Source organism: Astatotilapia calliptera, chromosome 1 (assembly GCF_964374335.1).
Source record: "Astatotilapia calliptera chromosome 1, fAstCal68.1, whole genome shotgun sequence".
NCBI lineage: Eukaryota > Metazoa > Chordata > Actinopteri > Cichliformes > Cichlidae > Astatotilapia > Astatotilapia calliptera.
In genome coordinates, this window is record NC_137422.1 from 18,077,050 (window position 1) to 18,148,780 (window position 71,731).

General features: G+C 40.1%; 3 protein-coding genes across 18 annotated transcripts; 2 read left to right on the forward strand and 1 right to left on the reverse strand.

The window, feature by feature from the left end:
• Window positions 1-3,934: 3,934 nt before the first annotated feature.
• Window positions 3,935-36,545, forward strand: LOC113021232 (LIM domain only protein 7-like). Of its 15 annotated transcripts, none has more exons than XM_080292688.1 (31): window positions 3,935-4,090; window positions 4,264-4,351; window positions 8,137-8,207; window positions 8,652-8,721; window positions 11,373-11,479; window positions 12,042-12,072; window positions 15,667-15,780; window positions 15,862-16,015; window positions 16,715-16,862; window positions 21,272-21,331; window positions 22,060-22,228; window positions 22,948-23,084; window positions 23,861-24,041; window positions 24,242-24,838; window positions 25,511-25,807; window positions 27,292-27,406; window positions 28,062-28,223; window positions 28,314-28,492; window positions 28,605-28,668; window positions 28,788-28,847; window positions 31,733-31,758; window positions 31,886-31,993; window positions 32,087-32,170; window positions 32,447-32,628; window positions 32,812-32,856; window positions 33,138-33,190; window positions 33,274-33,445; window positions 33,556-33,738; window positions 33,858-33,966; window positions 35,585-35,687; window positions 35,947-36,545. In XM_080292688.1, the coding sequence occupies exons 2-31, from the start codon at window positions 4,283-4,285 to the stop codon at window positions 35,982-35,984; spliced, it is 3,888 nt and encodes a 1,295-aa protein (XP_080148814.1). In that variant the 5' UTR covers window positions 3,935-4,090; window positions 4,264-4,282; the 3' UTR covers window positions 35,985-36,545. The 15 variants fall into 15 exon arrangements, with proteins under 15 accessions (XP_080148814.1, XP_080148920.1, XP_080149053.1 ...); XM_080292794.1 differs by having other exon boundaries at window positions 35,971-36,545; XM_080292927.1 differs by having other exon boundaries at window positions 28,407-28,492.
• An 11,225-nt stretch (window positions 36,546-47,770) lies between these two features.
• LOC113021282 (BTB/POZ domain-containing protein KCTD12-like) lies at window positions 47,771-49,332 on the reverse strand. Its single transcript, XM_026165861.2, has one exon. It carries the CDS (start codon window positions 49,196-49,198, stop codon window positions 48,401-48,403), a length of 798 nt encoding a protein of 265 aa, XP_026021646.1. The 5' UTR covers window positions 49,199-49,332; the 3' UTR covers window positions 47,771-48,400.
• Window positions 49,333-52,905: 3,573 nt separating this feature from the next.
• Window positions 52,906-57,541, forward strand: LOC113021290 (uncharacterized). Of its 2 annotated transcripts, XM_080293291.1 has the most exons (7): window positions 52,906-53,047; window positions 53,376-53,434; window positions 55,571-55,661; window positions 56,118-56,392; window positions 56,497-56,555; window positions 56,683-56,722; window positions 56,825-57,541. In XM_080293291.1, the coding sequence occupies exons 3-7, from the start codon at window positions 55,573-55,575 to the stop codon at window positions 56,947-56,949; spliced, it is 588 nt and encodes a 195-aa protein (XP_080149417.1). In that variant the 5' UTR covers window positions 52,906-53,047; window positions 53,376-53,434; window positions 55,571-55,572; the 3' UTR covers window positions 56,950-57,541. The 2 variants fall into 2 exon arrangements, with proteins under 2 accessions (XP_080149417.1, XP_026021659.2); XM_026165874.2 differs by lacking the exons at window positions 52,906-53,047; window positions 53,376-53,434 and adding an exon at window positions 54,680-54,874.
• The last annotated feature ends 14,190 nt before the right edge of the window (window positions 57,542-71,731 follow it).

Consider the following 71,731-nt stretch of genomic DNA (forward strand, 5'->3'; position numbering starts at 1 on the left):
TGATTTCAGTATAGTGATTACTCAAACTACTAATTGTAGTTTACTAGGCATTACATCTTTACATTCAGTTCAGTTTATTTATACAGGGCCAAAACACATCAACGGTCTTCTCAAAGTGCTTTATACTGGAAGGTAAAGATCTACTACCTTTGAGAGAAAACCCCAACAAGTAGATGATTTCCTATGAGCAGGTACTTGGCAACAGTGGGAGGGAAAAACTCCCGTGTAACAGGAAGATAGCTCTCCCAGAGGCAGGCTCAGAGAGGGTCAGCCATCAAACACAACAAGTTAGGAGGTGAGGGGAAAGTAAAAGAAAAAAAGGCACAAAACACACACTATTGCAGAGAGAAGACACAATTTCATGACATTAAGTAGTGGTCTCTAAACACCTGGGGAGTGAAAAGGGTGAGTGGAAAAGAAATGCTCAGTGCATCATGGGAAATCCTCCAGGAGCCTGAGACTATAGCAGAACAACAGCAGCGAGGGTTCAGGGTCTGATGAAGAAGTAACTTTAAGCTTTATCTAAGATGGAAGGTTTTTCTTTCTGGTTCCAAAGGAGAGGGGGCTCAATTTGAGTCTTACCTGTGGTAAATTCAGTTGTTGGACATGATTTGGAAATGCACACATCTATCTATACAGGTCTAATAGTTTCTAGTACATGTTAGAGCACAAACCAAACCATGATGTCCAATAAATTGTCTGTAGGCATCCAAGACAGGATTGTGTTGAGGCACAGATCTGGGGAAGGACACACAGAAATGTTTGCAGCATTAAAGGTCCCAGTGAGCACAGCGACCTCCATAAAATGAAGAAGTTTGTAGCCACCAGCTCTGCTAAAGACAGAAGTGAACCTTTCAGAAGGACAACCATTTCTGCAGCACTTTACCAATCAGGCCGGTATGGTAGAGTGGCCAGGCAGAAGTCTGTAAAGCCCACCTGGAGTTTGCAAAAGAGACACATGAAGGACTTTCAGACCATGAGAAACAAAACTCTCTTGTCTGATGAAACAGTGATTGGTCTCTTTGGCCTGAATGCCAAGCATCATGTCTTGAGGAAACCAGGGACCACTCATCGCCTGGCCAATATCATCCCTACAGTGAAGCATGTTTGCAGCAGCATCATGCTGTGGGGATGTTTTTTGGCAGTAGAAACTGGAAGACTAGTCAGGATCGGGGTAAAGATGTGCGGCAATGTACAGAGACACTCTTGATGATAACCTGCTCCAGAGACCCTGGACTGGGCTAAGTACACCACAAAGATAACAAAGGAGTGCCTTTGAGACTACTGTGAATCTCCTTGAGCCACCCAGCCAGAGCTCAGACTTGAACCTTGTTGAACATCTCTGAAGAGATCTGAAAATGCTCATGCGCGATGCTTCCCATCCCGAGCTTGTACCATCATATCCAAAAAGGCTTGAGGCTGTAATTGTTGTAAAAAGTAAAGTACTGAACAAAGACTGTGAATATTTATGTACAGGTTACTTTTTTTTTTTCAATATATTTGCAAGAATCTCAAGCAGAAATTTTTCACTTTGTAATTACGGGGTATTGTGTGTAGAAATTCGAGGTGAAAAATTAATATATTCAATTTTGGAACAAATCAAGGGTGTAGCATGCCATAATGTGGACCACGTGAAGCACTGTGAGTACTTTCTGGATGCTCTGTAAACATTCACTGAACATTCATCCAGCATATATTAGAACTAAAGAGATTAGCCTTTTGGGCTTTATTCTAATCTATTTATCGACCAGGTGTTCTTGAACAATCACAATAAACACATATCTTATCATTTTATATACACAATGTAAATGGATCATCAGAGGACCAGTGATGTTATTTACATCCTTGTAGTTGATGAGTATTTCGTACTTGGGCTTATAATCCTATTCCTTATCTAATCAGTGGATCAGTATGTGCAACAAACCCTCATGCCTGTAATAAAGATGAAGAGTCATTCTGCTTTTTCAAGTGTGCAGCACTTGTGAAAGGGGTTGTGTAGTACCATTGTTGTTTTTCATCTTGGATAGAGTACTTTATTCATGAAGAACATAAATCAGTGGCCAGCATCTGACATAAAGCCTCATCAGGGCAGGAATTTAACAACCTAGAGTAATTCAAGCTTCCATCAAGAACCACACAAAAGGTAAAAAAAAACCTTTGGTACATAAATACCACTCTGAATGTGCAGAAACAGAGGCAGCCTTTTCAGTCACCGCTGCTTCTAAGTTTCCTGTTGTTTTCAAAAATGAGTGGAAAATTGATGTCTGTGGCTGTATCCTTGAGTGAATTTCTAAAGATGGTCAGTGCACAGAATTTTTTAAGTGTGAAAATTCTTCTGTAAAATATCAGAACACTGAGAACAGCCTTACTTAATTCTCACAAAAGAGCGACAGAGGATTTATGTTTGAAGCCCAAAAACAAAGGTGGGGAAAAAAGATAATCCCTATTGTTCTGTGTGCATATCAGGTGGTTCAGGAAATTATCTTTTAATTTCCCAGTTTAGGTAATAAATGGAAGGTGTGTGAAGATTATTGATTCACATAATGTTCTTTCTTCTTAATAGGCATCTCATTAAGTTTTCTACAGTGTCCTACACCTCTGCACCTCATTTTACTTTACAATTATGTGATTCCATCACAGTTTCCTATACAGTCCACCTCCTTAGGCATTTGGCAGAAAATTAGATTGGAGTAAGCACGTACTGTAATACAAGATGAGGCCAGTCCACCCTGTTCTCATTATGCTTTCAGATGTGCAAATAAAAAGGGAAAAAAAGAAAGAAAAACAATTTTCTATTCATAGACATAGCTGGTGAAGAGACCTGCCCTTGATGATACTGTCATGTTTTGCGTACGGCAGAGGGCTGGTGCTACAGAGACTGACAGAAAATAACTTTGACAAATGGAATTAAAGAAGAGAAGGAGATTATTTTTTATCTATACCTAATGCAAATATATAATTTTGCACATTTGCTATTTAAATATAGCCATCCTCTGAAGTTAATAGATTACATGGCTTGCATTCTGCATACTGTGTGATCGAACGTGATGTCTGGATCAACTAGAAGTGAGAAAGCAAGCTCAATAAGTGCCACTGAATGTACTGCAGATGACAGTTTGTATTTGGTATGTAGCCATGTAGATGGCGCAGTAATGCAGTAGTTGCAAGAAGAGTCTGGTTTTTAAATATACTGTCTTCTCGGGGTCTTCCTGCATGAAGCTTGCATGTTCTCCCTCTGCCTGTGTGGATAACCTGTGGGTGCTCTGTTTCTTCTGCAGTCCAAAGACATGCACGCCCGGCTAATTTGTGATTCTAAATAGGTCGCTGATGTAAGTGTGAGCGGTTGTCTGCCTTTCCTTGTCATGAACTGTCCAACCTGTCCAGAGGCGTACTTCTCCTCACGCCCTATGAGAGACAGAATAAGCTCCAGCTCGAGCTGCCGGGTTGGTAAGGATATGGATGGATGGATGTAGACATGGATGTAGTTACATCTGAGGGGTTAAATTATAGACTCTCAGTGGTGTCACTGACATGCAACTAAAATAAGGACCAATACAAAGTGAGAATTCAATGGGGTGCTTTTATACTTTAAACACAGTTCATTTCATTTTGATATCTTAGGCCAAGAGAGATATATATTCTCCATCAGAACTGCATTACTATGATCACACTGGGAAATGAATTCCACCTAGAAAGCTTGATATGTAAAAAAATAAGACATTATACTCTGCTGTATACGCTAAAAACGACCTTATTTAATGTATTTATCTATCTTTATCTACTTTTTGTTATTAATTAGGCTCTTCAGTATTTGAAATGTTAAAACCTCATCTCTTGGTGGTGCAGTGCAGCCGCTGGCCAGCAGGGGGATGAAGAGTCTACGCTCCCCTCCTCGGCTCATCTTTGGTTTCGCTTCAAACTTTGCCTGAAAGTTTTTTAGTGGGCGGAGACCTTCCGCTACACTTCATCCAATAAGCGGAACCTGTCAGTGATGGGCTCCGGGGTGGCAGGAGTACGGACGGTCCGGTGTTAAACTGGGTGTCAATTAGCGGAAGACTTTCACCGGTGAGCAGCCAAGCCACAGCGTAAGGTGACCAAACAGGCAGAAATTATTACTGCGCCTTTTCTTAAAGTATCACTTGGATGTGGGTGTGTGCTGATACTAATTGACCTTATTTGATAGGCTTGCAGCAGGTTCGTGGCTTCCGTGCTCCGTAATTAATGAATGTAACGAATTCTCGCCTCTTTTTGCCCTCTCGTTAGAGTTGTTCAGAAGACTAAGATGGAGTGGCGTCAGCAGACCAGTGTGAGCAGTGCAGACGCATTCAACGAGGCCAAACGCTGGATTGAGGTAGCTGCAGGTTCAGTTCTTCACTCTTTCCTCTCCCTTTATTTACTTCTAAGACGTGCTTCTCTTCACTTATTGCAGACAATTAATTACAAGCAATTAAGAAGGTTTGATGTCGCTTTATTTTAACCCGCTGTGAAGACAGGAAATCTAACGTTAACCAGAAGCAGCCATGCAAAAAAAGCACCTGTGCATAATTTGTATCGTTGAAACTCACTATAAACTCATACACTTTTAAACTGACTGAGGCTCTGTGCTCTCAAACATCAAGTGTGGCATCTTTTGCATACTTAATCTTTCGTTTCAAAGGCAAAGTATGCTTTGATAAGACTCAGGGCTTTTTTATGACCCTTACCTATCTGAGAAGTCTGTTTGCTCAGAAAGTATTTGACTGCAGGTCTCTGGGCTTCAGAGGTAAATTCAAATACAGAAAAGGCATATAAATCGTTAATATTTAAAAGAAGCTGGAAAATAATAATGTGCACACTTTACTTGAGGTTTGTTTAGTATCAGTGTGCTGATATTATATAAGGCATGGGTTAAATTTGCTAAATGTAACACTTTGCATGCTACCCTGGCATGTGGTGTAGGCAGGCAGGCTTTGCCTTGCATGCATTGTGGAGGATGTGGTTTGAGTGTGGTGCATTTTCTAGGTTATTTCAGGCTGCTCCTGTCCAAACTAGAAACTGTGATCCTTAAATCATAACCGATGGCTACAACTTGTAGACGGTGAGCACTGGATGTCGACCAACTCTAAATGGGACCATTAATGTCACTTGTGTCCGAGCAGATCATTGTGAGAATTTTGTGCAGGGGTCTCTTGGCAGAAAGCCCGTGCCAGTTTTGCACGTCTATTTTCCTGCACTGACGGATGAAAGAACGGGTGAACCGTGATGAGGCATGTATGTGTTAGACGGGAGTATAGCGAGGCCTGCTGCTCGCAAACAAGTAAATGCACCGTTCCTTGAGCCAGATCACAATGGGAACGTGTTGGCACTAATATCTCCAGCTACAGGTTGGGGGATAATAAGCTTCCGTATATTCAAGCATCCAAACTGTTTTATCATTGGCACAGAACTGGCAGCAACATCATGTAAGTGTTTGCTGTACTCCAGGAGAAATTATAATGAATTGGGCTATTTGATATGACGTCATAGTTTCTTGGAGAAGCAGAAGATTCCCCCTCCTGCTGTCCAGCATGTATTCTCCTCATTTAGAGTAACACCATCATCCCTTCATTAATATGAAACACATTGACTGTAATTCAGGTTTTTTTTTTTTTTTGGTTTTTTTTTTTAACAAATCTTGTGTTTGACCAGTGAATATTTGGCATTTTTGAAAAATTCCTGCTTTATTTCCTGATAGCAACTTGCTGTGGATTAATTGGCGGATCATTGCAGCTCTTAATAATACATTATTTTAAAGACTACATGTAATGATGCTTGTTTTTCTCCCACCCGGGGTCATTTGATCCTTTTTTGGCTGGGAGACACTCTATTTAGACAAATGAAGCAATCTGGCGAGGTTTGCGAGTTGCACACGGATAAAATTCATTTAATTTGTGGTTTCTCGGGGACTATTGTTCATTAAAATGACCACGTTACGTGTTTGATGCTGTAGAACAGACAGCATGCCACGGCACAGCCGCATTGTGTGTTATTGTGTTAACCTCGCGCTGCATTGTTTGTCTGATTCCACTGAGACTCATTCGCTCTGTACCCAGCGTCCGATTCTACTAAAAATGAATTGTAATTGTGGATTCCTGGGGGAACTAATTAGTGAGAAGAATAGCCTTTTGGGGCCCCGTGTTAGTTATGGAGCCGAACCTTAATAGTCCCATTTTTATGTCCTCATTACAAAACCCCGCTTGCCTTGTTCTTGCTCCTGCCATGTCAAATCATTTCCATAGGTTATGCTATATTTGTTGTTCAGAGCAAAAACAACTTTTGAGTGGTTGTGTGAATGCTTGTTTACATACATTTTATGGCTGCTTTTCTCTGTAGATGTATTGTAATTATTTGTTTTTATGTGGCAGCTGGAGAATATTTCAGCTGCTCTTACCCAAGTCACTTAATTTACTCTTATAGTTGACAGCAACAACTACAAGAGGTAGTGTGTATATTTTTGCCTTTTTAATTAACTTCAACTGAAACTATGGCTTCCTAATGTTTTTCGCATAGTTGTTTTTGACACCAAGTGGTGTGTATACACTCACTGGCCACTTTATTAACTACAACTTGCTATACTGGTATAACTTGCTTGCAAAATACTTAATTCTTCTTGGCATGGATTAAATAAGGAGCTGGAAACATCTCCCAGAGATTTTGCTCCGATCACACGGTTTCTTGATTGGACTCTGCTGTTCCTGCACATCCCAAACGTGCTCTAATGGTCTGAGATCTGGTAACTGCCAAGGTCATTTGAGTAAAGTGAGCTTATGATCATGTTAAATAAACCAGCTTGAGATGATTTGAGTTTTTGACATCGTGTTTTATCCTGCTGGAAGCAGCCATCAGATAATGGGCACATGATGGACACAAAGGGATGGACAATGGTCAACAAGAATACTCAGGTAGGCTGTGGTGTTTGAATGATGTTCAACTGGTATCAAGCAGCCCAAAGTGTGCCAAGAAAATATCCCCCAAACCTTTAAACCATTACCACCAGCCTAAACTGTTAATACAAAGCATACCTTCTGCTTACCTTGATGGCGGTAGCCAGCAGTCATTTGAGAGACTGTTTCCATCCTATCGGCTTGAAGCAGTCGGGCCATCTCCAGCTGACCTGTGATATCAACAGGGTGTTTTTACCCAGAGATCTGCTGCTCAATGGAGATTTTGTTTTTCAGACCATTCTCTGTAAAGCATAGAGGTGCTTGTTCATTATTCATTATTTAGGCACCCATTAGTCGTTACCACAGCAACTGCTAATTCTTCCTGAGGTCCACCAGAAGATCTGGTGGGATTTTCCGCAGTTCTTGAAACACTCAGAGCTCCGTCTGGCTGCGTCAACCATGTCAGCTTTCTTACACATTCTGATGATTGGTTTGAACTTAAGTCTTCTTGACCTTGTCTGAATGCCTAAATGCACAGAGTTGCTGCCATGTGATTGGGTGATTAGAATATTTGTGATAGCTAAAATAATGGGTGACTGTATAAAGGGCAAATATCATCTTTAATAGTTGAACTCTGCAAGCACTTTAACATACTTTAATCATTAATGTGCTGGTTTACACCAGTTTATACAGACAGTGGTGGATATATGGTGTTGGTGTCAGTACTGTACAAGTATGTGGTACTATTTTAAGCATGTTGGAACCTTTTTAAAATGTAGCATGAATTATATACAGTCATACGTATTCATACAGTCATGCTTATTTCTGTTACTTACTGGATTTGAACACTTGTTCCAAACCTGAATGTCACTGCCTAATAGGCTGTGGGTCCATTGTGGGGTGCCAAAAAAGCTCTGATTGAGATTGACGTGAGCTGGAAAAGACCTCTGAAAGTGTGTCATCTAGCAGTAATCCATTAGCAGCGCATGTGAAGCTGAGCTGCCGTGAATCAAGCTTTTTCCAGTATATTTGGACTGGTGTGGTGCTTCTGGTGAAAACGACATACCAGTCGGTCCTGTGTGCCTTTTTTTTTTTTTTTTCTTTTTTCCAGTGTTTTCGGTCCATTTTATTGTTCATTCTTTCTAGTAAAGGGGCACTGCCAAAACAACAAAGCAACATTAAGCAAAGAAACGCAAATAATTGACTTTTTTTTTTTCTCTCCTCCCCTCTTTAGGAAGTGACTGGAAAGTCGTTTGGATGCAGTGACTTCCGTGCCGCATTAGAGAACGGAGTCCTGCTTTGCAAGTAAGTAATGATGCTCAAACTTTAAGTGTTTTGCAGTTTTACTTTGGTCAAACCTTTATCTGTAAGAATTAATTTGAAAGATAATTATCATGCAGACCTATCATTAGTGAGTGTATGCAGGCTAATTTGCCAGCTTGCCTTCAGCAGCCTTGAAACAATTTTTTAAAAACAGTAGCATCCAAAACTACAGTCTGGAGGTTGCTGAGTATCTTTAAAAGTAAGCAAAAATAAACACTCATAAATTAACAAGTGCAGACGCACAAATCTGATGTTTGCTGGTTAACCCAGAAGTTGATTTTAGGATGATGGCTTAAAAAAGAAAAAGTTGTGGTTCTTTATCTAAAATGCCGTCTGCCAATGGAAGTCAAAATTAGGACTGTTTACCAGTTATCTTTTGTGGCTGGAATATTTTGTAATCTGTTTGCTAATTGTCTTCACTCGCAGCCTAATTAATCAGTTGAAACCCGGAATAATCAAGAGGGTGAACAGGCTGTCTACTCCGATCGCTGGTCTGGTGAGTTTACACTTCAGCTGTATGACGTCTGCATAATCAGAGTATGCAAGAAAACAAAAAAGACACCTGTTGGCCAGGAAGTGTTGAAACATTGTGTGGTTTCCTGTTGCAGGCACAAGGAGACAGTGTTGTTGTAGTCTGACTAAACATGAACGTGCATTTCAACCAACTGCAAAGTTTCAGCTTGTTTTTATTGGGCACTGATGCAAATGAAGATTTTTATTTTGGCTTCAGGCTGTTTCTCAATAGCTTCATACAAGTATAATCGCCAAAACAGCCCAAAGCAAGACCAGGAAAAGATCGATTTCAGGCTCCCAACAGGGCCCAATAGATGGAGCCCAGCGGTGGATGCACTGGTGGTGATGGCGGGGTGGGAGAGGGAGATGCAGCCGAGGTTCAGCTCTTACTTTCACAACCTAAAGAGCAATACTGGAGCTTTTGTTTGTTTTTAATCTGATAACTTCAAATTAAACAATTAAAAATCAACATCGACACTTATCGAGAAACTCTTTGAATAACACAATAAATATCCTCTGTCCGGCCTTTGAAGCTTTGGCATTATTTATAGTGAATTTTCAGTCTTTATTATATTTTGTTACATGGGAGTTGGAATTGTTACATGCTAAAATGCACAAATGGGGACAAAAACATTGATCATTATTTTAAATAAATTATGCAGTTTGTTTATTTACCAATAGAGGCTGCTAAATTATCCACCTCTGACTGTTTTAATATCATCAACATAATAATCATGTTTTCATATTTAGTTTGAGAAATGGTTGTAGTGATCTGTTGAAACGCGTGTAATCATACACAGAAACACGGTGTATATTAGGCAAAAACAGAGTCTGCGCAATTCTAACATGCTTGAAAGATAATATTTGGTATGAGCACCTTTATTCTTGAGCATAGCCTGAGTGCTTTTAGGCAAACTTTTATTTGACTGGTCTTCAGGACTAGCTGTCCAGTCTTCTTGAAGTCTACCAAAATTCTTTGGATGTTGGCTGCCTTTTTGTTCTGTTGTGTCAAGATGCTCTCAAACTGCTTCAGTAATGATTTCTGTTTCCAGAAAGAGAGCTAACTTTACCTGAGTCGATTACTGTATATAAAGTCTGTGAACTTAACTTGGCAGCGAGCAGGTTTTCTTCAACAAACTGAGTTTCTCTCTGACTCCTAACCTCCTGCTGCACATGAACCTGCTGTGTGACACCCCAGTTCATTTCCTCATTTATGAAGTCACAAAGCTCAAAGTGCAGTAAGCCAATCTGCTGAAGTTTACGTTTTTACAAACACTGAGGCCCAGTTCGATGTTAGTGTCCTATTTTTGTGTTTAACATGAGCGCTTTTCATGTGTTAATGTGTAAGGGTGGAGAATGTGATTACCTTGCATATTTATCAGCTCAGAATAAAATCTATATAATCCGCCTTTGTAGCTCCAACTCTGTGCCATCAGGCTGTCAGCCAGTCACAACACAATGCAAACACTTACTATACGTTACACACTGATCAATGGTAAATCATTTCTCGTATTCTAAGTGGTCACACTCAAGCAGTCAGATGTCTCACATTTGGATCTTGGAGATGATTCGAGTATGAAATTCAGGTTGAAATTACTTTAAAATCTGAAAACGGCTCTAAATGTATTTGTAGATGGTTTGTTCTGAACATTTCATCTTAACATGTCAAACACTTGAAAAAGGAACAAATTTAGAGTACTGGTCTCGATGTATGTTTCTCCCCTGAAATATCTTTAAATCAGTTGGTGGGTCAACCCAGAACCAAAGGGTTTATAGGGTCTTGCCTGCCAGGACAGATCCAAAAAATGATAAAGATCACAGATTCAGACTGGACCAGGCCTGAACTGAGATATTTATGTGTTTGCCTTTTGTGATCCTTTATATTTAAGACTTGGAAAACTGCAGTTTTGTGCCTCCTACATTTTGTCGCTGTGAGATTATTACTGAATGATTAGAATTTAAAAATTAGGTGTAAAATTACAGTCCAATGAATGTGCATTTCTCAGACCCTGCTGTAGACAAACATTTTCAAATTGCCTTGTGGTGCAAGAAAGGTACAAGACCTGAACTGAAAATGAGTGGAAAGAAAACCTTTGAAAGACAGGAAAACAAGAACTTTACAAGTGACAAAGTCCTGGAAGTAAAATGTAAAGAAATGAGTGGTCTCTCAATACTTTGAACCATACTGAACTACTTCAAAAATGATAATGGTGACCTTTAGGAGTAGCTGTACTAACACTGACAGACGACTAGATAGGATATGTTAAGCTAATCTAAATAGATCTGTTTGCAGCTCTAGAGTTGTGCTTTGCTGTAATCCTGCCTGCTGTAGTGGTTGAACAGAGCAAGTATGATTTCTAAACAAATGGGTTACTTATTAGATAAATATCTACTGAGTGTTTCTTGACAGATGAATAGATGATTAATGATGAATCAGAATTGATTGTAGGTTGTACTCCAAGCTGTTCTCACTTGGAGAATCGTTTGGATGAGGTGGATTTTAACTGTTTGAGGCTGGAGTTGGTCATTACTAGTTTATCAGAACAAACATCAACTGTTTCTCTAGTTTTTCATGTTTTTTTTTTTGTTTTTGTTTTTTTGTTTTTTTTCTCCTCATCTGTTCTGATATTTCAGGATAATGTGAATGTTTTCCTGAAAGCCTGCGAGAAACTGGGACTAAATGAATCCCAGCTGTTTCATCCAGGTGACCTGCAGGACATCTCCACTCGTGTGACACTCAGGTGAAGTTGCATGAACACATACCGCTGCACCTGGACCTTTAACTCTAACTTTATTGCAATTGCACAGTGATACTTTGTACAATAGTACAGTGAAATAGTTGTACGGTCCCACATCGGTGCTATAAAAGCAAGAAAATCAAAAGAAATGGCATATACAGAATAAAATAAAAAATACAGTATGAGCAGAACCACTGTGTACTGGCAAAATACACGAGGGCCTAATGTTTTCTGCGTAGGTTATAGTTACCACTGACTGAGTTTTCAGTGTGTGTATTTAAAAAGATAAAAGTGAACGTGCTGCTTTGCATTAATAAATGTCTGCACTTTCACTAACAAGCTGCTCCTTTATATGAGCTGATGGCCTGTTCTCCATAAAACCTGATAAGTTGCTGATTAGTGAGGATTGCAAATGAGAAGGCTTAAGATGTCACTAACTTTTTTTCCTTCACAGTTATCTCATTCACCGGGACTTTTCAGTGACGCAATCGAAATGTAAATTGTAGCAGCAGATGTTTGGCTCTTTTGTTTAAGTACTTATTTCTGTCTTGAAATTTTATTTTAGGCGTGACGAAGGCAACAGACGACTCAAAAATGTAAGTCGTTATTCTCTTGTTGGGGTGTCTTTTCCTTTCTGGGTAAATGAGTTGGATATAAAGCCATAAAGGGAGCAGTATCCATCAATATATTAGCTTGAACTACTGATGCTGAAGACTTGTCCAGAAGTATGACAAATAAGGTGGCCTTGAGGAGGGGCTGCTGAGCTTGCTGAGGTTGAGGCAAATCCCAGGAGCCTGGTGTTAAAGCCCTCATAGAGTTTAGAGTGATGGAAATATAAGAATACATAAGTGGCAGAGGCCGTCTGGAAACTCCCATCTTAACTGCCTCAAGTCTGTGTGTGGAACTGAGTGATGCACATGGACGTGTGAAGCCTCATTTAAATCGCACAGTAGCTGTGAACTTTAACCCCGGACGGAGGGTGTTTTGTTTTTTCCTCCAGACTACAGTCACTGATGTAGCCTTCTTTTTATTTCTATGTTTTTAGTTAATTATTCTTTCAAATGAACCACTTGGGGTGAATTTGGGCCAATTGGAACGGTTTACCAAAACAATGCAGCACACCAACATGAACTGTTGCACTCCATTTAAGATAAAAATGTTAATAAAATACAATACAAAATACACTTGGTCTTTTATATAATCCATCAGATCTTTTCTTTAAAGTTCTCATTTTGTTTTTGTGAGTACATTCAAAAAAATTGTATGACTTAAGAAAAATATTTAAATAATATTTATTTAGATGAGATTCAGATTTGTGATAAATTAGCCCGATTCAAGGATTTCTCTTGCAGAATAATGTTAACATCAGGGTTTATGTACATTAGGGTAGTTTTTTTTATTTATTTTTATTAATCCAACCTTCTGTTAATTTTCATCTATGTTCCCCTTTTTATAAGGACTTTTTGAAAAGCCAAGAGTAATTATGGGTTTCTTGCTTTATTAAATAAAATGGAATCATGCATGGCTAATATAGGATTAACCTGTGATCTGTTGCAAGCAGTGAAGTAATTTCCTTGGCATGAGAGAGAACTGGAGAGAAAGAAACACATTTTATCCTAATTAAGTTTGACATAAGCCCCGAATGCTTGTTTACGCTCTGCTTGTACAAATTAGGGGAAAATAAAACTAATTGCAGCTATAATGGCGCCAACAGTCTAATATGACAAACAGAAATGCTTACTTTTGAAAAAGGGATTATTATAGTGAGTCGTGGAACATCGTTTTACTTGGAAAATCGAAGTAGCTTGGTTGGTGCACCTTGATGCTGACACTGATGGCTGAAATTCAGAAGTGAAACTAGTGATTTCTTCAAAGGAAAAATTGATTCTTACACATGGCAAAAAAAACTGAATGCAGTTCAGAGGTGCATATTTCAATTCTTCATTTTCCTCCTCTTCATTATCATCATCTTTTTCTTCCTCTCACTGCACTGCTTTAAAGAAATAAAGGCACATTCGATCATCAGAGTTTTGAGCAAAGTCAAATTTCAGCTAGGAAGCATAAACTATCATCAAACAGGTTCAGGCAACAACAAGAGAACCAATTAACCGGGAGTGGTGTTACAGGTGGGGGCTATAGACCACTGCTCGCTGCGTTTATCCCTCCTGACTGAGTTTCCTGTAGTTTAGCTCTCTGCTAGTGTCCTTGACATTACTGGTAGCCCACGATGGACCTGCAGCTCATTCAGGCTGTGCTGTCACAAGAAGGTTTGCTGTTTTTTAACAGTGTGGAGGAGATCACAGGAGACGGGTGGTTTTTCACCAGGAGAGCTAGACGGGGCCATAGAAGGGCATCAATCCAAGTTGCTTTATGTGAGGAGGAAGAAATTGCAGAAAATGACAGCTAGCGGGCAGCTCATGAGCACGTTTCTGACCAAACTGTCAGAATTGGACTCCATCAGAATGGCATGAGGGCCTGATGGTAGGACCTGAACTGGCAGTTCTTTCAGTGGCATCCCCTTTTACATTTGCTACAGCATCACCGGACTCTTCCACGTGGTTCAGAAGAGAGGGGTCTTAACAACACTTGGAAATAGAGCAGGGCGATATGGCCAAAAATATTTATCACGATATATATTTGAAAATTTGCGATAACGATATAACTGACGATATAATTGATGCGAGACAAAATACAACTCCACAACATTACTAGCGCAAAAAGACAACCTTCCATTTATTTTCACTTAAACAAGAAGCTGGTTTTTATGTACATTAAAGCTTTATAAAAATGTAACAGTGCAAATGCAAATTCCTTGCTGAAAGTTTAACCAAAAGGCATTTCCAGTAGAAATGGGCTGACATGTCCTGAGCATAACCATGTATAATATCCACTGAAGTTAAAAAGAGGTGCTTTGCAACATTAAACTGCAGTGTGCAGTACGCATTTTTCGGACCATAAGGTGCACGGGATTATAAGGCACATTAAGCGAAACAAAGCAGTCAGATAAATCAAACTTTATTAAACTCATTCTTCTTGCTTCCTCCACTTCTGTACCTTTGATTCATTAATGTTGAATTCTCTGGCAGCTGCTCTATTCCTATGTTGTTGCAGTATATTAATGACTAACCTCGTATTGTGGATGGATTATCTCAGTTGTTCTCCTGACTGAAGTTTGGTCCGTTTACAGCATCCTGCTATGCGATTGCATTTGTCTCTAACCATGAAGAACCTTCACGTTAACTTTTATAAGTGGAAAAGTGTTAGTGTTCGTCCTCCAGCTTCACTGTTTATGTTATGCCAACATAGCTGTGTCGCTAGCGATCACGTAGCACATCATTATATACCAGCTAGCCCAACTTCAGTAACCCTACAAACGTCACTGCTGTTTAGTTTCCTGTCTTCATTTATGTTGGAAGTGATAGCAGAGCTGTACGTTTGAATTTTTTCAGAAATCTCTCAGTCAGAACGTGCTATATCATGCTTAGGTAACTAGCGAAACTAGCGAGCTAACTTCCGCTAGCTTCCTGCTAACTCATAACTCCGTTAAATGTAATAAATTTTGTTTTCATGGATGCCTGGAAGTTAAACTTCATAGCTACACCTGATAAAGCAGCAATGCTGATCGTTTTATTAAAGATGAAAGAATTTAGACAGTTTTTAACTCTCAGTGATGCTGCAGTGTTTGTTTGACCTGAAACATACAGAGTTTAGGACCCAGATTACTCCCAGATTTAAGAGCATCTTACTCCAACAAATACGACAATAACGACGGCCGCTTGCATGTTCTGCAAAAAATGTGCTTTGTTGTGTATCTGACGGACAAACACCAAACCAGTTTCACATCACTGAAGTTGCACCATTTTTACAAACCAATTCTGGTTCATCTGTTTCACTCAACAATCGGCCATGTACGTATGAAAACAAAGGCACTGCGCATGCGCGTTTTACTCACATTCTATCGCGATTTTTCATTTTCCTATCGTTGCCTAACATTATACCGGTATTACCGTGAACGGTATAATATGGCCCAGCCCTATTGGGAAAGTTGTCTTGTTGGTGCCTGTTGTTCTCTTAATTTGTTTTGAGCAGTGTGGTGTCTTTTCCTTTTTTTTTTTTTTCTTCTTTTCTTTAAGTAAGAAAGTAGGTTGGTGTGTTTGGTCATATTTGTAATTCTGTCTATTCTTTCTCAGGTTCTGATAACAATTTACTGGTTGGGTCGCAAGGCTCACCTGGACACATTGTACAATGGCCCTCAGCTTAATTTGAAGGCTTTTGAGGGCCTGTTGGGGCTGGCCTTGTCCAAGGTAATTTTTTATTTTTCTCTTTAAGTATTTAAAGATTGTATTACTTTATTTTTATACTTCTGTTAACCCTTCCTACTCCAGGCTCTAGATGAGGGTGGTGTACCTGTGAAAGACAGCAGCGATAGTTTGTGCCAAAATCCAGAAGAGGAATGTCAGTACAAAAATTACAGGCGAGGCAACTCTGCAGACAGCACCGACTCCTTTAACTCCCAGGCCCTGCACCCGAATGTTGAAGGTACATTTGTGATACAATGACTGGGGTGTGAAGGAATCTGTTTCGTTTCTGCTAAATATTTTGACACAGCACTGCAATTTGTGGAAAGATTATGGAGATTATAGCTGATGACGGCATTTTTTTTTCCCTTTATTGCTGTCTTTTGTTTTTGAAATGTAACTCTGCTCATTAATTTTACACTAACTGCTTTTGAAACTTTTGCAAAAGTGAAACTTTTTTTTTTTTTTTTTATCCTTGTAAGATCAGCCTGAAACTGCTAAAGTGACAGAAATGTACCCCAAAAATGTGTTTTCACAAACTTATAATAACACATTTTTGGGGGATTCCATGTTAATACTGTTAATCGATGTCATTTTGGTGGATCAGCAAAGTTCTGACCTGCTGCTCTTTTATTCAAGTTTTTTTTTTTTTTTTTGGTCTGCAAGTGTTATGTCAGGCTCAGTGCATGTCAGTGATGGATTCTGCACTCTGGTGTGATAACTGTGTGTGTGATGGGAGAGGTTAAATACTTGCCCTGATACTCCCTAAAGGCTTGACTGTGTGAAGGCTCAGTCATCCAGGAAAGGTTTTTTTTCTGATGTGTAACCTTCCTTGTATTTTGATGAGGTTTAGTTCAGCTTTTGTCTTTCATACATGTTTTATTTTCCCCCATTTAAATGTATATTTTTGGGGTAATTTTTGTGTCTCTGTGATATCTAGGTTTTGGAGGCGACGCAGAAGCTGAGCAGGTATTCAAGATGGAAAACAAGCAGGTGACAGCTCATCAAAACAAAGGCTATGTCCCACTACTCAGACGAAAACAAGGACCAGAGGAGAATGGAAGTGGCTTCGCGAGTCAGTTTACCAGGTGCTCCAGACGTTTCTGTGACCAAATAAAAATTCCTCACAAACTGCTGCCTAACTTACCCGTAGGCGACCTTTCAAAAAATAGCTTTTATATTTCTAACTTCTTGCTTATTTTATGTGTGATATGAAGACGAGTGCATAATGTAAATGATTAAAAGAATAACATACTGCTGTCTTTATATGAAGCTGGAGTTCGGATTCCTTAAATATGAGCCCGAGTACAGTCAGTGGAATACAGTTGGGTTGTTTTTCTCTCAGGCTCGGTTTGGATTGAATTTCACACTTGTCAGAACTGTTAAAGGCTGCTTGGTTTCCGACAGTTTGGAGTTTCTAATTTGCAGCTGAGTGCTTTTTCCTTCGCACTAAACCCTAATCCAAATCAATTAACAATATGAACAATGTCTGCATCCATTCATGGGCACAGCCATCACAAGTAGTCACTTTGGTATGACACAAACAAGGTGGTTATTGTTTTCAAGGTATTTAAGCTGTTCTTTGCCTGCTAGACTTGTTTAAAACGTCACTGTCAAGACTAATTGCCTATTTTATTTTTTTTAAGTGTCTGTTACAACTTAAATTATTCTTCTAAGGATTATTTTTGAGCTTGGATATTGTCACTTTTTAAAATTCCTTGTCAGTAAAGATCAGCTGGGTTCTCGAGTTTCACACTTGCTAGTGATTTTACTCACTTATCTTTTTAATGAACAAAGTGTAGCAGTGGCTGAGTGCTCGTGTGAGATGAGCACCAGACTTGGTAACACGTCACCACAAAGGGTCAGTTGGCAAGTGAACCTCTGCGTTCTCATGATAGCAGTTCCCAAACTATCAACACGGGTCATTTGCTATAAATTCTGATCCGATTTTTCTATGAGTAAATTACATTTTGTAGTCTTTGACAAGAGTGTTGGTTTAAATCATTGATGTGCAGTGACTTTTACAGAAGGGCAAGCAGAGATGTCATACATGTTAATCTGAAAGTGCTGGTGGAGCCAGCACCTGTTCAGTTTGCCTGTTTTATTAAATCAGACATGGCAGGAGCCATGTTCCCCCTCCATTAGCATTGCATTGCTTGCTAAAGAAGTGATTAAAATGATCTTTTATTGGATGCTGGTCAAGGGTATCAGTAAGAGAGAATTTATCATAAGTGCTTGTTTACTTGCTAATGCTAGCTGTTTCCACACAACAGGCAAATGGTAGCTGATCTCAAAAGCAACGAAAGCAGAGCCGCAGGCAGCTTGTCCTCAATTTGCAAAAAACAAGAAAAAGCTGCTTGTTTCCCTGCTCAGTCCACTGTTAACAGGACACAGACACACCCATAGACTAAAGACATGTTATAGATTTCATGGAAATTGAAGGCAAGTGGAGTTGTTCCCCCTCCAGATACTTTAGCCAACTGTGGCGACAAGATGGCAGTAATGTAAAGATGGAAGCAACTGGATGAAAGGTTTTGACAGAGTGCTGCTTGAGGTAAAAGGAGATTGCTTTCACTTGGTTTTAACTGATGCGTGGTGTTTTTGTTAGAACTCACAGGGAAAGCACAGTTTGCTTTGCTTGCCCTGATGGAACCTCTGTGCTTGAAACTATGTTCTTGTGCTAATTCATAGACTTGCCCTCTGTATTCTGCATTTGAAAGGCTCAGTTGTAGCACTTGGGTTATCACCATGTTGGCTATTAAAAGCCATGGTTGTCTATAAAGCGTATAGTTTATGGATGTTTTATACATGCATCACACAGCCTCAGCTAATAGGTACGAAGTAACTGACAAAAGTTTGCTTTATAGCATCCACTCTTTGAGAAGTTTTGAAACTAAGTTTTTGAGGAGTGAAATTCTCCAAACTGGTTGACTTGTTTTTAATAAGACCTCCACAGTACAGTTGTCACAAAGGGAGACATCCTCTATAAAGGCCTACTCTGTTTATTAAGGCTGTCTTTAAAAAATAAAATAAAAATGCTTTGTATCTTATTTTATTTAACATAAGCAATACCCTAAAATAAGCTAATAGGCCTCTCTGGCTTTTTATTAGCACTGTTTTTGTGGCATATTTAAGCTTAGGGTTTAAAATCTCACAATCTAACTACAGCACATGTGCTCACAGTTTGCCAGACACCAAAAGTTTGAATGCTTCAAAAAAGAATCACTAAAGCTGATGAAGATTTGAATGGGTACATGAAGCTGAAGATCAGGAATTTTTCATAGCGAGCGAATGGTTTAGTTTAGGTTTGTCTCCATTTATGTCCATAGTGATAGCAGAGCCATATGTTTTAGTTTTCCAGAAATCTCACAGTGAGAACGCAGGATATCATCTTTACATGGAAACTAGGAAGCTAACTTCAAACTCCATTAAATGTCATGAATCCACTCTGATACTTACTTTGAAACTGAGCGAATTTAGGACATCTTTAAGTCTCAGTGGTGCTGCAGTGTTTGAGCTTAGGAACCAAGAAGAGTTTTGTCACTGAAAAGAGCGAAATCGCTAATGACGTCAGACTTGAGAGGTCGATGGACACGGACCCATCTTTGGAGTCAGGCTCACTCCAGGAACTGTAGTGTTAAACATTATTTTTGACTCCACGGGTTGTTGCTTGTGCCAGTCTTTTTTTTTTTTTTTTTTTTTCCCCCTGAAACTAAATATGGATGCAAATGCTCTGCTTTACTATTTACTTGGCCACAATAAAAAGCATGTTCACTGCATGAACAATGAAAGTAATTTTGTAAATCTAACAATATCCTCAAGAACTAAAGAGTGATTTGCTTTTAGGCATTAATCAAATGTCTGCTTGGTAAAATTTGGAGCCGCTTCCATTCAAGCTCATTCCAGCTGATTTATCTATGATCACTATTGGCTGTGGCTAAACGTAGATTTGGATATATCACTGTTTACTGCAGCACTGCAGATGCCCCTCCGTCTCCTCAATGCCACTTCACTATCTGTTCTCCTGAGTGTGCCACTGAAGAGCTTTTCCTGCAAGCTCTGTGTGAGGAAGACTCGGAGGATGATTATACAGAGGCAGACCCAGTGCTAGACGACTTGCATTTTAGACGAATGCAGCAGACACTTCATCAGACATCTGCCAATCTGCATTATGACCGCTTCTTACCCCAATATTGGACACCTGAAGAGGAGGTTCGTGTACGCAGGATCTACCTTGGCTCCCAAAGACGTCCCTGGTATCATAAAATGCAGCGCCTGAGGTCTGTCTCTTTTTATCATTCAAAGCAGTGTTAACAAAGAAATATGCTTAAAACTAATACAAAACAATGGTAGAATTGCAGTATTGTACTACTTAAAGCTGGAAATAATTCATGGATTGCTTTGCAAAGCAGAAATAAAATAATGGCTGCCTTTACTGGCTTGAGCTTAGTTTTTACTTACATTAAACTCTAACATGAAGATGTGATGCTAAAATAACCAAAAGTGTGACGCAGTGGTGGATTTATATGGCAGCTGTAGCAAACTAAATATTAGTTTGCTAAGCACAAGGAATTAGCTAGCAGTAGTTTGCAAGAATAATAATGTAATTTAAAGCTGATCTATGATTTTGCAGTGTATATTTTTTTTAATCCCGTTTTTAATCCTTCAGTGTAAGACCTGTGTCTATAAGGTCTGCTGCTAATTGTGTTGCACACATTTCATATATTTGCTGTTCTTTTCTTTGACTGTAGCCGTAAAGCCTTGGCTTTTGCAGAAGAGTTTGACGTTGACTTCGTATCTGGAGAGCCCCAGAAGCCTGAACACAAGCCTGAACTTTTGCAGCTGTCTTGAAGAGCCGTACATAACAAGCACACGATCATAACAATCCTAACCACAAACTGGATTGAAGCCTTTCCACACATTTACAAATATCCAGCTAATGAGAAGATGTTAAAACATGCACAGTTTTCTCATTTATTGTATGAAATTATCAAGATCATTGTTTTGGGTTTTTTAAAACCACCCAAATGTTGTATCTGCCACATTGCTGAGTGATGCATTTGTTAGTTTGTTCACATTCTTTATAACATGAGCTGTGCCTTCAATTTATTTTTATTTTTTTTTTCAGTTTACTGTGTGAATGTCATCGCTTTTGAAAAATAAAGTATGATGCCACAGGTCAAGAAACTGCGTGGAGTATTTTATATGCAGTACAAAAACATTTTGTCTGGTGTGTGTTAGTGTGTGTGAGATGGGTTTGAGTGGCTGTGGTCTTGAAGTCGTGTGTATTACAAAAACATGGTCTCATTCATACAGCACCTCTTTGTGTTTTGTGGTCTAACCTCTTATCCTGACCACTTTTTTTTTTTTTTTTTTTTTTTTTTTTTTTTAAATTTATGTTATGCAGCATGTTGCTGGATGCTTTATCAAACCAGGTCCACTACATGTAGGCACACAATGTTCTTCAGTCTTCATATCTGTTTCTCTGGTTCTTTAGAGCCAGTCAAACCCAGGTCAAGCCTGAGAGACCAGTTCAGGTCAATCCTGGCTGGATTTGGTAAGTTCCAAAGTTTTAAACATAAAATCGTAGCAAAAATGTTTGAGGCCGCTTTGACGTGACTGCTTTATTGCTGCTTCATCCAGGTATGCTTTTGTTTGCATTCAGGTTGTAAAGAACCAAAATAATGCCACCAGAATAGTTTCCCTTTTCATGAAGGTGGAGCGTGTGGTGCACATCACCTCTATTAATTTTCTGGGCACAGGCTTGACAGTGGAATTTATGACAGGACTGTTTGTAATCAGTCTTGGTTCCTCCCATCAGATTATGTCATTGTTTTGATAGACCACCTTCTAAATGCTGCTGTAAGTTATTTGAATGTCATGTATGACATCCTCTGTTGCCCAGAGCAGTGTTATTACCTGTTATGAGTCATGACTGTTGTGTTATCCAGACAGCAACATCTGTTACATTTTTTTTTTTTTTTTTTTTCAATACTTTTGCATTGCTTGACTGGCATGCTACATTCGTGCTCGCACTTCGCTGAGGATTCTGTCATTTCATTGCAGAATGTGCTGCTACAGCTGGCAGAACTGCACCCTGTTGCGTGTGCTGTGTGTGCGTGCGTGCGTGCGTGCGTGTGCATGCAAGCAATGTGGCTGTTATCATGCATACCCTGCTACGTGGTGCTCAGAAGTGTCACTTTCATGCAATATGAAGCTGCAGTGTAATCATATAATGTCATCCATCATTGTTTAAGTGCCTTGCCTCCCGTGTGTCTGAACCAGGAGCAAATCTCTCAGTGACATCCCCATGGTGTACCCTGCGCGAAAGGCTCCTGATGCAAACACTAGTCATGATGAAAGTCAGGACACCGGATTGACAAGACTGTGGAATCAAGACAACAGAAGGAAGTGTAGCGTTGCTGCCAAGGATGCCGAAGCTCAGTGGCAGGATGTAAGTTGATGCATAAATGCTGACACAGCAATATTTTTCACGGTCCGTTTGGTGTTTTGAAGCTTTTGAGCATTTTTGTCATCAGATGGTAATTGTAGATCTTCACATTTTGCTTTTTCTGCACATTTAAATGACTCCTCTTTCGTATTCTTATAAGTTGAAATTTAAAGCTTATTTTTGACATTTCATATTACAAATTCAAGATTCGCTAAATTAGACACTTGTTGTAAGAGAATGGCAAATGGAGTAAGAATATTGACAGCAGCTCCTGAGTTGGGAAGGTCCTCGGGTACTAAGGAGAAACCTGAGAGGTAAGAAGGTGGGGCATGACATAATAGAATAAATAAATAAAAAAACAGCCTGTAGAGCAGTAATAGAATAAAAATCAACTTTATTTTCATTGGACACGTTACAAGTGCAAGGCAACGAAATGCAGTTTGCATCCATCTAGAAAGTGGTTTTAGCAATAATATGGTCGTCTTGCTCCTGAAATTTGGATAAATCATCTCTTAAAAAGTGGAAAATAGTTGAATGTTTAGAGATCAAAAAACTCAGTGTGTTAAGAGCATATCTGAATATACTCATGCTGGTTAATAGTTACTGTATTTGTAAACCAAGAATGCAGATGTGGTCTAAATTGAAGTGGCTTTTTGGGGGGGTACTTTTTGATAAGTACACAGGCAGTGGTGTAGTTGGTTGATGTTGTGCATTTCTTTCAGGACTTGAAAAAGTGGAAAACCCGTCGTAGGAGCACAAAGTCTGAACTTCGAACTAAATCACAAGACAGAGAGCATGTAATGGATAAGATGATCAACGGGTCTGTGACAACTATTGAGAAGAATGAAGCAAAACTAAAGTATGTTTGTGCTACAATTGTTTTTAAAAAGAATAAATTCTTAAATATTTTTAAACAATGCCTAATGTACAGCTATTTGCAGTGGCATGAAAGAATTTTTTTACTCTTTATTCATTTATCTTTGGCTTTGTTTCAGATCATCGATCAGATAATAATAATATTAGACAAAGATGACCTGAATAAACACAAAAGGTTTTTTTTTTAATAATTTAATTTATTAAGGGCAGAAAGCTATCATAGCAAAGCTGGCCCTGTGTGGAAAAAGTAAATCATGAATTGTGATTAATCGCATTTATTTCAGAAAGCAGATTTCAGTTTCACTGAACTGGGCTGTTGCTGCTTCAGGACATGGATGACTTGCTGTAATTGATAGAACCATGAATTCTGCTCTCTACCAGAAGATCCTGAAGCAGGATGTCCGACCATCAGAACTCAAAACCACTTGGGTTATGCAGCAGGACAGTGATCCAGACATACCAGCAAGTCCACCTCTGAATGGCTCAAAAAACCAAAACAAACCATGAAGCTTTAGGAGTGGCCTAGTCAAAGTTCATTCTTAAATAATATTAAACAGGATATATTTGTCTTATATTAATATTTGTTTGATATGAAACATTTCACATATGCAAGAAATCAAGAGGTCAAATACAGTTTCACAGCACTGTACCTTTTTATAACTGTATATATACTCGTGAGTTGTGATGCCTGTCCTTCCTTCATGTTTTCTGCTACCTGTAATCCTTCGGTTACTCTTCCCCTGCATATTAATACCCCAGATACCAGCAGTCACCTTGGACCAGGAACACAGCGCCTCGTCCTTACTCAACAACTTCTCCATCAAAATCAAGCTCTGATCTCCGGCCACATACTCGAGCTCTGCTGGCCCGCAGCTATGCCACCGAGGCACCTTTCAGCCCCACGGTTCCTCTTAGCTCCCAGAGCTCAACCCATGCTCAAGTAGGTTTACACTATTGAGTTTTACCTCCCTGATGTTAATGAGCACCACACACTGTTTTAATAATGGGATTAAAAATGCTTATGATTTTAAAAAATTTCTTGAGTACAGCTGAGTTGTGAAAAGTGTTATAACCTATTAGGTGTTTTTATTATATTGCCAGATGGCATAACTGTTCTCATTGTTGGCCCTTTCCTCTCAGGGTGGAGCAGTGGTTGTCCCTGATGGAAAAGTCTTGGGAGAGGAGATCCACTTTGCCTCCATGACTTTAGATGAAGCAAGAGTTGGCATGCCTTCTCTAGGCTTTCCTGTGATCTCTCAAACCCAAGTGAAATCCCAGAGCAGCACAGCTCCTTTCCAGTCCACCTGTGAACTTTCCCAGCCACAAAATGGCCTTACAAACCAAATCTCCACTCATTTTACAGCTTTACAGCTGAACGAGACCACAAATTCTAAAAGCAACAAAAGTCCCACTTTATCCATGTCTAGTGAACGAAAAGCATTTTTTTATGTTCATCCGGAGCTTAAAACTGCTGGTGAGGATTTATCGCATCAGAACGACAACTCTCAGGAAGACGGACAGAAGTCCTCTTGGCAAGCAGCAGCAGAGCAAAGCACGGCCCCGCAGACTCCAGGCGTCTACAAGTTCTTGCCCAGAACTGTTTCCTGGTCTGGCTCAGCCAGCCTTCCCCGTGGTTACCGTCGGTCTGAGGGCTCATCCCGTCTCTCTTCTGCTATCACAGCCAGACCCTTTGGGACCAAGCAGTCCAGAGTGTCATCACTGCCCAGGATGTACAATGTGAGTTCACTGGTTGCTGCGTCTGTGGCCCTGTTGCTCTTTAAAAAGATTGGTTTTATCACACCGTATCCATTTAACTGCATTAATCCAGCCTAACACCCATCTTCCTCCTCAGCTGACTCAGTTTAAATATTAACAATGTCACTGTCAAACCTGCAATTCATTCAGGTTTTTGATCAAGCTTAAAAACCATGTTTGGGCAATTATAAGAGCTGAAAATGCTTATGGTGATGAACATGGATGCCAGGAAACCTTGGGTCTAAATCCAAACTTTTAAAAAAAAAAAGTGTTATTTAATTTTTTGCTTAACAGAAAAACATGTCGTTCTGACATTATTTTACAGTCAGCCTGTTATTTTTCTGGCTAAATTGCATTTTAGTGTCTGACGTGGTGTACAGGGATTTGTTAAGACAGCCTAATAAGCTTAAGTAAGTTGGTGTAATGAGAGCATTGTGTATGTATGTGTCTGTCTGTGCACACTGTTTGAGCTAACTTGTTACCTTTTGTTTTGATTGCCTTCCTCATTAATAAAAGAAGTGCTGCTGCACTGCGGAGTTCATTCCCAGATTACACATTTCTCACGAATCTGCTGGTTTTACACATTTTTAAGGCCCTACTTTAACATTCCAGCGCTGCAGATTCTGAGCACATCTTGTTTTTCTTCATCTCCAGGTAGATGACAATCAGGGTGTGCTGCTGAACAGTGAGAGAGAGGATTCTCCATCTTCACCATCTCTGAAAAGACAGACTGCGACCGCCCAGCTGAGCGGTCCGTATCAGACCAACCAGGGACAGGAAGAGCAAGTGACTAGCTCCAATCTTTCCAGCCAGACCACCTTTCAGAGCAGTGGCTATTACTATCGACCCTCCATTCAAAGCCAGATACTGCCTCAACCTTATTCAAATCTGCAGTCTCGTCAAAATAGAGGCTTGACCTTCTCAGCTGATGGAAGCACAGATCTTCCAAAGGTATGCTGGAGTATTTTTGAACTTGTAAGATCATATCAAATCAATGGCATTTATGTGATTACCCACTGCTCTGTAGAAAAAATGAATGAAACAAACTCCTATAAAAGTTTGCTGCCCTATGGCCAAGTCTCACTTGGAAATGAGATTAAAATCTCAATTAAACTTTTCACCTGGATAAATAAAGGATGAGGAGGATGATAATATAAAATCAGATTTAAACTGGCTGGATCTGGACCAGTTCTAGAGCTGCTGCCATTTTCAAATCACTCCCTCAACGTCACTTTCTGACCCCCTGCAGTTATTGTGTAGTTACACTATGGACCCCAGACTTGTGCAGAGAGCAAACATCAGCTTCTGTATCGAATGTACTTGACTTTCATGAACCTGGGCTACAGTGAAAGCTAACAGCAGTTTTCAGTGGAAAAATCCAGTTTCCACTCTCAAAGTGCATTAGTTCAGGGGCCTGACCAGCTGCATGTGTGCGGCTCTTTTGTTTCTTTGGTTTTCTTTTTGTTGTTGTTTTTGTTTTGTTTTTTCACTGTCCCAGAGCTAGAGCATTGACAGTCTGCTCCTGGGGGTTTCCTCAATCTTTGTCCAAGTTGGAAGGTCACAATTTTACACTAGACAATGAAGCCAATGCAGAAACATCTTAAACCTGCATTACATGTGAAAGCCACCAGGTGGCAAAAGCTGTGGTTGCAGAAAGACTTTTGGTCCTATAGATGTCTGGGAAAGCAGCTTTCTGTCTTTACCTCTGTAAACAGTTTCCTGCGGAGTTTTTGACCCAAAATTAGTTTGACTTATTTTGGGTCGTCTTGGGAGGAAAAAAATGTTTAAAAAAATTGAGAATTATCTGTGGTATGATTATTGGCTAATGACTTGTTTGACAGGTTGCACACTTGTGCACTTTCCTCTTTGCATCTATCCAAAAAACAACGGTGAGACTGCTCATCCCAAGGCTTTAAAATGGGGCTTGATGGGATGTAGAGAACAGCCATGATGGCTACATCCGTCTTTTATATCATGAAATTAGACACTTGGAGAGGGATCGTAAGGTGTAATGAATGATTGTTCTCATTAAATAAGCTCAGTGACGACCAGAAAATTAACATTTTGGAATATTGGGAAATGTTTATGTTCAGACATTTTGACTTGTAGACTGGTGTCATTTATATCATTAGATAAGGTTAAATAGTGTTGTCATGACAACTTCTAAGGTCACCCCCCTTACTTTTTATTTTTTTTTATTTTATTTTTTTTTTAATTACCATTCACTACAGTGTTTCAAACTTAAAGCAGCATTAATATGACATTTCTGACCGTAACTGGTCATTCAGTTTATCCCTTCCTTACTATATTTGTGTAGCGGGCCACTCAAGTCTCTAATTTCCACTAGGAAGCATTCGACATTAGATCACACGGTGTCACCTTTACGTGTGTGTGTGTGTGTGTGTGTGTGTGTGTGTGTGTTTTTCCGTTTCCAGGTGGATCACAGTGACATGAGAGTGAGCCTTACTCTTAAACCCAACAGTCTAGCTGACTTTGGTTTCCATACTCACTGGGACTCGACGGGGGTGAGAGTTAAGCTCATTCAGCCCGGTAAGACTCTTGTTAAATGTAACTCTGGAGTGCTGAAGTTTTGTCACAAGAACAGAACGTTACATTTAGCATCTTTGTGTGAGACAGGAACAAGTCAGTGACAGATGTTTTCTTTTTTGCTTTTTATAGAGGAAATTTGCTCTCACAGGTTAGCGCTTAGAGAATAAAACGGTAACAGATGACACTGACAGTTCAGGTCACAGACTAAAAAGGCATCAAATTTGTTAGTGGGTCGATTTTTGTTATGAGGGAAATTGTATGCAGCAGAAGGGGAAGAGTGCAGAATTTCAAAGCTATTTTTTATTCTGGTGGAGGGGGAGAGATGTCAAAACGGCTACATTTTGATTATGTTTTCTGAACATGGTAATTATGTATACGGTTACTTGTAGGGAAGAGAAAATTTAACCTAGGAGTTTTACAGTATTTGAGGGCTTCTGAGCATCAAACTACCAAAGTGATTTAAAACGCAACCATGAATAATGAATTGGACATGAGAGAGGTGTCACTTACTCGCTGCTTAGTGGCCCACTTTCAGATAGGAACAGTTCCTACTGTGTTTCTCACTTCATGCTAAGCAAATAATTTCTGAATTGGCACTTTCGTTTTTTCATGTTATGCCATACTCGTTTTCATCTTTCTTCATTTCTTCCCTCAGGCAGTCCAGCCGAGCTCTGCCAGCTGCGTGTCGACGACGAGATCGTGGCCGTCGATGGAGCTGCGGTGGCACACATGAACTCAGACCAGTGGAGGGATAAAATGTCATCTGCCCTGCAAACCGGCAGTTTGACCATGGACATTCGGCGCTATGGCAACAAGGGTAGGATATTGAGTAAAAGCGGCTCTGTTTTACCACTTCCTGAAATTATTAGCGTGGTCTTAGAGTTGATAGCTAGTTGTTTTTAATTAGATTGGAGCACCGGCGAGGGGACTCATCACAGCCAGCCAGGCCAGAGCAGGGTGACCCTCAATCTGACTGCTGCTTCTTCGCCTGTCCTGATAGGGTGCCCTGATCACCATGCCAACAGTGCTGCCTTTCCAGACACACAAGTCACACAAGGGTTCAAAAGCAATGGGCACACAGACAACGTGAGCACTATTTTAGCAGCTATCACAGCAATTTAAAAAAAAAAATGATCAAAGCTCTTCTTATAGTTTGTGGTGTCTTTTTTTTTTTTTTTTTTTTTTTTCACCTGCATAGGTGATGCAGGGTAAAGTCATGGGTGGAGAACTTTGTGAGACACATGGGACAACCAGAAATAAAGGTAACACCAAGCATAAAGTGTGTAATCGCAGTGATATTTTAAAAAAACACTTCCTCTAAAAATAACTCGGGTGTAATATGTGTAATTTCTCACTTTGTCCACCCTTCCTCTTCATGTAGATTGTAGTACTATTATTAGAAAAAATCAGAAAAGGAGGGCAGAATTTTTCAGGCAGCAAGGTAAAATGGCAGTTTGAACTTCATGTGAAGCGGCTTCGGTGGCTGGTGCTTGGCTTGGTTTGAATTGTCATTAGAATTAAATACGCATTTTTAGTATGCTTGTTTTTTTTTTTGTTTTTTTTTAAAGAATATTTAGGAGATGCTAATTATAAGGAATCAAAAGATGCATGGTGATTAGCTGATTGCCTTTTACTAGATAACCACTGTGATAACATCAGTCTATTATACTTTATAGCAGTGCTTTAATCAGAGCAGCGTAACCACAAATTACACCAAAGTAAATCAGCTATTAAAGGATTTCTATAAATTGCTGTTCGTTGTACAGTTTGTTCATGAAAAATCACAGAAGAACTGAGGGCAGGGGCGCAGACTGTACTGCTTTTCACAGTGATTGGCCAATTTTAACCAAACAGCCACAGAGATACGGCACTGATCATGTCCAAAATATAGAGACCACAATAAATATAAGCCTATATTAAGATGATCTCCTCTCATTTCTCAGTTTTTGCATTGATTTCCTCTTAGTTCCTATCAGGTGCAGGAAGGGGTCAGGAATTTGAGGCATTTAACAAAATGACAATGATGCAGCTTTGCAGCCATCATCTTGAAGTCATTGCAGATGAATAGTTATGTAACAGGTTTTCCAGGACCGCATAAAGTCCTGTGGAAAGCCCCATGATTCAGTAGCTTAGAATCATCTTAAGCAGCAAAAACTTGAATTCATCGTTTTGGGGATGATATTGGTCTCTCAAATCATTGTGGATGAACATTGGTTCAGTTCACTTAAGTATGAAGGCGTTTGTTTATGCAGAGGTCCCTCAAGGTCTGACCACAGCCTCTCAATCAAGTTAAGATCTGGACTTTGACCAGGCCTTTGCAACACTTCTTTGGCCGTGGTCTCATATTTGACTCTAGAAGAGTTGAGTGAACTCGTTGACTGCGAGGTGCTCAGCTCCCGTGGTTGAAAAACAAGACCAGCACGCCATCCTTCTGTGCTGATGTGCTTGTGTGTTTTCATGCGTTTAGTTTTCACCAAATGTTACACTGTGCATTGTTGCCAGACATCTCCACTTTGGTCTTGTCTGTCCAAAAGACATTGTTCCACAAATCGTGCGCTTTGTTCAGATGCAGCTTTGCAAACCTTTGGAAGCTTTGCTCTTAGAGAGGAGAGCATTTCTCCTGGCAGCTCCTGTAGAGTCTGAAGATGCATCTCTTGGGCTTTTTGCATTTTCTCGGAGCATTGCACGGTCTGACCTTGGGGTGAATTCACTGGGATGTTCACTTCTGGGGAAATGATGGCATTGTGTTAGCACACTTCAGTGCTCCAGACCTGCAAACTGCCAAAACTTCTGCTTCTGTAAAGGTGCTCACACGTGCTGGTTATCCGTCAAACAAGTGCAGTTGATCACCAACATCTGCTGCTGCTGACCTTTTCCTAGTTTTTTATAGGTCTGTATGTAGTCCTATGAAAGTTTTTAAACTTTTTTTTTAACCCCCCCCCTTCATATAACTATGTGATGTCTGTTTTGTTTAAGCTTACCATTATATTTTATGGCAGCTTCTATACTTTAATCATATACCAAAGGTAAATGGTAAATGGCCTGCATTTGTATAGCGCTTTACTCAGTCCTTAAGGACCCCAAAGCGCTTTGCACTACATTCAGTCATTCACCCATTCACACACACATTCACACACTGGTGACGGCAAGCTACATTGTAGCCACAGCTGCCCTGGGGTGCACTGACAGAGGCGAGGCTGCCGGACACTGGCGCCACCAGGCCCTCTGACCACGACCAGTAGGCAAACACGGGGTTAGTATCTTGCCCAAAGATATTTGTCATGCAGCCAGGAGGCAGCCTGGGATCAAACCACCGACCTTCTGGTCAGTGGCTGACCTGCTCTGCCACCTGAGCTACAGCCACCCATGGTACATCATGATGGTTCTTTTAAATATATCGAAAGTACTTCCTCACTCATATGTCCCTTCAGCAACCTGCAACCTCTCTCCTGGCTCCTCTCTCCTTGAGATGCATTTTGGAAATTAAGGCATCCTTAAATAATGACACACTGGAATTGATTTCAGACAGGAGGCGGAGGAGATGAGGAGGCACAAAACAGAGAAATGAGAAGAGCCCACTGTGTGCAACGGTTCTTTATGTTGTTTTCATTGTTTGATCAGTAACTTTCTGGCACGAAGACTGATATCCTCTGCTGTCCTTTGTGGTTGTTGATGATTCTGTGTGTCCTACGATGGCTTTTCTCTTCAGGCTGTGCAGGATTCAGCTCGTGGGTGTACTTATGTGGTAAATATTTGCACTGTGTGTAGCTGCTGTTGCAATGCTCAAGACCCACTGTGTGTCATGCTGCATCATCAAGCAAACACATCAAATTTGTGCTTGCTTTACCGCACACTGTGATACCTTTCTTGCATTTACAAGTTCTTGAGGCTTTGTTCTGCAGCTTCTTTTTCAGAATTTGCAGTGCGGCATCTTTAGCTGGGGATACATTAGCAGAATAGTGTGCTGAATTTTGATAAACTGTCGGCATGTTGGCCCTGATCATTGGAGAGTGATGATCCTGAATGAGTGGTGAGAAGTGTTTAATTCAGTCCTACTGGTAAGTCTTCAGTGACCGGTTTGGGTCTTTTTTTTTTTTTTTTTTTTTATATATAGCTTGTCTGGGATTGGCCAGATGACGGCCTCTAGCAGAGCTTTCCTGACTGAAGCAGGAACAAAATCAAATATCCACTACATTTTTCTCCAGTCTTCCTTAATCTTCTAATGTGTCCCCAGTAATTGCGTCTGTTTAGACCTGCATGATGCTACTCTACTCTAGGAAAAAACAAAACACTAAACAGGTCCTAAACTATTATTCTCTCTCACAGGAGGGTCAGAATCTGCGATATCTGATGTAAGTTTCTGTACTATTTGATTAAAGGATGTGCACAGTCAGAAATATGTCACCTGCGTGTGTTTAAAGAGTTGATGTACTGCAGTGTGATCACGTTTGAACTTACAGTCTGTCTGTGCATCACCAGCTCCAGGTGCCATCGCTCAGCCCCCCCTCATCCAGCTGGTCTTGGGACCTTGAGGAGGATCGCAGGAGACAGGAGAAGTGGCAGGAAGAACAGGAGCGCCTCCTACAGGTGAAGCCTCTTTCAAACAGAACTAAGGAGCATATGCTTGAAGTTCAGTTCAATTTTATTAAAGTGCTCTGGTGTTTTTGGATTTGTTTTTAGGAGAAATATCAGCGGGACCAGGAGAGGCTGGAGGCAGAGTGGCGAAGAGACCAACGAGATGTAATAGACCCCAAGAATTCAGGGGTAATGTCGCTTTCATTTTACAGCAGTTTTTATAATAGTTTTTTCCTTAATAAGGCACCAAAGAAGGGAAGTTTTTTTTTTTGTTTTTTTTTTTTAAAGATCCTAATGTATGACATTTTACTACATTTTGAGATTACACTGGTTACACTATAATGTTGCATTTTCAGTCAGCAGCTCTGACACTGACACCGCACTGAATTATTTTGCTCACTTTTATCAGTGTTATATTGTTTTTCTTTCTCTAAATACTCTACACGTACAATATTCATGTTTCAGAGCCAGAAAACCTTTGGTGATGTGGGCCTCGCCAGGACCCAGCAGCAAGAGAATGCAATGCCGAAGAAAACCAGAGAAGAAGAGCAGAGCACTGATGGAGAAAAGCTGAAAGAGTTGTTGGGGCCAAAACGGCAAAGTAATGCACACGAAGTGCAGAATGAGATGGTTGCCCCACAAGACTGGTAAATAAAGCTTTGCTTCTTTCTTAATGCTGCTCTTATCCATGTGGTACAAAGAGCATGTTTATTACAAAGAGTCTCATCTGCAAAACGTTCTAAAGCATTTTTTAATCATCATCACTGCTGTTTCTGCTGTGCCTCCTGTTGCTTTTGCTGGGCCTTATTTCTGCTAATGCTGTACCTAAGGGCTGATGGCTCATGTGGCTTTGCTCAGCTGTCCCCTGCACACAGGTCAGATCAAGCCTGGTCCAATTTCCACTGTATTTGTAGTTTTAGTCACGCAGGTCCAGGTTTTGCACACCACTTCAGTGATTTTTGTAAATTAAGCTATTATAAAGGTAGATAATTGTTTGTTTTTTCTTTTAGAGAAAAACACTTTTAACAAATGCTTGATTTATGACTCAAAGCACAATTTCTTAAAAGAAATAAAAGAAAATCACATCAAAATATTGTGGACTTGAATTAAAAATTGCTCTCAGGGTTGAATAATGCAGACTTTCTTGTTCCCATAGGACAAAGTCCTTGTCTTCCCCAGTATTAGCTGGGCCTCACAAGTATTCTAGAGGTGAGTTTAGCTCTTCCTCTTATATTATCCATTTCTGTGTTGGAGATGTACTTCTCTAACCCGTTCAACGTGCTTTTGTTCAGGGGATCAGAGTAAAAGAAAAGGACTGTCTGTGGCCAAGGCTGAGAAAGAAAGGCAGCAGATTTTAGAGGAGATGAAGAAAAGGACTCAGCTTCTGACTGACAACAGCTGGATACGTCAGCGCAGCAGCAGCTTTTACAAGGATCCCATGATTGTTGGGCTTCCTCTGAAAAGGTGAGACCTCAGCCAAGCTGCATTTAAGATTGGACTCATTGCCCAATGGCCTGTTTTTCAGTCCGTGTGTTTCCAATTGTTCTTCTACTACTGTGATTTCTTACCTGCAGATATGACTCTCTGGATAATCTTGATAATTTGCGTCAGCCCCAATCCTCAATCTATAGTTACCCTCGACCACACTCTGCTGCTGCAGGTTACGTTACACCGAGTAGGAATGCCTCTTCGCGATACAGCACTGGATCAGTATTATCCCTGAGAAATCCTTACATACAGTCCTGTCATCAGGCCAGGTACACATCTATGTAAACTACAAGCTTTCATCTCTTGTACATGTACTTAAAAAAAAAAAAAAAAAAAAGGTCTTTACAGACATTTTTGGCCTTACTTGGTTACCATTTGCCTGCCCCAGGATGGTCAATGGCAGGAGGAATTGCTCTGTCTGTGGGCGTATCCTTGGTAGTAGACCAGCTATGGTCATAGAGGCCCTTAGTCTCTACTTCCACCTTGGCTGTTTTCAGGTGAGAGGGTTTACCTGGGTTAAGGTGCAGTCACAATAGCTCCAATACCTGCAAATAGCTGCAACTGCTCCTCATCTCTAAGGAAACTATTCCATTTTTGACATGAGGTCCTTCAGTTTTTTATAGTTAAAATGTGATCAGAGTTCATGGTTGGCCAATAGAAACACGGAACTTATTTTCTTATAGTTCAGTCACTTAAACTCTGAACGCAACAACAATGGAACAACAACAAATGGAAACGGCAAATGATGCACAAAACACATGATGACTTATTAGCAATAATTTCTGTGAATCTGCATACAATGCTGCAGAATCTGTAGGCAAGAGACAAGAAAGCTGCCCCTGCAAGACAAGAGACTTGGTCCTGATTTCTTATGTGTTGACCAAAGTTCTCATAATTTTGGAACTTTAAAGTTCAATACTGCCGGAGTGTAGGATTTCCACCACAGTAGTGGATCTATTTTAATTTTTTTCTTATTTTCTGCCCTATGGTAGATGCACATATTTTATTTTATATTTTTCTAAAGAGGTAAAGTTTCGGACTTAGATATGCATACATGTGCAAGTTATCCCTGTGAGCTAAATGCTCAGACTCCTCTAAACTTTAGATTTATGACCCCTTTTTTTCTAATCTATGATCTCATCTGGGTATCTATCATCTATATGATAGATATGATAGATTTATGATAGATATTATGATATGATAAAAGGTATATCTTAATATGGTGATATCAAGCACACAGCTCTGGCTTAACAGAAGCCATACCCATCTGCTGTTTGAATCTGTTTGCGAGGGACAGCCTATCAGAAGAAAGTTGATTTAAAGGGAGAGGCGCTAAAATGACGTGTTTTATGCAGAGGCCTAATATGTACATGACTTATACAAATTTTCAGTTCTACTCCAATTTTCAGTTTTTATTCTTGCACCCTACTTAACATAACAGGTCCCAGTTAAAATGAACATTTAAGAGAAGAAAAACATACACCCAGTATAACTGAACCCTGTATGTGTTTTGGGGGTTAATTCTGAACAAAATTTTAGGGTTGAGACTAATGTGACTGCAACTTGCTTTGTGAGGTTGGCAGGAGTCTCATGTCTGTGGTCTGTTTTCCAATCATAGTTATCAGTTTGCATCTGCTAGGAGGAGTGTTTCTATCACTTTCATGAATCTATTTTCATTAGCCAGTCTGTCTCTTTGTCTGTGAAGCTTCTGGGGGTGGTGGTCAAGCCCACTGTTATGTTTGTCATTATTTTCTCAGTTACTTATTATGCGCATAGTGGAAGAAGCCAACCTGCTGTCCTGCTTTGCTTTTAGATCCTTGCTGTGAAAGTCTCACTGGCAGGGGACCCCTAGATTTAGCTGGCCTTGGTTCATTAGCATGTAGATGTAAAAGCAATTTCACTTCTGCCTCCCTGTAAGTCACAGATGCACATCACACTTGTTGTGATATTTATATGCTGTGGGGTTTTTACGCAAAACAAAGCTTGGTTATCCTGTGCTCGGGTGGCGGACCGTCTGGTGAAATAATTTAGACGCTAAAGACCCACGTCACAGCTCGGCTGGATTTGTCTTAGATGGTCCCTGAATCCTTTCTCACTTCCCCGTCCTCCCCTCAGTGCGTGGGCTGCCATCAACATCTCGGAGGAAGAGAGAATGGAGCCCAGGTTCAAATCCGAAACAGGAAGCCCTTCTGTGAACGCTGCTATTTCCAACTCAGGTGTAAGTATTGGTCATTGTGAGACATGAACATCACACTTTAGTTTCTGTCCCTCTATTAACCTTCCAGATTGCTTTTTCATTTTTTTTAACATTGCATTATGTATGACTTAGTCTATAAAATCATTTTTTGTTTGATTATTGTTCTGTAGAAAAACTGGAATTATTACCCATCACTCACTGAAAGCTAACTTTTCTTATAATACTTTAAAATGTGTTTAAGATGTCACATATTTACACCTTTAAAAACTTGTTTTTCAAGGTACCATGTTTACTTGCATTTTAGTCACCCCCATGTGAGCAGCTTGCTGTACTCCAGATTGAAGAGTAAATACAGTGGCATGGGGGTCTCTGAGCAAAGCTATGCTGTACAGAGGAAATCGCAGCCAATTCACAGCTTCTACTTCCTGAGCATCGGTAAAACTTTATATAGAGTTTTGGCAAAGTAGAACCTATACTTCTGTTTTTTTTTTTTTTTGTAAATGACATAAGTGGTGCCTCGTTTGACCACCTTTCTCCTGCTAATTTATTTCCAAGTTAGATTTAATATATGAAATAAAGATATGATGGGAACTGTTTGATTTACGCCTTCATCTTAATGCTAGTGTCTTCAGATCCGTGTGCCGTGTTAAAATTATCAGCTATTTCTTGAGGCTATTCGTGTAACTCTGGTATGGAAATGAATTTTAACGTGTACTGAAGCACTTTCTGTTCTGTTGTAATGTCACTGAATACACACTGGGGTAAATCACTGGTGTGTGTGTGTGTGTGTGTGTGTGTGTATATATAATGTATGACTGTCTCACATACAAATCAGCCTCTTAATTGAAATGTCTTTGTAAATAAAGTGGACTGAACATATACAAGTGTTATTTGTTGTTCATTTGTATACCACATGGTGGCAGCATTGATCTCACTTTGATCTAATTGTCACTGTAGGCAGAAATGACTTCACAGTTGACTGTCTTTACTTGTTGGTGAACATACTGACTGTTCACGTAATGCAATGACCAGTGCACCTTTATTACTGGACGTACTAATGTCCTAACTGGAGTAAAGTGTCATCAATAAACGAAAGAAGCAGAACATTTACACAACGTGTTTCACATTGGTAAAAGAAATTTGGAAGAAGGAACAAATTGAAAGCCTTCGCCCAGCCGGATACTGGATGGTGTTGCACCTTTAGTCGATGATGATGATGAGGTAATAGAAAGCAGTCCAGTCATTTCTGTTTTTAAAAACAAAACAAAAAAACCCCAAAACATCAAAAAAGCCAAGTACATCGTCACTGCTTTCTTAGTAATTCAGAGGGTAAGTAGCAGCCAGGTGCTGCTAATAAAAGAACCAAAAAAAACCCCACTTGATTTAATTGATCATTGGGAAGTGTGAGTGCTTCTGTAAAAGCATAAGCTTTGCTGGTTTGGACTATTTAGATTTGTTAACACAATGCAGCAAAATTCCCAGGAGTGAGCACCCTGCAAACCAAACCAAAGGAAAAACAAAGCTACATCTCAGACTACACGCGCAGTCAGCACACTGATTATTGAACTTCCTGACAATACAATTAGAAAAAGACTAAAATATGGCTTGTCTGGAAGAGTTGCCAGGATGAAGCCTCTTCTAAAAACATGGCAGCGCAGCTTAGGTTTGCAAAGTTGCATCTGAACAAAACCACAAGACTTCTGAAACTATGTCCTTTGGACAGACAAGACCAAAGTGGAGCTGTTTGGCAGTTGTGCACAACTGGTGAGCACAAATGCCTCATACAAACTGTAAAGCACAGCGAGGGGAGGGGTGATGATCTGGGCTTGTTTTTCAGCCACCATGGACACCTTGGGGGCAGTTCAACCATGAACAATTACATACCAAAGTATTCTAGGACTCAAAGATGAGGCCTTCTGTCCGACAGCTAAAGCTTCAACCAAACTGAGTCATGTAGCAGGGTAATGATCCCAAACACCAGAGTAAATATACACAGTGGCTAAAAAAGAAAAGAATCAGGATGTTACAATGGCCCAAAGTCCAGACCTCGACCTGAAATGCCAGCAAATCTTAATGAACTGCAGCAACTTTGTAAAGAAGAGTGAGCCAAATTCCTCCACAGCGACACGAGCGACTGATAGTCACATACAAAATGATAACTTCAAGTTATTGCTGCTGAAGGTGGTTTTACAGGCTATTGAATCTTAGCCTCTGCTACACTTGCATGCAGTAGCAATGACAAAATGATAGCACTGGTTAAGCATAAAGGACTTGTATGGCAGTCATTTTTGGCAAAGTTGCTGCAGTGCAGTGTAAGGTGCAATATTTTTTTTTTTTGCCTTCCAAGTGTGAAGGGAGTACTTTTTGCTTTTTAAGGAGTTTTGAAGAATGTCAAAACATTAGTGGACACTTTGTCCATTTATGGACCAAATACCAATCCCCTCAAAGCTTGTAAAAAGGAAATGTCCTCTGTTGAAATGAGCAGTGACAGACAAAACTTCTCTCGCCTCCAAAATGCTGGCGTAAGAGAGAAAATGTCCGTGTGTCATTTGAGTGAACTGTTTTACAGGAAGCTGATGAAGCAAGCTTAAAGCAGCAACAAGGAAGAGAAAGTTTACTGTCCTCTAACCTTTCAATGGGGAAGTGCTGTCCAGTGGTAGATTGTCTGTCATCGAGCTTTAAGAGGCTGTAATGTTACCTCCAGCTTAATATGGGCATTAAAGGTCGGTTCGGGGTTACTGGTGACCGTTTCTTTGAAACATGAGGAAAGCTACTTGCATGAATATGGCCATTATGCAAATACTGGGGCAAAACAAAGGCAGCATTTCATTCGTAGGAGGAAGTTGTGCGCCAATGCAACTGTGTTGTTATTCACAACACAAAGACAACGTTGCCTGATATGTTTTGTTTTGCACTGGATGAATAAAATGAGAATACGGCAACAGCGTTGTCAGAGGTAGCTGGATCACTGAGCTCTCTAGGAATACACACTCGCTCTGACATGTTGAACACTGGTCATTCGGAGCTCTGGGCTTAAGAGAAGGGATTTTTTAAAAAATGTTTTACTGTGATCTGGTCTTTTGGAAGAGCGAGGTCAGCTCCCCAAAGACATTTTTTCAGTTTGACATGCTCCATCTGTTGAGCATGACAGTTGTGGCTCCGCTGTGACCTATTTAAATACCAGAAGTACAGTAAGATGAGGACAGTGGAGAACCAAACAGAATGTGCAGCCTTAACATATTTACCACGAGCTAAAAGACTAAACAGAAGTAGGACAATGTTTACAGAGACGTTATGCCAAAACACATCTCTCACCATAATGACTGAACTGTCGCTGAGACTTGAATTCTTTACGTGTCAAGATGTTAACGCTTTCCCAGTCACCAATAAAACTGGGAATGCAGCAGGAGTCTGCTGTATGTCTCTCTTTTTTTCCCCTTTTTGCCATGATGTTTGGAGCGTCAAATAAGCAAAACCTGTGAGGCTTTAACAAAAGGCCGCATTCAGTCACCAGTGTAGCAGGTACCAGGAAGAATTCTGGACCACAAGTAGACAGCTGAATGATGTGGAATTATTTTTAAACTAAAAAGCTTTTATGTTTTTAAATCTGACAAATCTTTAAGTGGCCATAATTAACCTAAGGATGCATGATGGGAAAAATCTGCTGAACATCACTATAGTGTATGACAAGGGCTACAGCTGCAGTTTTTCTTTCTTAAAAACAGGATTTCAGAGTGGCCAAGTGGAAAATCGTGACCCTGGTCTTTGTCAAGAAATCTTAAGAATTCTTAAGGCTTATTGCTTCCTTTGGGTAAAGGGAAAGTACCTCGAGATGTCCTAAGGCTGTTATTTATGGTACTAATTTAAAATTGCTTCTGCCGGTGGTTTCGGAGGACAGGGTTTTTCATGCAAAACTCTTCCCACAAAATTTCAGAGTGCTTATTTGTTCAGCTGGACACATTTAATCATAGCGTGCAGACTACTACTACTCTCTTTGTTAGATTGGCATCTTCTTCCCACACAGTTTTGTACTCAAATTCCCCGTCTGACAAATATGCAAAACTATCCCAAGGCATAGGACCAGAAGAAATGGGGTCATTTGTTTTCATCTCTGCAAATGGTAAAGTTAAAAGACCATCGCTTAATCTCTGAGCTTTGTGATGTTTTACAACACAAAAACTGGTCTTTCTGAGATATAGCACCTGTCTCATAACTGCTGATGTTTTTATAATAACACAGCAAACAGCTTGACAGTTAAACATTGCCAGCCTGCTGCACTGAACAGCCAGTGTTTGTGCAATCTCACAGGAAAGATGCTGACACGAGGAAATTTAAGCTACAAATATGCCACAAAACCACCTCCTTGTCTACATGCAGATCATCTGTTACACTATGACCCCATATTTGGCTGCCTATCTGGGCAACACAGGAAGCACCCAGGAGGAAGAAGTGGGCGGGCCGACGCCTTGCAGATATTGAAGCATCCTATGAGTGAAGCGTGCTGTAACATTATCCAGAGCCCCAACAGACAGGCACAGAAATCAAGCTAAACAGACGGCCTCCAGGCTGATCTGGAATCTGTTTTGACAATCCTCATTTCATCTCTGATCATGACTGTTTTTCAGCTGTGATTCTAGTACATTTATTCAGATGATGAACATTTATGAAGGTTACATTTCCTCGCATGTAATTAAGGACCGTCATAAAAATTTTTGTTTCATACTTTTTTTAAACTGCACTTAAGATTTAAGAACAGTTGTTCTTAAAGCTAAATGCTACTATACTTATGGCAATCCTCTGCTGATGCTGAGCATGTATTGCTTGCGCTGTATTTACAATACAAACCTGGCAACCTACCAAAGGCTGCGTTATTCAATTAATTTAATCAAAGTACGTCAAAGTAGTGGAAAAATTCTTGTATGTTGATTTAAAAAAAAAAAAAAGGTCTGGGAATCATCCCCTGGTTACCATAAACATGTAATTTTCATGGCAGGCTTTTTATTATTAATGACCAAGTTCACTTTGGACTGAAGTGTTGGTCGAATCGGCAGGCACACACTTCACAAAGAGGATGAACGAGCTAATACTTTCTGAAAATATATATCGGTGCATTTAAATAAAGCAGAATATCATGAAAAGGCAGAAATATTTCAAGCCTTTTATTTTAATTTTGACAATTGTGGCTTATACAATGGGGAGAGACCACAGTCACCAAGAACACCATTGGTAACACACTATCAGTAATGGACTGAAATCTTGCAGCACCCACAAGGTCCCCAGACTTCAGTCCTATAGGAAATCTGTGGAGGGAGCTGACACTTTGAGTAGGGAAGTGTTTTCTCTGGTTCAATAGTGGCTCCGTATGTGACAATATGGAGCCAGGAATGTGACAGTTGCAGCTCCTTTCCTGTCCGTGCCTGCTCTTGGTGCACTAGCAGTCCTTGTGAAGATCTTCCAAGTTTTTCAGTCAACTCTTCTAAACAATCCTCCCAAGGTTGCAGTCATTCCTCTCATTTTCCCTTCCAGTCAACTTTAGTAATATAGCACTCTGACAGCCAGCCAGCTTTGCTTGCATGTACTGAACTAGACTGAAATATGTACAATAGTACAAAACCAGCCTGTAAATAGAAAGATTGATATGAGCCAAGTGAAACACCCAGGAATCCCCTCAGAATCAGTTACTGACAGGAAAAATTTTTTTTGTTGAAACACATTACACCAAGTAAAAAAATAAATAAAAAAGCACTATCTTGCAACTGAAATGGCGGCATAAAGGTTTAAATTAAAGTGACCTTTGTAAAAGTCTTAGACACACTGAGAATAAGACAGTTCAGTGATGGACTTTGAATCAGCTCCTTTCACGTCTTGCCCTTTCCAATAGCCCCTGAGAGAGAGGGAGGGAGAGGGGAGCTGCACTTCTTGTGAAAGGAAACACACTGCAGCAACAGCAGGGGAGGAGGATGCTCCCTCTCTTCCTCTCTATACCCTGCAGCTGATTGATGCTGGCAGCCTTTTACCTTTTAGTTTACCGGCACAGTGCAAGGCTCAGCTTTGTCACTGGGAGCTGCACCAATCTCCGGTCTGCTGCTGGGTGCTGAGAGCAGCTCAGCGGAGACTGGCGACATTTACTCCCCCCGCCACACTCCCAAAAAAAGAACTCAGAGCAGATGAGGAGAAAAAGCTTTGTAGTCAGAGATAGGGGGGTAATGTCCTTGAAGACACATAACATGGCCACTGGAGGATCACAGATTTTAATCTCTCTGTCTGTAGCTATACCTGGCTTTTATCCTCCTCCAGACTCTCGATTTGATGAAGGCCAGCTTCCATGTTACCTAGCTGCAGTTTTGAGTTGTGTTTGTCACCCGAGTCCACCTAGAGAAGCGTCTGTAATTGCTTATAACCAAGAGACATTAAAGCCATTCTTAGCTTTTTGCATATTTGTCACAATAAAATGTTTCAGATCATCAAACACATTTTAATATTGGGGAAAGATAACACGAGTAAAGGAAAAAGTTATTCAAACCTACCACAGTCTCAAAAATTACTTTGTCACATATTAAACCCTGTTGTTTTTGTCTAATATTAAAACTTGTTTGATGATGTGAAACATGTAGGTGTGACAAATGTGAGAAATCAACACTAAACAAAACTACAAAACTAGGAAGGGGAGCAGCACACTTCTGTTGCTCCACTCGTTCAAGTTGACAAATGAAATAGTTTTAAATGGCCTCTTGCACATCATAGCTGGCTGTAAAACAATTCAAGCAGTTTAGGAAAGAAGAGAAAACGGGCTTTATGGGGATGTTTATCACATTAGAACAAAGCATTCAGATTATCATATGATAGCATAACTTTGGACTACAGCAGGGGTGTAATTTCCAGCGGGTTTAGGGGGGTTATGACTTTACTCCTTTCAGGTATTACCAGCAAAATAGTTGCATGTTTAATCATCTGGGAATTTACGCAGATTTATTTATTTATTTAGACAGAGATCTTGATTCCCACAATGTTCAGCACAAAGTTACGCTGATGGACTATCGGAGAATTCCGATTGTTCCTGACAGATGAGAATTATTTTGTAATTTTACAGCCAAATACAACAAGTCCAGCAAAAAAGTTCTTTGGAGTTTTTGTGTAATTGTTTTGTTTTTTTTAAACATTATTATTATTGTGTTACCGTGCTCATATTTGCATCTAATGGCATAGAAGAACAAAAGCTTGTCTCCAGGTTCCATAAGTACATCTTACTGCTGGGAGTTTGTAAGCTGAAACAGGCTTATGTCAGGCTTGTAGAGTCAGAGCCGAGTTCTGACTGGAATGTATTATTCCTTTCATTTCCTGCATGTTACCTTTCTTGTGGTGTATCTGAAATTTATAGTGTACTTGAGCACAAACATGTACTGCCCAGCTAATCTATCACAACTGAAGAGAAAATCGGTTAAAAAAAAAAAAAGCTGCAATCCAAATGTCGCATTGTAAAACTGCACGGCAGTACAAAATGAAAGATATCAGTATTAAATTGTTGTGGATTAGAGTTGCGCAATTCGAGAGCGTAGTACAGCTTTCAGATGATGGATTGTGGCAGTGTTTTATTGCTTCTGCCACACTACTGCTCCGGGGAGGGATTTGTGAAAAGGAGTGTTTGTTTTCCTATGAAAGCACCAGCGTACTAACAGAAAAGTTCACTTAAACATATACGTATAATGAAACACAACTGCACGTAGAGAGAGCCAAATTCTAAATGTTGGGGATTTAAGGAATGTGAGGACCTTAAATGGATTCGTTCCTTAGTAACACAAACACTTAATGGTGTTAATTATGCTGTTAGGGGGTTAGCAAACACTAAATGTCTGTAGTGAAGCAAGACTCTGCTGATCTGTTACATTAGCCATCAGTGATGGAAAGCCTCCTTAGGCTTATTCAAACAGTCAAGTATTTATTCTACTACCAAGATTAGTGAAGAGATTAAATGGCTAAGATAAAGTTGCAGAAAAAGTGGAGCTTAAGTTGTTTGCTCAACTGCTGTTTCTAAAGTCAAGAATGGAATTAAAACTTTTAAATAAATTACAACTTTTAAATAAACATGGTTAAGGAGTCTTGGATTTCATGCAGACTCATGTAGCAGGTTTGGATTAAGACTACTGTCAGACTAAAGGAAAAATCCAATGGAGAACACCACTGAAAAACAGTGTCATACTAGACTTGTCCCCCTGTGGCTATGACAAAAAAAAACTTGCATACAAACTTTTTGAGTATGGAAATAAACTAGTTTGTTATTGTTTATAGGTCCAAGGTGGTATGTATCTTAAGAAAAAAGAAGAGGATTGTCTCATGCTGAACTGGCTACTTTTAATCTGAGTTAAAAATGGCCTACACCGCTTTATGTAGTTATATAGCTATGCTGTGACCTTGAACTGCATGGGTGGATGGAGGTTTTGACCTTTATACCATTACAAATGCTGAATTTGTTTTGTGACTCACTGTGGACTTTTGGGTCAACAGTGCCTTGCTCAAAATAAGCACTTTTAAAGGGCACTGACCCATCCTAAGGACTATGGAATTAAGCAGTGTTTTTCTGGGTAATTGCCCTTGACTATGTGTTTTGCAGCTGAGAAGGAACTATGTCATAAATTGCCCAAGTTTATAATTGAACTGTTTATAAATGAACTTGCAGGGTCTCTATGTTGCTGTTTAATATATTTGCTTTTTTTTTTTTTAGGGTAAATTAATAAGAAAAGTTCTATTCAATATCAGTCAGTTCACCTGCAGGAGACCATAAAAGGAGTTCTTCGTACTGACAAACACACTTACCTGTAGATGTGTTGAGGGAGGATGACAGTATCAAATTGACTTTTGTTAAGCTACAGCCACAGCTGAACAAGATATTTAACTAATTAACCAGTTATTTATTTGTGAAACCTGCAGCTACAGAAACTTAAGTAAAACAGTCGATATGTTTGTTTGAATTAAGTTATTGTGAGCAAAGCTAACAGTTCTCCTTTCTTTCCATTTCTACTCTGTGCTAAGCTAACCTGTTGCAGGCGTTAGCTTCACGTTTAAAACCGGCCACTTTATTAGGCACTAGCACCAAGTTGGACTCCATGTTTCCTCCAGAACTGTCTTATTTCTTCATGGCATAGATTTAACAAGGTGTTGGAACCATTCCTTAGCACCTTCCTCATTTTGGTCCATGTTAACATGATAGCATCACACAGTTGCTACAGATTTAGCAGCTGTGATATTTCATTCCAGCACATCCTCAAAATCCTCTATTGGACTGAGATTTGGTGACTATGGAGGCCATCTGAGTACAGCAAACTCACTGTTATGTTCAAGAAAGCAGTTTGAGACTATTTAAGCTTTGTGACACGGTACAGCCATCATGCTACATCCCTTTATCACTGCAGTGTATGGTGATAAACAGATGACCATGGTCAGCAGGAATAGGTTATCTTTTTAGACCATTTTCTGAAAACCCCTGATGTTCAGTTTGAACTTCACCAGGTCGTCCTGACCGTGTCTGCATACCCAAATGCACTGAGTTGCTACCATGTGATTGGCTGATTAGATATTTGTGTTAACAAGCAGTTGAATGGGTGTACCTTTCAAAGTAATATTAAAAAGTCTAAGACAGAAAAATACAGTTAGACGATAGAAAACTAATTGATGTCAAACACCTGGTATAGTAATATAGATCTTGTAATACATCAGTATATGAACAGAATATGTCCATTCTGCAAACAATTTTGTTTGTTTGTTTCAGAGATGTGGTCACATATTTATGCAGATCTGTTGCTTTTCTTTTTATTTCTATTGTCAAAATGTCTTAAGGATTGTGGAGCATTTTGCAGTGTGCTGGTTTTTAGTAGTGGCCATGCTACTTGTTTCAACCTTCAGAAAATAAATGCAGAAAAATTATATGATTACTTCTTCCTGTTGTTTAATGGGGTTTTCTTTTGTTATTGTTAAATGAAAAATCATTTAGGTTTAATGTTACATTTCTCATTTAGGTATTACTTTAGCATGAGCTTAAGCGCCTATAGTATATGTCACAGTATTGATATATATAAAAGCAACAGAGCAGCCGTTAATGTGAAAACTAGCAGCGAAGGAGCTCTAAAATAAACGTTTCAGATAACACAGAGAATGAAAGGAAAATAGTCTTACACGCACCTGAGGGCGATCATTTTTTATACAAGTTCTCACACCAGATCTAAACAAAGACAAACACAGCTTGAATTAATAATTTATGTGTTGTTCTCTCTGTGCGAGCAGTGTGATGTGTCTATATCAGAGGAGCTGAAAGCAGTATTAAAGACGAGCAGGTCACAGCGAGCTAGAAGTAGACACTGTGATAAAGTGTGAAAGATTTAGCACATAGAGGCTGATATGAAAAAAAGCCAGCATGCCTGTTGTATCTCCAGCTCCTCAAATTGGCTAATTTGGCTGGCTTCTCCCTCCTGCGCCGTGTGTATTCATAAGTGTGCGTGCACATTTTTAGCGTGTGGTGACCAAGTTTTCTTACTGAGACAAATTAGTGTGCGTCGAGGGAAATGTGTTTTGGAGGTGTTTTATCACCAAGGACACAGACCACACACACACACACACAGAACGAGAGTTCAGTAACAGAAATAATTGTTAGGCAAAGAAACTCGCCATTGTCTCAGAACATAAAAAGATGGCTTAAATTCAAGTCTTTTAAACGTGTGTGTGCGTACGTGCTTTCACTCTTTCATATGATTTCAGTCCAAAGCAGAGGATGTAATTTGCCTCTCAGAGCATTTTTCAAGCATATTGTTTCTGCATAATAACAAATTTAAGGGCAGACATGTGGGTCTGATTATCCTAAGCTGTGTTTGTTTCATTTTGCTTGAGGACAGTGAGTCCTACGTCCTGTTTCTGGGGATAGCACCAGAGGAAGAGTCGCGGTCTATCCTTCCCTTTTCCTGTCCAGATGGCAGCATCAGCTGACGACAGATACGAGCTTTCTTGTCAATCCTTAGAGCTCTTATGAAGCTTCTTGGTTGCAGAATAGTGCGTGGGAGGTTGGAGAAGCGAGAGTGTGTGTTTATGAAAGAGAGAGAGAATTTGTGCCTATTTGTGTTAATGTATATTTGCTTAGGGAGATTTAAGGAACAAACCCATTATAAGGTACAGTAAACCGTTTCCGATGTTTGTGGGCATCTGACAGATGATTTGCTTTGCTGTTTTTTCCTTTTTTAGTACATTTGTATTCAAGTACACTCTCATACAGCCCACACAATGATTTTTTTGTATTAGACTGGATCCTGGGATAGCTTGGATTTGTGCCTCAGGATCCCACAAGGGAACAGACATTTGATTACTGTACTTGTCAGCCAAACAGAACCACCCCCCCCACCTCCCCCATCCTGCCTAGGGGAGATAACAGACCTCATCTGTGTTGGAAAGGACGCTGTGGTCTGCCTGATCAGCGAACAAGCTCTCGTTCTGGTTCATTCACATTTAGCAAAACTAAACACTAAAGGAGAAGCCAGGGAGCTGAAATCTTAAACATAGAGTAAATTATTTTTAGAGGTGTGCTTGACGGACCTCTTTAAAAATGAGAATGTGGCATCATTCGATTGGGCTGAAATTGCGTTTTGTTTGCATAAATCAGATAACTCATAATGGGGTTTGAAATCAAGACACCATCTTTGTATTTTAGCACATCTCGCGTGTTCGGTGATGTCAGCCTTTTCCAGGAAACACGACTCGGAGGGAGATTGCGTCTGATATTCTGCAGTGTGCAACAGCTCATCGCTCTCTTCTCCATTTAGTGACCTTTGAAAGTGTGCTTTGTTCACGTCACATTTAATGTTAATAACAATACTGCTGCAACCTTATTCGGGTCCGGTTTTCATCAAACCTCTTGTATCAGGCTACCGAGGTCAGCACCCGCTCAGCAGGGGAGGTGTGTTTGGTCTTTGATGTGCCCACACTTGTAAAAGTATTCGCAAGTAATGTTATAGATGATTAGGATGCTGGATAAAATTATCAATTTATTTTGATACTGTGGATCCGATGAGAAAGAAACCTTGGTTGGAAGACGTAATACACTTAAGTTAACAGGATGAGGAGTTCAATCTTGTTACACTGTCAGACTTTATTGGATGCACCAGAGAAAACATCTACAGCAATGTATGCACAGTCAGTCTGAAGGAATTCAGCATAACCAGTAAAAACAAAAACCCCATGAAAGGAATTCACTGTCAATGCACGAAATAGACATGAGAGTTACAGGAAGAACACAAGAAGAGGTGCATTAGAGTATTTACAGCGCATGTGCATGGTTAAGGTGTTCAGCAGTATAGCCTAGTAGCGAGAATATATCAGCCCAGATCACTAAAGATGAGAAAAAACAGGAGCTCCTAACATGTCTGCAGTCCCATGGAGCAATTTATGACATTTACTTAAGAACAACGCAGGCTTTGTGAAAATCAGGAAGGCCAAACTGGAGCATAAAAATACCCTAACCAAGACCCAGGGCCATCAGAAAGGTCGCTGTCTTTGTTTGTTAAGCAGCCAGCAAAGAAAATAGCAGAAAGTTCATTCTAGCTGCACCCTGACCCAACTGCACAGAGCAGAGAGCCACAGAAACAGAGAACACAGAAACCGAAGTTGACAAATCGACAGTTTTTGGATGGAAATGAAACTACTGTAACCTTGTAACCTATTCATTTCTCCCCGGGTCAACCGTACGCACTCCTGCCAGTTCACCGGGAGAAGATATACTCGGTGTAGCTGGTCCACAGCTTGTCCTCTCCGGGGTCATTACTGCCGTATGAGCAGGTCCCGGTGGAGTTACAGGCCACCATGTGGAAACCAGCCTCGGCCAGCCGGTCAAACGCCTGCTCCAGAAAGTTGTACTTGAGGTAATACCTGGAGGTGTACTTGTCAGGTGGTCTGTCCGGGTCGCGGCTTTCGTTCAGGGTTTCCCCAAACACCTCCTTAGCCAGCGAAATTTTGCTGCACACGGTTATTCTGGCCACCCTGCGGAACTTGGCGTCCGCCTGGATGTCTCTCCCGATGGTGTAGCTGCCTCTGTAGCCGATGGTTATGTAGCCGGAAGTGGCTCCGGGGGACCGCAGGGTTCGGTCCGAGGAAGAAGAGGTGACCGGGCTGCAGAGCTCAGCCTCCTCCGGCTCCCCGCTGTCCTCCGTGTACGAGCTGTCTTTGCTCACCGTCGCCAGGCGCCTCGACAGCTCGGGCAGCTGGAAAAAGTCCGCTTCTTTCTGCAGCCTCCGCCTCTCTTTGAAAAACTCCGGCAGGGAAAGCTCGGAGTCCCGTAGATAATCCAAAATGTACCGGAAGAGAAAGCCGTCCCGGTCGAAGAAGAAGCGGCCCTTGCTGTCTTTCGGCAGGGCGGCCGGGGAGCTCTGAGTGAACTTGGTCCACAAGAGAGAGTTGGGCACCGCAGTGAGAGTTTCAAGACGGGTCACATACACCTGGCCGCCCACGTTTAGCTCCACTATCTCAGGAAAAGTTGAACTTTGGCTGTCGGTTAGTGCCATCTCTCTCACTCTCTCCCCCTTCTGTCTCTCTCAGTCTGTCTGTGTCGCTTTTAGGCGACCTAACAAGGAAGGATAGTTGGGGAGTATCCTCACTGTACAGAAATGTTTATATTGGTTTGGCTGTGTGGGAGGAGAAGGAAAAGGATGGCCAACAGAGACATTAACTGTTCGGCGGAAAGCTCTGAAAAAACAGAATGCTGCTTTTAAGGTCTGCATGTAAGCCTCGACTTCCTAGATTCATATCTATCTGTGATATTCTAGCAGGGGTGCAAAGTGACACAGTTTATTTGTTTAACACCGATCTTAATCTCTGAAGCAACAAGTTTTTTTTTCTTCTATTTTCTACTTGTTCTTTGTTTAACTGGGAGCGAATGACTTGAGATAAACCCTTTTTGCAAGTGTTTTCCACCCAAGATAAGCAACAAGAAGTCAAGAAGCAGAGTAAAATACAGAAATCTCCTAGAGTGTATAAAGATCAGTATAGTCATCTTTTAAACCCCTACTGGCCTGTAGGCTTGCATTCTGAAGCCTCGATTTTAGCACCGAGGCAGATTCGATTTGTTGAAGCCAAGCCTGGCTGTATTTGAAAGAAAGCGTAAAGCATACTAACAGTTAACATTGGAAGGCTTGATTTGCTGCAAGTGTGCATGGTACAGGCTCAGACTTGCCAGCTGTTGCAAAGTAACACCAAAGCTGCAGTACAGACTTCTTAGACTGTCTGTTAGCACAAATTAGTATATTTGACATATTTAGTTACAATACATAAATAATAATAACAAGCCCAAAGGCAGCAAAATGAAAAACACAGTGAAGCAGTCCAGTTGAGTCCAGCACTTGTCAGTGGCAAGGGCTCCAATAATGCAAATTTTAAGCCTTAATGCAACTCAGACCTTGATACTGTTATCTGAGGTAGAGAATTTGGCACAGAGACTTAAAAGTGCAATTTGTACCAGGCTGTAAACATGTGTATTTGGCTCTAAAGTTTGCTGTTTTAACATAAAAGTCTGCAGGGACTGCCTTTTTTGAGTTTTTTTAAAGTAAGTAAGTAAGTTTTATTTATATAGCAACTTTCAAGACAAAGATCACAAAGTGCTTTATAAAAAAAAAAAACTGAGTTTTTGGCGCTTTCACACGGTTATTTTTTTAACCCTTGAAGGGGTAGTGATAATCAGGAAAAACTCTACACCCTTCCACCCCCACCCCGTCAGTGTGATTGGACTATAACACTGTTAATCTTACGATGCCCAACACCGTTGGATGAGAGCATGGGTAGGGCCAGTATGAATGGAAATGAGTACATCAACTCAGCAGTACTTTGTGCATAGTTTAATTATTTCTGTTTTGCTACTTTCTGCTTTTACACCCTTATGCCCCCCTTATTTATTTTAAAGCTTTAGTCGCTTATTCTTTTTGCACATTAATTGCATGATTACAGATCAATCAATCGCATATAGCACCATTTAAGATAAAAAGTGTCATTCTGTATAATGAGTGTGTTTACGTTAAGTACTTTAAATCTATTTTGAATGTACAACTTGTGCATTATTAAGCTACTTAAGTAGAATTGTACATTTTATGTTTCAAGTATAAGTCTAAATACTATTTCCACTTTGCAGAATAATAATCCATCTTATTTCTTATGAAATATTCTGATTTGCTACTCCCTCACCCCCATTTCTGTTGCTTCTTCCATGCCGCCCAATTTAAAAAAGTCTGGAAGCACCCCTGCCTTCAGCTTGTATCGCTGATTTTACAACTGATCCCAAGCAGAGAAAGCAGCATATTTAGATGCTTGTTTAACTTCCAGTAGACCTGTAAAACGGTGTACGCTAATCATCTTTCAAACATAAAAGGGAAGCAATATTTTTTTAAAAAACCCTTTTATTTTATTAACGCTACGCAAACAAAATATTATGTCTTACAAGATTTGCCTTAGGCATCGTGCAGGTGAATGAATGGTGAATGTTGTGATCACCTGCTCTAATGCCTTTGCAGCTCACACACTGCTTTAAGTATTGTAAGTTAAAAATGTTTTGATATCTCTGACAACATTCAGAAAGGCCAGGATAAAACTTATTTTTATATGTGCAAGCAGTATGCTTAGCTGGGACCGCATGCTCCAGTGGTTTTCATACCCCATCATTGAGAACCAGCAGCAGACAAGTTGTTTTTATGAACAAGTTATTATGACATCTACAACAGCCCTCTGACTCCATTATGTTTACATGGAGCTCAACAGTATTAATAACACTTTATTTAATCTGTCACATAAAGTAAGTGGCATGATTACAAAAAGCTACGATAACTGTAAACAGTTTGACCCGAGGCTTCTGCCCAAGCACTTGTTTTTCCTGTTTTTTGCTTATTAATGGCCTCTTGTTGATGTTGGCTCAAAAGCTGCACTCACAAAATAAGTTCAACAGCTTTTGTAGTTTCATAAGAGCTGGATTCATCTGCAGGAAGCCTATGTAATGTAACTTTAATATATTTAAATATGTCTTGTAATTATTATATGTAAATTTGATGTTTAAAAAATATGATTTCATTAAAAGCATTGTTCAAATGAGTGGTGCTTGTGGCTGTAGTTTGTAGATTTCTTGTCATAGAAGAACTTTCTCCTCTGGACTCTGCAGAATTTAAAGTTATCTACAGACCTCCCCAGTTAAGAAATTGAAGCAAAACAGGAAAGGTCTACATTGATGAACGATCCTTGAATTGGTTCCAAAATGAGACAGTTTATTTGTGCCTGGGGTCTTGGTGTGTTCACTACCAGACTAAAAGTAGAATTAAGCAGGAATTCAATATAAATGATGTACCAACATAAGCCCAAACGCTGCACTGATTTCAGCTTAGGACCAAAGACCTCTTTGATGTAGTCTCGAAGCATGCCGAAGGCTGTATCCATATTTCAGTCCACCCTCCATTATTACTTCAGAGGACGACCACTGACACTATTGCACATAGTCTTAGAAGAAGATGTAATTGGTCTGATATCTCAGATAATGAATTTTGTTTGACACACAAACTGTTCATAGGAGAGACTGCTGATTCAGATCAACCTGTGCTGCTGAAAAGAACCGTTGTCATAAAGTTTCTTGGGAATAAGCAACATCTGAGAGAGAGCACAAAGATTCAGAAATATGATGCACATAATGTACAGTATCAAGACCAGTTGAGATAATGTTGCACTAAATTTTGTTTTACATAAATGTTATGTAGCATGAAACATAGATTTCAGGTTTTTATACATGAAAACATGAAATTCTACCATCAGCTTTCTAAACAAACTACTACTTTTGAATACAGCTCTCTAAGTGTCCGGCTCTTGCTGCTGAGAGCACATGAGCTTTCCTGGCTCTTAAAGTTCTTGATTTTACAGGAAAAGCTTCATTTTGTCACCCTACTTTCTCTAAAGCCAGTTTCAAACTCTGGACTAGAGTGACATCTAGTGGACAGTTAGAGAAGAAGCGGTTCATCTTGATTTTCTTGCTCATTGTAGCTGTGGGGTTAAGCAAAATGGGTTCAAGGTGTTTAGATGCAGTTACATCAGCAGTTATTACGTCTTTCTACCATCTTTGTCCTGTTAGACCCACATGTCCAAAATCAGATTTTTATTCTAACACCATAAAGAAGGATTGAGGAATGTGCCTAATTAGATGACGCGATTAATTCTTCCATTTTCTTCTGCTATTGCAATTCAGGGCCAACACAGAACCATTCACAAATTAATATTAATTCCAGTAACCGCATGTCTTTGGACTGTGGACCCTGGAGTACAAAGAATATGCTTACCACACGGAAATGCTCTGGCTAGATGGTGGATTTGACCCAGGACGTTCTTGCTGTGAGGTAATAATGCTAAACACCATGCTTTAGTGGTGACTGGGTGGTAGGGTAATCATCTTTAATATAAGTACCCTAAATATTTGAACAAATATAACCACATTTTATGAAAAGAACAATATTTATTAATATTTGAAACACACTTAACTTGGGACACAGGAATGATTGTAGAAAAGTTTTCTTCAACAACTGCAATACACATGTATATTTTCAAAAGGTGACATCTCTGGCCCCTTTCTGGCCCCGACACAGTTGACTACAACACTTTCTTCTGGATTAAGCATCTCATATTCTCTTATTCATCTCTTATTCTGTGTTTCTCTTCATCCACCAGGATTGATTTTCAGTACTGGAGGGCTGAAAATGGACTTTCCCACCCCGTTCATGAGTGAGGTATGAAAAACATATGAAGCTAATTTTGTTAAGCACAGTGTTATTGTGAATTGCCCCTACTTAAAATGAATTCAATTGGGCTGAATTAAATTTCTTTAAAACATAACAACATCGTCCCCTTCAGAAAGCCAGCATGATTGTAGCTAAAAGAGCCTGCAATCACCATCTCTCCCCTTGTTTAGGGTTTGGCTATGTGACAGGATTGCACGTTTGTGTATTGAAGAGGTTCGCTATCATCTGGCTGACACTTTTGAATTTGTTGAAATCTCTGACCCTTTCCTCAATCATATTAACAGTGATTCAACATAATCTGTAACCCATTTGACTGCACTTTGTGTTTATGTGAAACTACACCTCTGCCGGATACTGATTCCTTCCTGGACTTGTTCCCCATATCTTCTGGGCTCAGTGAACTCCCTGTCTAACTTCACACAGAAGATTATTTGCTTTAGACTCTAGCATTTCTCTTGAACTTTTGATTTGGACTGACTAAGCAGTCTTTCTCTTTGCTTAGATGTTGTTGTTTTTTCACCCTTTGTCTGCTGTGATTTTATGGTAATTTGAAACATAAAATCTTATAACTAAACAGGGAGAACCATGAGAAAAAGTGTTTTTTAAGAGTAATCTGGCAAAGAGGATAGCAGAAATTGCAACAATAAAGATGTTTTAGATGGCCTAAAAGAAGTAACGTATTTTACCAAAATAAATAAGACATTACAGGCTCTGTAACGGATCCGCGACCCGGGTCCGGATCGGAGTCCACTTGCACAGCGAGTTTGGAACAGATCATGACTGGACCCGATTTGGATCGGTCGCTTCCCAGCTCATCTAGCCCGGATCCTTTGGATCCGTTGTTGATTATAAGCTAGAATGATGCCCGCTAACGTTTGGCTCGAGTCTCCTAAAACCACGCTTTCCCTCTGAGAAACAGTTTCATTACACTTTAATACCGTATTTAAATGACCGTGGTCTTCCCTCATTCTCATATACGTCACAATTTTCTCACAGCAAAATCAAACAAATTAGTGACAGTGAATATGGAAAAGTTTCCTTCATTCACTGCAACACACCTTTGCACATGGGCTCGTGAGCGCATGTGTTGTGCTGTATGAATTTTGACAATATGATGCGGTGTTTATAAAGGGACTGAGAAGGAAAGGTAAATTTCGAGCAAATTTCATTAAAAAAAACAAAACAGATCTACGCTCACACCTTTGCGCGTGCGCACACGAAGTGCTGCTCTTATGGAACGCGCGTGCGTCATATTCGATTTGTGCATGTGTCTGTTTGTAACGTCGCTGAAAAAGCTGCGGTTTGAAATTTTTCTTCTGCACCTAAATTTTCTGGTTCAGATGAGTTCAGTGAGAAGCGCTAAACGTCCAAATTTACGGAAAAGCACACTTAGCGATTCAGTTTCTTCAACTTTCGTTTTAAGTGAAGGTAAGTGCAATCTTTAGACTAAAAATCAGCAAGTACAAAAACAGAGTATGTTTTGGCTTCACATCTTACTTTTAATATATGTGTTTCAAATCTAAACATTTTAAAAATGATATCCAGTTGATTATGTCAGAAAAGCACTTTTTAGTAGCTACATTCTACTGTAAAGGTGATTTTACTGCTTACCTGTTAGACGCAGCTTGTCTGATAAAAATTGATTTCCTTTTGTATATTAACTATAAAAACAAAGAGTTTTTAATTCTTAAAACCTTTTGATAGGATTTTGGGCCAAATTCATTTAGTTGCTTTGAGCTTTTCTTTACCGCTGTGGTGATTTCCTCTTTTTCTGAATTTTAAAAACTACATTGTGAACAAACAAACTGACATTTGAAAGAGATTTTTTGCAAGAAAAACAAGAAAATGTTGTGATCTGTTGCTATGATATGAATCATAACAATATGACACTGGAAAAATAAAATTCTGTATTAAGAGCGCATTTCATATATGGGTGTGATTCAAATATTATTCTGTTCATTAAAAACAAAACAAACTGGCACCGTGAAGTTTATATCTAAGAGAATCTGCACTGATTTGCACAGAGTTGCTTCTGATGGAAACATGCTCAAATCATAGTTATGAAGTCTGATAAGCTTTGTGTTAGAGACTCACTTAACCCCATGTTTCCCTTTCATTTTACAGCCATGTTGAGAAGAAGCCAAAGACTTCAGTCTAATGGCTATTACGGCAGCCAAGGAGAGCCGTTAATCTCCTACAAGGTGACTTTACACAGGTTAGTGCTGGTCTACATGTTCTTTGCTGTCATCCACTGACATAAATGGTAAATGGTAAATGGCCTGTATTTATATAGCGCTTTACTAGTCCCTAAGGACCCCAAAGTGCTTTACATATCCAGTCATCCACCCATTCACACACTGGTGATGGCAGCTACATTGTAGCCACAGCCACCCTGAGGCGCACTGACAGAGGCGAGGCTGCCGGACACTGGCGCCACCGGGCCCTCTGACCACCACCAGTAGGCAACGGGTGAAGTGTTTTGCCCAAGGACACAACGACCGAGACTGTCCAAGCCGGGGCTCGAACCGGCAACCTTCCGATTACAAGGCGAACTCCCAACTCTTGAGCCACGATCGACATAGATGCATGTTTTGTAATCATAATCCATTTGTTCCTCCATGTACATTTTTTCTTACATGATTTTGTTTTTTCTATTCTGAATTTTTAAAAGGCGACAGCCCCGTCCAGTCCCTGACAATAACGACCAAGACACAGTTGAATACAACACTGATGACTGTGACACTGTGGACTACAACTACGATGACTGTGACACTGTGGACTACAACTACGATGACTGTGACACTGTGGACTACAACTATGATGACTGTGACACTGTGGACTACACCACTGATGATTTTATTGACTACAGTAGTGGCAGCAGCAGAGGTCTCTTTAGAGCCATCAAGGCATTGGGACTTTTGGTCCTCATGCTGGCCTTGTGTTTTGGTGAATGATCTCCTTCCACAAACAATTACAGTCTTTCTAGTACTATGTGCTTTTCTTCTGGATTAAGCTTCTCTTCTTATTCTGTGTTTCTCTTCATACACCAGGATTGATTTTCAGTATTAGAGGGCTGAAAATGGACTTTTCCACCCCGTTCATGAGTGAGGTATGAAAAACATATGAGGCTCATAATATGAAATGTACTTTTTTGCTGAAAATTTATTTAGATAATGCCAGTTTAATATTGTCATAAAGCTGTTACGTAAACGTAAATGGTCTCTTCTCAATTGTAGTACTCGGTGGACAGGCAGGTACAAGACATTCAGGATACCCGTGAGTACACTCTACCATTAGACACATGCACATAGACTTTTCTTACTTTGCTATCTGTATATCCTCCCTCATAATAATCACCATCTTTTTTTTGTCTCTCAGGACCACAGTGTAGATTTCATCCGCTACATCACGCTGCATCTACTGAACAAGTGGGGAAATTGCGAGGATTCGTGTCTACGCAGCTTTCGAGTTCAAAGAAAGCTGGCACAACCAAATTCCCATGAAACCATCTTTAAAAGAAAAGAGAGGAAAAATGTGAAAGTGAATCAGGCTGCAACACATATTTAAATATTGTATAAGGGAAAAAATGTCCATTTAACCCATTTTTTTCCTCAAGCGAATGTCCATCCTACCAGGTAAGACATGTCTGATTAAGATGTTTGCAGTCTGATTCACCTCACCCCCAACCAGCCGTGGCAGAGGGCTTGCCCCTCCCTGAGTCTGGCTCTGCCAGAGGTTTCTTCCTGTTAAAAGGGAGTTTTTCCTCTCCACTGTTGCCAAGTGCTTGCTCAAAGGGGATCATCTGATTGTTGGGGTTTTTCTTCTCTTATATTGTAGGGTTTTTACTCTACATATACAGTGCTTAACAAATTTATTACATCACCTGTCATAGAAATAAGAACACCCCAAATTCTTACATTAGGTGATGTTCAACTAACTTTGTTAAGCGCTGTGTTATTGTGAATTGGCCCTCAAATGGAACTCATTTGGACTGAATTAAATTTCTTGTAAAACATAAAAATTCTCTAAATTGTCTCCACTGGAAATTTAGAGATATTTTTAAAACAACACGAATAAAATTTTAAGAAGAAGAAATTTTTCATGTCTTTTGGTATTCTTAATTGTCAGTGTATATTAAACAAGCGTGATAAGGCCGGGGTCTTTCTGTGTGGAGTTTGCATGTTCTCCCCGTGTCTGCGTGGGTTCCCTCCAGGTACTCCGGCTTCCTCCCACCGTCCAAAGACATGCAGTTTGTGGGGATAGGTTAATTGGATAATCCAAATTGCCACTAGGTGTGAATGTGCGAGTGAATGTGAGTATGAATGGTTGTCTGTCCTTGTGTGTTAGCCCTGCGACAGACTGGCGACCTGTCCAGGGTGTACCCCGCCCCTCGCCCCATGACAGCTGGGATTGGCTCCAGTACCCCCCACGACCCTGAAAGGGATAAGCGGTAGCAAATGGATGGATGGATGAATTTTGCAGATTTCACTGGAAATTTTTATTTAATAACCCCAAATTTGGACTTATTGATAACAGAAACAAGCTTCTACACTCATTTTATTTAGTTCTGTTAATTTCAAAACAAAGCTTCTTTTCCTTTATCTTGACTAATGGTGTCACCTCCTGTAAGTTGGCATGACTTTTGAGTCATATGTATAAATTCTAAATGAGTGAAAGTCAGGGACTGGGCCAGATTGGACGGTCTGAGGCAGCTTTGTTCTGGTCTCCACCTCTGTGTGGAGTTGCTTCCTTTAGCTCATCCACTCACATCTGCAGGTAGTTTGAAATCAAGAGGCTGTGCATTTAGGAGCTGTGGTGATAGATCTCCACCAGTTTGTATTCCTGCCATGGTAGTAAATGGGCTCTGTCTCTTGTCTTCATTTCTCTGCGTTTACTCTTTAGTAACTTTTGTATATTATCTTCTCTGTAGAACTACACACCTGCTACTATATAACTCATCTGGAAATCTTACCTCTCCCGTCTCAAAGAAGACCCACCCAGCTCCCCCTCTTCCCAGCAGCACTTTGAAAACAAATACTGAAAACACGAATCCCACCATCTGGCTCTGTTTTTGGGGCTCAGTAACAGTCGAATCATGGCACTGAAAATTCTTTTTTAATGGTATCCGTCATGTTCTCTAGGAAGTGGTTGGAGAGCTCAACCTCACAGCTGTGTAAACTTTCATGTGCTCTTCTACTAAAAACACTTAAAGTGCTTTACACAACTTGCCTCATTCACCCAGAAGATCCATTAGAGCTGATTGAGGAGCATCAGGGTGCAGAAGTAAGCTTGAGAGAAGGTGAGAAAGAAAAGACACAACCAACATGAGCACAGGGACAAACTAGGGTCACACACAACTTTATACAAGTAAAGACACACATACATGTACAGTAGTGCAAAGAATATTATGTAAAGCCGCTCGACAATAGTGGAAAGTATACCAATAAAGTGTATCAATATGAGTCAAAGTGTGCGTCTGCAGTTCAGCATCAACAAATAAAGTTAACAGGAGTTCATGTGACTAGTTCACATGACATAGAAATCAGCTTTTAAACAGAGTGCAGTTATGGGTTTCTTCAAATATTAACTAGGTGACAATAAATGTCCTAAAACCAAAATTAATTTGCAGGTGACAGACTAACAATTTAAAGACTGAGCTGGCACGTTGAAGCTCCAAAGACACACCCACAGATCCACCAATTAAACTGTAAACAAGACATAATCATTTTTTTAAAGAAAAAAACTTAAATGAAATTAAACATGAATTGTTTTTGAAGTTTTTCAAAAAAAAAAAATCCATGTTATGCAAAAACATGCAGGCAGAAAATGCATTACTTCAAAGATCAATGAGGAGAGAAGCAGAGGCCCCGACTTCTGAATCAAAACAACAACACATGCAGATGTTTGACATCAACGCCAACTACAGAAGTGACTTAACAGCAGTGAATCTTTGCACTCTGATGTAGTAAATAACCGGATGCTTGGACGTGATCACTAATCTTACCACACTCTTACCACACATTTACAGATGATTAAATACACAACTTCCTAACCACAGAAATCTGTGTGAGGTGGCATACATGAGATAGTGGCTTCAGTCTTTCCTACTTGCTGTTTTTGTTACAGTGAAGGAGACACAGGGATGATGCCTTTGTTGTTTTGTCATAGATGATGTGAAGGTAATCATTTTCATCAAGGCCTCATTCTTAGAACAGATTGCAAATGGTAAAGATGAATTACACTGGACTCACTGTTTCTTATACGAAGTAATTTTGATTATTAATTACATTATTGATTAACAACTGACTGAAAATCAGTATCAGATAATTAAAGGTATTTACAGGTTTATCTGACTTTTATACATCACATACACAGCTTCAGCCAAAGTGCCCACTAGAGGGCACACTTGTTCAAAAGTCTACAAATATTCTAAATCACAAAACTAATGAGTCATAATTCTGGTTTGTTTTTTTCAGATGTCAAACAAATCCAGATGCAACCTGAGAAGGGAACATGAAAGAGCCTGTGCATCAATCATCCAGGGATGAGGGAAATCTCAGATGGTTGATTCTGTTCATCATTACATTTATCACTGAGACATAACTTTCAGCATACTGGTTACTTAACAGCCTTTTGGAAATGATTTTCATACTTTCATGTTACAGTAAAAAAGAAATAATCCCCCCTTTTGTTGTAGATGCGTAGTATTAGATGGTGGGCTCAAGCCTGAAGCTATCAAATTGAAGAGGTGGAGGTGGAAGGACGTCTGGTTGGTGTACTACAACCCTCCTAGCCGCCTGTGGATGCTGGGAGGAGACAGCACTGTCTTATGAAGCCAAGTCAACCAGTGATACATGCAAACTTGTATCCTGGGGTCCGTTCTTCGTACCTCGCTTACTACATCCAAGATCAAATGACACATCCAAGATCAAATCATCGCGCTAACTTTGAGCTCGCTATTCCGGTTCTTCGAACACACCTGTTGTTGACGATTAGTACAGCTGGATGAAGTAATGTGAGATCACTGGGTGTCGTAAAAGGGGCTACGCATCGATAGTAGAAACATTGATCGGCAACCCTCTGATTGGTCGGCGAAAATGTCGAAGGAGCGCGCTCGGTATTTTTCGGCAGCAAGAACTCTTGATTGAGGGATTTCAGGAGTTTCATAGTTTAATTAAAACGCAAGGGAACACTGCAAAGGCTGCAAAAGCAAGGAGAGAGGGCTGGCAGAAAGTTGCTGACAAATTAAACTCGTAAGTAATTTAATAATAATAATAATAATGGATTGGATTTATATAGCGCTTTTCAAGGCACCCAAAGCGCTTTACAATACCACTATTCATTCACTCTCACATTCACACACTGGTGGAGGCAGCTACGGTTGTAGCCACAGCTGCCCTGGGGCAGACTGGCAGAAGCCAGGCTGCCATATCGCGCCATCGGCCCCTCTGGCCAACACCAGTAGGCGGTAGGGTAGATTTATTATATCATATTACATTATATCCTCTTTCACATTAGAGCCACAACAGGACCCACTAGAACATGGGAACAAGTAAAAGTGAAATATAAGAATATTCTACAGAATGGTAATATTTATCACTTATATTGCTTTTAGTCTCTTGAAAAGAGAGCCTGAAATAATCTGTTTGTTTGTTTATAACAGCAACCAAGAAAAGGGCAGAGCAAAAAAAGACAGGTGGTGGTCCTGCACCCCCTCGTCAACAAGTTGGTTAAGTAAATAATACCCTCACGGGAAAATCGATATCTCTCTATGAGCACACTGTCACGCTGAGCTAAAGGATCCTGTCTATCCCGCAATATACGCTGAATTCTGAAAACTCTCCTTATCAATCTTGCACCTTCCGCAATGGGTAGCTCGCGTATACGGACAGGACATGGCTGCGACAGACTTCCCAAATCCACCTTCGCTTTTATAGCCGTGGTCTCTCATCTTGATTACACGAAGTAATTTGCAATTACTACTCTGAACTGTGAATTACATCTGAAATAATCAAATACATGAAATAGAATGATTTGTCCACGGGTCATTTTTGTCCTCGAAAGAAATCTTTTGCTATCAAAAATGTGTTTTTTATTCATCAAATGGTCTGAAAATAACAGAAGTTATTCATTACTATACTATGAATGATTGGAATAAGTTTTAAGTAATTTGATTTATTTATGGGGTTTTTATTGGATTTTATAACACTTATGGTCCTCGTGGACAAAAATGACCCCAAAGTACAAAGTGTTGCAAAGAGCCGTATTTTCACACCATACTGCTTTCAAACATCTTTGATCTTGGATCACTGATGTGTGGGGTCAAGCACTGGTCATAACAACCACAACAACAACAACAATAGGCAGCAAAATGAGGAGGCAGGTGCTCTATATTCAATGAAATTTTATTTATACAGCGCCAAATCACAACAACAGCCGCATCAAAGTGCTTCATATTGTAAGGTAGACTCTACAATAATACATACACAGAAAGTATGCTCCAAAGCCTCCATTGCACTGGAGATTTGCATACCTTGATGAGCATACTTTTTTTTTTTACCATGTTGTGCAAAGCAAAGACCAGTAGGACAAAGCACATATTGTCCTCTAGTATAATGAGGAGGGAGAATCAATGTTCAGGAAGATCCAGGGTTAGAAGATATAGAAAATATTGTCAATATTTAGAGCACATGCTACCCTTTCTCTGAAAAAGCACATCAGCCACCTGCAGAAGTGGAAGAAGGCTATGAAGTGAAGAAAAGTGATGAAGAATCTGAACTATGTTCAAATAGGTTCTCAGGCATCCAGGACATGGTAGTCTGAGGAGCTTGGAAAGAAAGTGACTGGGCTTCTTGAAGTTTCTTGAATTTTCAGAATGTGAAACTGAAATAGAAGATGTGTCAGAGGACTACACATCATCCATTTCAATCATGATGAAGACAAAGAATCAACCAGGAAAGAGGAGTCAGCTGAGACAGAGGAATATTTGCAGTAACGTGAGGAAACACTGATCTGGTCTTCTAACCTTCCCAGTGACAGACGATGCATGACTCTCTCATGTGCCTCAGAGAAAGATGATCTACCACAGTCCAAGCACATGTGCCAGGTCCCATACTCCTTCAGTGGCTTTTATACTCGAGTACTGAAAGCATTATACACAGTGTATTCTGCTTGTATTCTGCTTTTTAACGTTCACATGCTGATGGATGCATCAGAGACCAAGTTGGGGTTCAGTAACTTGCCCAAGGACACCTTGGTAAGAACTCCAGACTAGAGCACAAGAGATTGAACCAACAACCATCCAATTAGCAGATGACCTGCTCTACAGCCAACTCAATGACGAACAAGGAGGGACAACGAGAGAGGAAGAAAAATGGACCGAATGCAGCTGTAGGCATATGTGGGTGTGTTGATTCTTACTGCCGTGCATCCAGTAGAGTCGCTACGGCCAGTTTATGACATCCTGAGTCTGGTAGAGAAGTTTTAAAGGTGACACAAGATTAATCATAGAAGCACAAAAAGGATATAATTTCTTGATAAAGACACAATAGATGATCATCGTTCATGACACAAACGTGCTCCCATTTGAGGTGTATGGTGTGTGTTGGTGTTGACTTGACTTGAAACACAAGTGGGTGTTTCTCCTGCTGTGATATAAGATCCTGGTACTGATGTGACTGTATGAGCACCAAGTCCTCTTCAGAGGACTCTGTCCCCTCCAACAGAACATCCAAGTAAACCAGGGAACTTTGAGATAAAAACATGGGCAGCATGTGATGCAGGTCCAGCTGTACATGGAACATGCTAGTGTGCGATGGCAAACAGTCTGTCCTGCAGTCAGGACACGAGTTGTCCCTAACATTGCAGGTTTCCAAAAGAAAACAATCACCTGTAACAGCTTGTTTACTGTATATGCCCCTTGGCCTGCAACTGCAGAAAGAAAGCTGTCCATGATGGGACCAGTGCAGAGGAATAAACCTGAGCTTCCTCCTGCACTTGGGTCAAATATGGACACGCCTTTGTCCTCATGAAAGTTTGCCTTCACTCAGACTCATGCCCTGGTGTTCTTACCATGCCAAAATATAGAAAACTGTCAGGCAATGAGTTGGATTATGTGCTGCCATTAAAAATTTATAAACGCTTGAAAAAAAACTTTCTCACTAAAGTTCAACATACAGCACTCTCTAGTTATTCAGATAGTCAAAATTATCTAAACAATTAAATATTTTATTTTCTCAATTTGTTTTTGCTAAAAAACAGGGTGTATTTTTTGTAAAGAAGGTCTGGTGGCCCTAAAATGTAAAATGTTGGGTAAATTTTGTTTTAATGTGTTGGTCTTAAGTAAAACTAAGATGTAACACTGAAATGATTGACAATTTATACTTTTTACTTTAAAAAACAGTCAAATGAAGTGGGGACATTTTTGACCCCTGAGGACCACAAGTGTGATTATGTGCTGCCATTTAAAAAATTTAAATGGTTCAAAAAAAAAGTTCTCACTAAAGTTCAACATACAGCACTCTGTAGTTAGTCAGATAGTCAAAATTATCTAAACAATTAAATATTTAATTTTCTCAATTTGTTTTCGCTAAAAAACAGGGTGTATTTTTTGTAAACAAGGTCTGGTGGCCCTAAAATGTAAAATGTTGGGTAAATTATGTGTTAATGTGTTGGTCTTAAGTAAAACTAAGATGTAACACTGAAATGATTGACAATTTATACTTTATACTTTAAAAAACAGTCAAATGAAGTGGGGACATTTTTGACCCCTGAGGAGCAAAATTGTATGGAAATCGGGAGGACATTAACCGTTTTGCCCCACTGGCAACAATTGTTGCCAAAGTTTATCACTGTCATTTTCGACTCACAATAAAAAATCTCAAAGGTACTAATGCAACTTTTTCCACTTATATGCTAGTAGACAACTTAGACAAAGGTTTTGATTTTTAAAAAATCGTTTCCAAGTGCTTCCTATCGCATGACATCATCTGCTTCCCGCTCTTTCTGGCTGAAGACATGGCGGATGCAAATCATCCTGGAAAGAGGTAATTTTCATAAATTTCTTATGACTTTCCCCCCAAACATATTTATAATTATTTAATCATTCAAGTCTCTAGAGTAACCCTCCCCAAAAAAATTGTACCTAGGATAAATATTTTTTTGTTCATGGGCTTATTTCTGTGAGTGGCAACAAAAGTTGCCAGTGGGCACATAGCATGTCGCTAACTAAAGGAAAACACTGTCTGCAGGATTGCTCCTAATTTACTTATTTAAAATTGTAGAATGATGTACAATGGCTCATTTTAGTCCTTTTAGAATAATTCCTAGCTAAATAAATTCACAGGTATTCAAGGCCTCTGTGTATAGGATTTTTATACATTACCATACATCATTTTCTTGCTAGCTAAAATTCGCTTGCTAGCTAACATGTATGTTGTCCTTTCCTTAGGTACACCGTAGCAGAGATCCTGGCCATGCTGCAGGACTCTGAAACTGTGGCGGACATCACAGTTGTGCCTGAGTCAGAAATGCACGCACATGACACAGACTGTGACAGTGACCAATCTGATGATGAGGCCACTGGTGACCATAACCGCCTCCCATCAAGAATACTCAAAGGTGAAGGCTTTCTACCTAATTCGGACATGCAGCTGCCAAATCCCCCCGATGATGATCCTGGGTGCTCATCCTCAGTGAGTCAGACAGAGACTAGAAAGGTCAGTGGCACAAATGAAAATGTGACCAGTCAGATTGTTGGGCCCATGCTCCACAAAACTAAGAACCAAGACAGGAAATTCAAAAAAATCAAAATTGCGGCCAAAGCACCAGCACAAGCCAACAAAAAATATCAGATCCCTCGCTATGTCCCCAAAGAACATGATCCTGGCTTCACATCAGATGATCCAGTGGATATCTTCCTCACATTTTATCCCAAGTCCCTCAGAGATGTCACACTGGAAATGTCCAATCTCTACGCTGAACAAAAAGGGAAAACGCTCAACCTGACTGAGGATGAACTTCTTACATTCTACGGTATTCTGTTGATCAGTGGATACAACACAGTCCCAAGGCGGCGTCTTCTCTGGTCAGACGATTGTGATGTCAGCAACAATGCTGTAAAAGATGCCATGCGGAGGAACAGGTTTGATGAAATTATGTCTTCTGTTCATTTAGTAGACAACATGAAGATCACAGCTGACCCGTTCTTCAAGGTGCGTCCCCTTTTTAAGCATCTAAATGACATCAACAACACAATCCCGATAGCAGAACATGTGGCAGTAGATGAGATGATGATTGAGTATTTTGGAAGGCATGGGTGCAAACAGTTTATTAGAGGGAAGCCTATTCGTTTTGGGTATAAAATATGGAGCTTAGCATCCTCCTCCGGGTTTGTCCATCAGATGGAGCCATATGTAGGAAGCCACACACATCTGGTGGAAACTGGACTTGGTCAGGGTCCAAGTGTGGTTCTTGGCCTGGCAGAGAAAGCTGAAGTGCCACCTGGAGTCAAGTTTTACCACGACAACCTCTTCACAACCCTGTCCCTGGTGGATGAGATGACCCTGAGAGGCTATGGCAGCTGTGGCACGATGCGACAAACTCAGCTCCATAACGTTCCCTTCACAGCACCCCAGACCTTCAAGAAGACACCCAGAGGAGATGCTGAGTATCTGGTTGAGGCAGAGAAGCTGATTGTAAGGTGGAATGACAACAGCGTGGTCACCGTGGTGTTGAACATGGAGAGGGAGTTCACCGAAACTGAGGCGAAGAGATGGAATAAACAGAAGCGGACTATGGACAAGGTCAGACAGCCCAAGTGTATCCAGGACTACAACACACACATGGGAGGAGTGGACCTGCATGACCAGTTTGTCAGCCGCTACAGAGTCAACATCCGGTCCAAGAAGTGGTGGTGGCCATGCTTCAGCTGGGCCCTGAACAGTGCCATGGTGAACAGCTGGTGCTATTACAGGTACACAAGGCTGTATGTTATTTAGTGATATCACAATCGAGTTGGTGATGTTTGACTCGAGGTCATCGCTAGTGCTCTTCGGTCGACAAGAGCAACAGTGATGATATCCAGACCAACATCACAAACTCAAGTGTGATATTGCTTTTACAGAACATTCTACATATGGGGCATGACGTTGTAGAAAGGATGAAACGATGCACATTCATGCATCTATCATGCTTGTTTTGTCATTCATTTAGGTCCTGGAAAAGCGGGGAGAAGGATCTCCTCTCCTTCCAGAGGCTGGTAGCCCAGACCCTCCTCCTGCGCCATGGAACAAAGCCAAGTAGGCAGGGCAGAAGATCTTCAATGGCGGTGGCGATAACTGATGCCACCAGGTTTGATAATTTGAACCACTGGCCCTGCAACACTGGTAGCAGGTACAAGCGATGCAAGAACTGCGGCGGACGCACATCATTTGCGTGTGGAAAGTGTGATGTGCCACTACATGTGGAGTGCTTCAAGAAGTACCACACTGAGTAGAACATGCATGAAAGATGATGGAATGTATGGGAAGAAATATGTTATATATGTATATATGTTTTTAGAGGTTCTAAGAAAAAAATGTTTGTTGAGTTTTTGAGTATAAAAAAATTGAGAATAAAGAAATCAGTTCAAATTGTTTGATGTTTTGAATTTTATACAGGGGGAACCTGAGGCTCCACCTTTTTGTTATTATTTATTATGACTATATTATTATTTTGTTCTTATTATATTATTATTATTACTTCTCTATTATTATTATTAGGTGACATTTGACCTAGTGACAAGCTGTGTGACTACTGGCAACAATTGTTGCCAGTCATAAAAATGCTATTTTCTTCAAAAAAAAGTACAAAATGGAAAAAATAAATACATAACATGATTCAGAGGGACTCAACTGATAAAATGATATGCCTTACAACTCTGAAAAAAATCTGGGCACAAACGGGTTAAGAGGGTTAATAGTACATTTCCCTTTGTTTAGGAAATGACCTGTATGTATCTGTGTGAAATCAATAAAAGGATCAAGTACTGCATTATCTTTAGTTATATTGATAATATTTATTTATGGTAAAACAGTGGTAAAATATCGCTGTTGCTTTCATATAAATGGAGCGGACATACCTGAGTGGCCGCGATCTAATCCTGTTTACATAAAGTAAGCCTGCTCCCGAGCAGGTTTACGCTTACGGATCTGTTGCTATGACAGCAAGTCCAGGATGAGCTTCGGGGAACCGAACGATCCAAGATCACGCGAAATCGTCAACAATCAAATCCAGCTAACTTACTTAGCGAGGTACGAAGAACGGGCCCCTGGTGATAATTGGAGAGATGTCTGCCAATAAGTCTTTTGTGCAATATGAGAACATCTGAATAAGCAGCTCCCCCTACAGCCTCCTGTAAGGTATACACCTTTAAAGAATATACTCTCATATTTCAGAGTTTAAGAACAATTTCAACCAAACAATAATCAAACACATAGAGAGGAAGAAACAGAGAAACACAGGAAACCCTAACCACCATGTTTGGAGGATCAGACTCTTTTGTTTTTGCTTTTTTCTTCAGTAATCAGACATATCATACTGCAATGTGTGCATACATGTACACAGAATAGCGTGAATGAAATGAAACCATAACAGTAGTATTTAACTAAAACTTCTAAAGTACCCTATATTAAATAATATTAACGCTGTGTTTTTCATGTACTTTAAAATGAAAATAATGTTTAATGTCAGTTTTAGCACATATTCGTACATGAACATGGCCGTTGTCGTCTTCTTCTTCTCTCATTCTCTCTCTGTCTTCTCTCCTGACGATTTCCTCCTCTTTTTCCTTATTTCAGCACCTCCCGACAGTACCACAGTCCCACTCTTGGATGAGAGCTTAAACAACAATGAAGTAGGACAAAGGAAGCTTTTATCACAAAAAAGTACATTTGGGATGTGTCCACTAATAAAAGGCACCTTTTTCTTGTTAAAAACAAAAGTGAGAAATAAACTAATAATGCAGGTAAAACAGAAATATTTCCTGGATTTTTGCTTCTATGGTAGTGAGGTGCAGCAGGGTGTGTACTGATGAGGGCAGCCTGACTCCTTCATTTAAATTTGGTTAGACTTTGACGTCATATTGTGAGTTGCTAACCTCTGGATTAGCTCACATGTCATCACACAGAAGATCTCAGAAACTGTAATGTCAATGTCAATGTTTTCATCCTGAATTGACTGAATAAAAATGGCAGTTTTATAAAAGTTACACATCCCCATTTTTGCCGTTTCCTGTCTTGGCTGCTTCATTCATGTTGGAAATATCATATCCACTAGCAAGCTGACTCTGAGGGAGACCATCAGCCTCAGCAGTGAAGGGCAGAAAGGTGCATGTGGAATACACATTACGGAATATCTCTATGTTTTGATAATAGTTTTTCAACATCTAATATTTGAGATAATTCTGATCTTTTTGTCATTAATCTCTTGGATGAGCCCCCAACTGTGCATGGCCCCCTGGGCAAGTGTCCAGCATGCCCTTTGGGTGATCCAGCCCAGCCTGGATAGCAAAATGACTCTGGACCGGTGCTGTACCAAAAAGTGATTGTCTGTTCATATTTATTCTACTGTAAAAGACTTGTTGGTATAGAATATATGAAACATATGTCAAATGTTTCCTCATGAATGATATCATCCCTTCTATCCCTTTGAAGAAGTGAGGCTCCATAAATGCTAAAGAGGTAAGTATTATTTCTCAGTTGCAATGAATAGAAAATAAACTGTAGAAAAATAAACAGAAGAAAGAAGAAGAGAAATAACAATTTAACATAAACCAGTGACACACTCCAGGGTAGGGCTGGGCTATATCATACCGTTCTCGATAATACCGGTGTAATGTTGGGCAATGATAAGAAAATGAAATATCGTGATAGAATATGGGTAAAACGCGCATGCACAGTGCCTTTGTTTACATACGCACATGGCGGCGACGCGGAATGAGAAGAGCGAAAGTAGATCGTTGAATGAAATTGGTTCGGAAAAATGCTGCAACTTCAGTGGTGTGGAACTGATTTAGCTTTCGTCCGTCAGATACACAACAAAACACTATTTTTGGTAGCGCATGCTAGCGGGCCGTCGTTATTACCGTGTTTTTTGGAAAATACGGCACACTTAAAATCAATCCTTTGATTTTTCTGAAAATCGACAGTGCCCCTTATAATCCTGTGTGCCCTATGTATGAATTCTGGTTGTGTTTACTGACCTCGAAACAATTGTATGTGGTACACGGCGCTCGAAAATCTGTCAAATGTTTTAGTACGGCTTTGCTAAGCTACGAAGCCGCACCACTTGATGGATTGTCGGAGCATTACGGCTATCGTAGGCAGGAGCCTTGCGGAGGCTGAAAATGGCCGAAACGCCCGATGAATCCAAGGTCCACTACTGACGATATGATAATCTAGATCAGATCTCTAATCCCTAAACCTATCCAAGGAAGAAAAAATGACAGATTAGCCTGGGTAAAAGACTGAAAGTTGAGGCACACAACGATGTGTGCTGCTGGGAAAGTTTCTGGGCTACCTTTCCTCATAACAGCCATCCCTCAAGCGTCTCTCCATTTAAATCGATGCATTATCAGGGACTGTAACATCTAGTCCTTTTTACTGAATCAGCAAACATCATTCCTGTCACAAGGCAGAAGCTGCAACCACCTTTTGCCAAAGTTACATATCTTATATTCATCCAGTTAAAAAGTGTCATTGACATTAAAAAGTGTTTTTTAAGAGTGATCTGGCCAAGAGCAGGGCTCTAGTATGGTGTACATTTTAGGACATCGTCAGGTCTCAGGAAAAAAGTTGTCAGGCATCAGTCTCAGACGAAAAAATGTCAGGTCTCAGACTCAGACGAAAAAATGTCAGGACTCAGACTCAGACGAAAAAATGTCAGGTCTCAGAACACGAGCTATCAGACAGAGAGAAAATCTTCCTGCAGGTGGCTCCATGACATTTTTTCGTCTGAAACCTGACATTTTTTCGTCTGAGACTGATACCTGACAACTTTTTTCCTGAAACCCAACGATGTCCTAAAATGTACACCGTAGCGGTGACGCTAATCAGAAGGCTGGACCGTCCAATTTCCCCAGCCGTTTACTTCCGGCCTACCCGACCTTCTGAGGACCCGGCCCACGTAGATCGTGTAGGAATGTTTAGCTTATTTTAGAGTTTAGAAATGTTAACATAGAATGTAGAACTATTGTAGAGACATTGACACTGCCCTCTATGTAATAAAGGCCTCACTGTGTTGTGAACTTAGGAGTAGATTGTAGGAGACCCCTCCCCCACTTGAACTGTGAAAGTAAAACAGAGAGGAGTTAATGCTGAGTGGAAATTCCCCAGAGAATGTTTGGGTGGGGGTCTCAACATTTGTAACTGGATAACTGGTCTGGAAGGGAGATGGGCACGACCTGTTTATTTTCAAACCGTGCATATTGTTTAAAGCCTAAATTATCTGTTCGCTAAGTTGAACGTATCGCAGTGTAAATTCACTCAGTATGTTAAAGAAACGGTGTGTGATCCGTCTTAGTTATTAGGAAAAAGTGGCGGTGTGTGATCCGTCCCCGTGCGTTAAAGCAGGAAACGTGTGTTACTATTAGTTAGAAAGCGGGGTTTAAGGCCTCGTCGCAAATTGGGTTAAGGAATCCGGGGAGACAAACGACTGCCTGGAAGTGGAGGATTGACACAGTGTCCAGACCACCACAAAAGGGGGAGGAAGACAAGCACTGAGGTATGCAAGTGTACTGTTAGAAAAATGGAAAGGTGACACCACACATGCAGATAATATGCACCAGAGATAACAAAAAATCATACACAAAGTGTTACACATTAAAAGAGGGTATTTGTAGAAGGGGTTGACAACACTCAGCGTGGTTGCCTATGGTAACCTGCAAGCATTTGTGGTTTAGCTGTGCCTGACTATGACAGAGTTTTTCATTTAGATGTTTCTGAAACAAAATTTGGAGTGAACGGAGTTTTGTTTCAGAAAAAAGGGGGAAGGTACATAAAAGGATACATAAAAACAGAAAATGTATTAACCCGACTAACACACAGACACACACACATGTAATGAAGATCAAACACAATTTTAAGTTGGCAATACTGTTACCATCATCCTGTCTGGTTTATTGAGTGGGTTGAGAACTGATACATAGACGACTGAATTAGTATTATTTTGGGGAACATGATAGCAGGGGTGAACAGAATCCTGCAGCCAGAGTTTAAATGAGTGAAACTAGCAGATTTTTTGTTTTTG

Bases quoted from the DNA above. Each gene is read 5' to 3' on its own strand.
- LOC113021232 (XM_080292688.1), top strand. From the start codon at position 4,283: ATGGAGTGGCGTCAGCAGACCAGTGTGAGCAGTGCAGACGCATTCAAC. The intron at 4,352-8,136 runs GTAGCTGCAGGT...TCCCCTCTTTAG, and splicing joins AGGCCAAACGCTGGATTGAG to GAAGTGACTGGAAAGTCGTT. The intron at 33,739-33,857 runs GTACACATCTAT...TGCCTGCCCCAG, and splicing joins CAGTCCTGTCATCAGGCCAG to GATGGTCAATGGCAGGAGGA.
- LOC113021282 (XM_026165861.2), bottom strand. From the start codon at position 49,198: ATGGCACTAACCGACAGCCAAAGTTCAACTTTTCCTGAGATAGTGGAG.
- LOC113021290 (XM_026165874.2), top strand. From the start codon at position 54,712: ATGTGTCTGTTTGTAACGTCGCTGAAAAAGCTGCGGTTTGAAATTTTT. The intron at 54,875-55,570 runs GTAAGTGCAATC...TTCATTTTACAG, and splicing joins AACTTTCGTTTTAAGTGAAG to CCATGTTGAGAAGAAGCCAA. The intron at 55,662-56,117 runs GTTAGTGCTGGT...AATTTTTAAAAG, and splicing joins TACAAGGTGACTTTACACAG to GCGACAGCCCCGTCCAGTCC.